Source organism: Bos javanicus, chromosome 13 (genome assembly GCF_032452875.1).
Source record: "Bos javanicus breed banteng chromosome 13, ARS-OSU_banteng_1.0, whole genome shotgun sequence".
Lineage (NCBI taxonomy): Eukaryota > Metazoa > Chordata > Mammalia > Artiodactyla > Bovidae > Bos > Bos javanicus.
In genome coordinates this window covers 60,225,370-60,286,317 of record NC_083880.1, presented here as the reverse complement: position 1 = coordinate 60,286,317, position 60,948 = coordinate 60,225,370, and the positions used below count along the sequence as shown (strand labels likewise).

At 49.9% G+C, this 60,948-nt stretch overlaps 1 protein-coding gene across 1 annotated transcript; it reads right to left on the bottom strand.

Annotated features, from left to right (window-relative positions):
• Positions 1-12,094: 12,094 nt before the first annotated feature.
• ANGPT4 (angiopoietin 4) lies at positions 12,095-59,094 on the bottom strand. The gene is made up of 9 exons (XM_061437133.1): positions 58,170-59,094; positions 35,035-35,190; positions 33,389-33,510; positions 30,421-30,653; positions 26,254-26,369; positions 24,107-24,208; positions 22,474-22,640; positions 17,085-17,215; positions 12,095-16,137 (listed from the first exon to the last, which is right to left on the bottom strand). The coding sequence occupies exons 1-9, from the start codon at positions 58,476-58,478 to the stop codon at positions 15,977-15,979; spliced, it is 1,497 nt and encodes a 498-aa protein (XP_061293117.1). The 5' UTR covers positions 58,479-59,094; the 3' UTR covers positions 12,095-15,976.
• Between the last annotated feature and the right edge of the window lie 1,854 nt (positions 59,095-60,948).

Here is a 60,948-nt window from a genome sequence, read left to right as displayed (position 1 = left end):
CCTGCCTAGGAGGTGAGGTCAGTGTGTGACAGGGCTGGATGCTGTCCGGCCCTGAGGTCATGGTGAAGGCATTGGCTTTTACTTTGAGAAGCCACAGGAGGGTTCTGATCAAGAGCTGGGACAGGATTGAGCTTGTATTTTAACAGCCGCCTCCTGGATTGCTAAATGGAGAATGGGCTGTTGGGCAGGGAGCAGGGAGGCTGTACAACGATCCTGGTGGGAGATGCAGGAGCTAGCTGACTGGGGTTGAGGTGGTGGAGGGTGAGGAGTGTCAGATTCTGGGTCTACTCTGAAGGTGGAGCCAGAGGGGAAGCATTGGATATGGGAGGTGAGGGAAAGAGATATGAAGGATGGCCGGGACCTGAGGTGGCCTCTAGGAGCTGAGAGTGACTCCTAGCCAACAGCTAGCAAGGTAACATGTACCTCAGGCCAGCAATCCCAAGGAACTGGATTCTGCGAATCACCTGAATGAACTTAGAAAACCCTGAACCTCCCCAAAGGAACACAGCCAAGCTAAGAGCTTGATTCAGCCTGGTGAGACCCTGAACAAACAACCTAGCTGTGCCACACCCAGAGCCTGATCCATAGTAACTGTCAGATGTTTTCAGTCACTAAGTTTGTGATAATGTTTTACTCAGCAATAGGTGACTAATACAGACATCCTAGAATCCTACAGCATCAGAACTAAAGAGTTCCTTGGCAACTATCGAGTCCAACCTCCTCGTCTACAGCTGGAGAGACTAGGGTCCAGAGAGAAGACAGGCCTCAAACCCTGGTCCCAACAGGTAGGCAGCATCAGGCAGAAGCTGGACGTCCTGCCAGGCCCAGCCCCTCATCTCCTAGGAAGTACCAGCTCCTCTGCCAACCCCTCCTTCGTCTGGGCACTGGTCCCCTAGACATCCAGCTTCTGGGTATCCACTGAATACCCTCAGCTCCCGGGCCAGCAAGCTTGGGCAGTTTCCCCACTAGGCCAGGCCCAGTGACCAGGAGGGAGGTAGCATCCTCATCCCCACAACAGAGCAGGGCCCATGGGCAGAGGAGCCACACCTGAATCTGAAAGCCCAGCGGGGAGGGACTGTGCCTAGAATCCCAGCTGTACTGCTCACTGGCTGTAGGACTCTGGCCAAGAGACAACCCTTTGCTGAGCTGCAGGGTCCAATCTGTGAAATGGGAGCAGGATTGCTGTTCTCCAGGTGGCCAGTGAGCTCAGGTACATGAAACTACCGGTGGGAGTTCTGTAAATGCACGAATGCACATCCCCAACATTTTCCTTCATGTGGGCCTCAGTTTCCCCATCTGCTAATTGATCTCATGCTTTAGATATGCTTTGGGGGTCCTTTTAGCTCTAACAGTTGACCATTTTAGGGTTCAGATTACGGCTCTGCTTGTTATCAGCTGTGCGACTTTGGATAAGTAATTTAGTCTCTCTGAGCCTACATTTCTTAACTTGTAAAATGGGCTATTAATAATGCCTATCATATAGGAAAAACTTTCTCTGACATTAGATCCTACCAATGTTTTCTTAGGTCAGTCTCCCAAGGCAATAAACAAGTAGGACCTAATCAAACTTATAAACATTTGCACAGCAAAAGAAGCTATTAAAAAATATGAAAAGGCCACCTGCAGAATGGGAGAAAATATTTGCAAATGATGTATCAGACCAGGGCTTAATTTCTAAAATATACAAACAGCTCATATAACTCAACAACAAAAAACCAAACAACCCAAGAAAAATGGGCAGAAGACCTTAATAAACATTTCTTCAAAAAAATCATACAGGTGGCAAGTAGGCACGTGAAAAGATATTCAACATCACTAATTATTACAGAAATACAAATCAAAATGACAGTGAGGTACCACATCACACCATTTAGAATGGCCATCATTAAAAAGTCTACAAATAACAAGTGCTGGAGAAGTGGAGAAAAGTGAACCCTCCTATATTGTTGGTAGGAATTTAAGTTGGTACAGTCACTATGGAAAAGAGTGTGGAGATTCCTTAATAAAACTAAAAATAGAAATACCATATGATCCAAGAATATACCTGGAAGAAAACTATAATTCAAAAAGATATGTGCACCCCTATGTTCATAGCAGCACTTTTCAAAATAACCAGGACATGGAAACATACATCGACATATGAATGGATAAAGAAGATGTGGTACATATTTACAATGGAATACTATTCAGTCATAAAAAGAACGAAATAATGCCATTTGCAGCACCATGTAACTACAGATCATCATACTAAGTGAAGTAAGTCAGGAAAAGAAAGAACAAATATCCTATGATATCGCTTATTTGTGAAGTCTAAAATATGACACAAATGACCCTATCTACAAACCAGAATCAGACTCACAGATATAGAGAACAGGCTTGTGGTTGCCAAGGGGGAGGCAGGTAGGGAGAGGGATAGCTTGGGAGTTTGGGGTTGGTAGATGCAAACGATTACATTTAGACAGGATAAACAACTAGGTCCTACTGTATAGCACAGGGAACTATATTCACTATCCTGCGATAAACCATAATGGAAAAGAATATGAAAAAGGATGGATGTATGTGTATAACTGGGTCACTTTGCTGTACAGCATTGACACAACATTGCAGATCAACTATACGCCAATTAAAAAAAAGCAGTACCTGTCATTATATGAGAAATGCAGGTCAGATACCTAGTCTAGTGTCTCAAAACATGTCAGCTAGTTTTATTACTGTCATCATTATCATAGTTCCGAACATATGAATTAGGTAATGCCAGCAGACAAGGGCAATAGAGCAGAGCCTCCCAGGGTGGGTAAGTTCAGTTTCCTTGGAGATAATGTTTGTGGGTTGGGCCTACAAGCATTTCTGGGAAATCCAAACTTTCCCCCAGCCATTAGGTCCTGCACTCATCTAGAGCCAGGATCACAGTGCTTATAAACGATAACCCTACAGGCAGGCTTTGGGAAACAAAAATATGCATTTATTTCTGTTCCCAGTTCTGAGAACCGCCTCCTGCTTTTCTCTTGAGGGATGCCAGTAGCTTGTGCCAACACCTGGAGGCAGGGATGTGTATCATAGACACAAACATGGGTGGGCATCTCTATGGTGTCCATCCTCTGAGCACAGCTAACCTGCAGGTGTTTCCAGATACCTGACTGCAGGCTGGCCAGGCCAGAGTCTCTCCCAGGAATTTGAAACTTGAATGGAGGGGCCCTCCCATAAATCCACTGCCAGACTCTTGGTTAGTCACTTTCTGGTGTTTGCCACCCACTTCACCTTAGCTGACATGGTGACTGGGGGGACAGAACATTGTGAGGAGTTAAGGACCAACTGTGGGATGGAGCAGTGATCCTCTGGTTCACGCAGGCAGCTGGGGGATGCTTCTGGCCAGAAAGAGCACTGGACTCAAATTCTGGTTCTCTAGAAACATACTGGCTGTGTGACCTTCGGCAAATCACTCAGTCTTTCTGTGTGGTCCAGTGGGATGGGACGAGAGGGGACCTCAATCAGCTGATGGGGAAAATGAAGCCCAGAAAGAGGAGGGCTTTACTTAAAGCCACACAGCAAGTTTAGGACAGACCCTGGAGAGCTCTCGTGTCTGCTAAAAATCCCAGCTCTGGAGATGAGACAGTCCCTGGAGCATGGAGTATGTCTCTAATTAGTGGTGAGACTGGTTTTCCCTAGATGACCCTTAGGCTCCAAGCACTTCAAAGATCACAAATTCCTTTCCCAAATAGTTGTCACATTTGTCCTGGCAATATTATCAACATTGCCTCAAAGATTGAGCAAATGAACCCCAGCGAGCCCCAAGACGGTCACACCCCAAGTTCACTGCAGTTTGAGCCAGATCTGAAAAATCTGGGCTTTTTGTTCTAAGTGAATGTTTCCCAGGCTGGTATTTGAGAATGCATTGAGGGTAGTGGTTAATGAGCTCCCCATAAGACTTGTTAAGTTGCTTGCTTTTATTCTGATGGTAATCTTAAAAAAGTAACTCAAATATATTCTGAACCATCTGCATCACCACAGATAAGGTCTACTTGGGATTGTATTTGGATCTGGGGTCACACTGGCATCAAAGAATAACATTTGGGACTTCCCTGACAGTCCATTGGGAAGGGAGTGCTGGCTCAATCCCAGGTCATGCAGCTAAGATCCCACATGCCTCCTGGCCAAAAAATCAGAACATAAACAACAGAAGCAATACTGTAACAAATTCAATAAAGGCTTTAAAAATGGTCCTCATGAAAAATATTTTTAAAGAAAGAATAACATTTATTGAGAACTAACCATGGGCCAGGCACTGTGCTTTGTATTTTTCACGTAGTATTCATTTAACCCTCACAATAGGTATTATTATCATCCCCATTTCACAGAGGATGTTGAGGCAAAGAGAGGTTAAGTAAATTGCAACATAATCAACAGCGAGTGATGGGGTGCAGCCAAGATTTGAACCCAGGCTGACTTCAGAGTCTGTGATCTTGACCACAACGCTTTACCACCATCACTTGCTTGTAGGGCTGAGAAAAGGGCAGATATAGCCTTGATATGTATAATCAATTCCTGCTAAGCGAAAGGCTACATGATGCAAAGGTAGAGAGTGGGAAGTGGTGGGAGAAGAGTCAGCAGCACACAGGGGTGGATGGAAGTGTGTGACACACCCAAAAGAAATGGCAGCGTAACGAGTGTCCCACATGCGCACTGCTAGTGATAATCCAGGCTTAGCAAAGCAGTATCATCTATATCACTGAAATTAACATTGTTACATAGATGCTGTGGCAGCATAACTTAGTGGTTAGGGCTAAAGAGACATGATTTCTGAGTTCAAATCCATCTTCCTCCTTGTCTTGTCCTCAGACTATGGGCAAGTCACTGAACCTCTCTGAGCCTCAGTGTTCTCATCTCTAAAATGGAGCTATAATAGTGCCTGATAGACTGCTGGTTTCCTATGCCATTCCCTTCTCTTCTTTTTCTTTGTTGGCCAAACCCTGATTTTATTTCTGGTGCCAGTGTACCCAGCCAAAATGCTACCTAGCCTCTCTTACAGCTACCTGTAGCCAATGAGTGGAAGTTGTTAGGTGAGGTTTATGAGAAATACCCTTAGAAGACTCGGATGCACCTGAGAAGGAAACCAATGTGTCCTCTTTCATCTTCCTACATGGAAATCAGGCATTAAGGCAGGAGCCTCAGCAGCCATCTTGGGTCAGAAAGGACCTGGAGGATGAAACCATACGTGGTAAGGACGAACACGAACAGTATGAGCAGCATGAAGCTGGAAGGAACCTGAGACATTGACGAACACTGTGGAGGCTGCACCGGCTCCGGCTCAAGTTGATCTTTTCAGACTTCTTTTTAAAAATAATTCTTTTAGATTTACAGGCCTATTACAAAGATAATACAGAGAGCTCCTATATACTCCAGACCCAGTTTCCCTTATTATTAACATCTTATATTAGTATGGTACATTTGTCACAATTAATGAACCAATATTGTTACCTTATTATTAACTAAGAAGTTCACTCCACTCAGATTTCCTCAGTTTTCCCCAAATATCCCTTTTATATGCCAGGTTCCCACCCAGGACACCAAGATTACATTTATCATCATGTCTCCTGAGGCTTCCTCTTGGCTGTGACGGTTTCTCAGACTTTTCTTTCTTTCTTTTTTTTTTTTTTGTGACCTTGACAATTTTGAAGAGTTCTGGTCAGGTATTTTGTAAAATGTCCCTCGATTGGGATTTGTCTGATGGTTTTCTTATAGTTGGACCGGGCGATGTGTTTGGGGAGGGAGGTCGCAGAGGTGAAGTGGCAGCCTCTTCACTTCTGTCAAGGGTAGACACTGGCAATATTCCTTATCGGTGTGCGGGTGACTGTGATCACTGTCAGGCTCTCTCTACAAAGCTACCCTTTTCCCCCTCTTTCCATGCTGTGTTCTTTGGATTAATGTCACTATGCACAACCCACAGGCTAGAAGCGGGAGTTACTTTCCCTCCTTAAGGGTGGAGTATCTACATACATATTTGGAATTCTTAGGAGTGTTATCTCTTCTATTTATTTATTTATATCTGTATGGGCTCATGGATATTTATTTTATTCTTTGGGGTATAATCCAGTACAATTTTATTTTATTTTTTTTGCTTAAATTGTTCCATCTTTGCTCTTTGGGATCCTGCTCTGCTGGCTCCCCACACTTCTTCACCCGAGTAAAACAAACTGAGATAGATTTTTCACAGTGGTTTCAAATTCCTCCCATTCCTCCATTCTCATGCCTTCACAATGTGACTTTATTATAGCTTCTGGCATCAAGAAAGACCTGGCCCTCTCTCTGGATCCCTGGAGTCTGGGCTGGGCCGTGCGACTTACTTTGGCCAATGGGAAGAGACCAAGGTGTGAAAGGGGCTTGTGCACTGGGGCTGTTGTACTCAGGACCTAAGACCACCAAGTGAAAAAGTGGCGCTAGCCTGCAGAGGAGGAGAAGTGGTGTGGCCCAGTCACCTGCCCTACCCTGCCAACAGCCAGGTAACAGCCAGGTGCTGGAAGCCTTCATTCACAGCTGACTGCAGATGAATGACGGACCCAGAGGCAAGCTGTCCCCCCTGAGCCCGGGCCACACTGCCCACCCACAGGGTCATGAGCGCAGCAGTGGTCAGTTTAAGCCACTAGCTTGTGGGGAAGTTTATTATGCAGCAAAAGCTAACTGCTATGCAAGTCACTTTCTTTTAAAAATGTGTTGAGTTTTCTGTTAAGTGAAAAGTGAAAGTGAGCTGCACAGATGTGTACTATTCTTTATGACCCCATGGACTGTCGCCTGCCTGGCTCTTCTGTCCATGGGATTCTCCAGGCAAGAACACTGGAGTGGGTAGCCATTCCCTTCTCCAGGGGATCTTCCTGACCCAGGGATTGAACCTGAGTCTGTCTCCTGTATTGCTGGCAGATTCTTTACTGTCATTGCACAATGTAAAGATGAATGGTAAAATTTATGCTACTAATATAAAATTTTAATTTTCCTTTACTTGGAAAAACATTTAGTAGCAAATAAAAGACATCATGACAAGTTGAGAGAGACTAGAAGAAAAAATTTTATATTTTGGTACCCCTACTGGCACGTTTTTTCTAGTTTTTTAACAAGGGACCCCACATTTTCACTTTGCATTGAGCCCTGCAAGTCATCTGGAGCAGGGCATGGTAATCCACTCCAGTATTCTTGCCCGGAGAATTCCATGGACAGAGGATCCTGGTGGGCTGCAGTCCATGGGGTTGCAAAGAGTCAAACACGACTGAAGTGACTTAGCACGCTGCAAATCATGTTGTTGGCCCTGTTTGGAATGCCTGCTGTCAGGACTCTTCCTCTCAGAACCCAGTTGCTGTGTTGGCAGGAACCCCAAGCAATATGGAAAGAGCATGTTAGGTTCTCCAGTCAGTAGTCCTGCCCAAGCCTAGCCTTTGGGGTGTCTCAGCCCAGGTGTCAGAAATAAAGCCTTCAGATGTTTGCATTCCCACCTCTCCTAACGCTCCCCTGGCCCCAGCTTAACTTCCAGACACCTCCGTCCATCTGGGTCTTCCAGCAGACACCCACCCCTCATGGAACAGAGACAAATTATTCCTGTAATACCCTGCTTGAGTTCCTGCCCTACAGAATCCGTGAGCAAAATAAAGCCTGTGGTGGTTGTGTTTCACCAGATTGGGGTCATTTGATATGCAGAAGGAAATGTATCCTTGTTTATTCATTCGGGTTGATTCCAATCTTTTGTTAATACAAATGAAGCTGCAATGAATAACTTTGTGCATAGTTTGTGTATATTTAGATTCCTAGAAATGAGGATTACTGTGTCAAAGGGTAAAATGCATACACAATTTTGTTAGCTATTGCCAAATTCCTCTCTAAACAACTTTCTTTGTGCTTACAATATATTTGTACATGTATAATTTTCCTCTCCAACATAACTACAGAGAAACATACATAGAGAAAAATGCACAAATAGAGGTACAGCTTTTCAAATTCCCGGTGAAACTGAACATATGCGTGTAATCCTCACCCAGGTCAAGAAACAAACATTCCTGGCCCTCTGAAAGCCACCCTAGTCCCCCTTCCCAGCTCCCTTCCATGGTATCTGATTTCCTTTTGGTGTTTTCAGTTACGGGCTAATACATGTTATGCTCTTTGGTTTTTATTACAGTCATCAAAACCTGTTACACAGATGTCAGCTTTGTTAGATCCTTCTCTACGGTTCTGCCAGTCTGTTGGGTTATTGTTCTCAAACTAGGTTCCTGTGGAACCCTGGGGTCCTTTCTCAAATGACAGGAAAAAGAACAAATGCATGGATTGGCTCTTCTACATGCAAACATTTCCCTAAAACATTTGGGGTTCATTCCCACTTGTCTGCTACCAAGTGTTAACAATGACAGATGTTCAGGAAACAGGGGGAAACCTAGAGATGCCATGAGCTGCGCTGAGAATAAAAGTGGTCATCCTCTGTGAAGAAGTCATTTGCACTGGGACAGGACTTCGATGTATGTGTGTGCTAAGTCACTTCACTCGTGTCCGACTCTTTGCCACCCCATGGACTGTAGCCCTCCAGGCTCCTCTGTCCATCGGATTCTCCAGGCAAGAATACTGGAGTGGGTTGCCATGCCTACCTCCAGGGGATCTTCCCGACCCAGGGATTGAACCCATGTCTCTTATGTCTCCTGCATTGGCATGCAGGTTCTTTACCAATAGCGCCACCTGGGAAGCCCTTTTATGTATAGTAGATAGATTTTCTCTCATCTTCAAAAGTCTTGGTGAAATAGGTACTGTGATCCCTCTTTCACGGGGAGTGAAAACCCAAGCTCTGAGTGGGGAAGTAACTTGGTCAAGGTTCCTTGCTCATACTGAAGGATGGGAGAGGCTGGAGGCTCTGGGCTCCCTGAGAGCCCTGGCTTCCTTTTATTTAGACCGCATCTTCCTGTCTTCTCTGTCTGGCACCCACGGCTCTACCTATCTCTGCCTCTGTCAGAGTTCCAGCCTCTTCCTTCCCTTCCTGAATATTCTGAAGCTTTCCCCTGAACCAGCCCCTGGGCCTTTGCACATACTGTTCCTTCTGCCTGGAACCCTCTTTCTTGTCTTTCACCTAACCTCCTGTCCTTCAAGGATGCCTTCCCTAGGTTGCCATGCTTGCTCCAAGAGTACCGTGTAGTTCACCTGTCACAGTCACTGTGCTGTTTTTGCTGTTTGGTTATTGTGTTTCTGTCTCCTCCCACCCACCCTAGACTGTAGGCACTTTAGAGCAGGTGTGTCTGTCTTGTTCATGGCTGTGTTGGCATTGCCTAGTTGTTGGCACACAGCTGGTATTTAGTAGGCATTTGTTGAGGGAAGGAACCATCTTACTTGAGTCTCACAACAATTCCGTGAATCTAGCAGGGCTGGGCTGCTCACTCTCATTCTATGGATGAGGAGAGTGAGGCCCAGTGAGGGAAGGGGTCCAGTCCACTGTGACCTGTGACCAGCCAGGCCTGGGTGACCGTGGTCCTGACACCTCTCCCAGACTGAGAGGAAGGCCTCAGCCAGCCAGGGGGCTTCCCAGCCTTCCATGACCCTCCGCTGCTCTCCAGCTTAGAATTGGCAAGTGTGACCTGTCTCTGCCTCCTCCCTTGCCCAGGATGTGCTGGGCAGGGGGAAGTCGGGGAGGGGGGCGAGGGGATGGGGAGAAGGCCAAGGAAATTGACAAGGAAAAAAGCTAAGTCCTACTCGCAGAAGAGCTGGGGGTGGCAGGGCTGTGGTCATGTGTTCCGAAGCCAGGGCAGGGGAGTCAGGAAGTCAGAAGCAGGAAGGAAGCTCACATCCCTGCCCCAGGGGGATCCAGCGGAGACAGTGGGCCTTTGTCTTCCTGTGTGTTTCAAGCACTGGCCAGCTTGAACTCAGCAATTGCTTATGTATATATTTATTTTCCTTTAACCTTGGTCATAGGGTGAACACGCTCTGGAGCAGGTCATTGGGGTCCAAAACTCTCTCCTCACTGTGTGTCTTGGCTTCTCTGGGCCTCAGTTCCCCCACCTGTAAAAGGGGAAGATGATAATTGTACCTATCTTCCATGGTCATTACAGGGCTTCCCCAGATATTCTAAGGGAAATTCTCCAAGGTGTGCCTGGTATAGAGAAATAATTGGAGAGAGCATCACAGAGAACTTACTATGTACAGGCCCAGTTATAGGGGTCCGCAATTTACTAAGACTTCATGGGGATTTCGGAGGCTCCAGCGTGATGCTTGAAAGGGGCAGAGGTGGGATGGAGACCCAGCTCTCTGCAGATATCAGAGGGCTGAACCAATGAACTGTGTTACTTAGAGAGAGCAGCTGCTGCATGTTGGGTCCTGCCTTCCATGCAATAGGCACATAAAGGTCAAGTGGAAATGGACAATTCTTCCAGGATACCTGGTGGCCATCTGGGACCCTTTCTTCAGGAGGAATGCTTTCTACCGGAAGCCTCTGAACTCCAGAGAATTAAGAATCCCTGGAGCAGGGGTGGAGCTGGGGAAGGGTTAAGCTGAGTGATAAAGTCCTGCTTATAGGCTGAGCTCAGGGTACTCGGGAGCCACTGAAGGTTCTAGACAGGGGAAGTGCCATGACTGTAGGCCAGGAGGGAGCACACCTGGAGATGGGGCCCCATGAGGAGGCTGCTGGGATCTTCCAGGCAAAACATGAGGCTGGGGTGAGAGGGCAGGTGCCGGAGGGGAAGCGGTGCCGGATGTCCTGCCTCCCTTCCTGCCAGCTGGGAAGTGTCACCTTTGAGTACAGCTGCCCTGGTCCCAGAGAAGGCAGCTGTGGTCGAGGATGGCAGAGCCGCCCACTAGACACAGACTACTCAACTCCAGACTCACACAAAAGAGAAACATTTAACTCACTGAGTTTTAGAGTCTTTCTGCTACAGCCACTTAGCCCGAACCAGAACTCACTGTTTGACCTCAGGCAAGGAACTTTACTTCTCTGAGCCTCAATTTCCACATTTGTAAATTGGGGGCAACAATAGAACCTGCTAAGAGTCAGAAACGACGCGTGTAGAACTAACAAGGAGGAGGCACGTGGTTAAAGCCCCTCATTCCCACACAAGCCCCCCTGGCTGACCCCCTAACTCCCATTTAGCCCAAGGGCAAGCCTTTTATTTTCTCTGCCTCCTTCTGATTCCCTTGGTGGCTCAGGGCAGTGGACACAGGGTCCTCCAGGGCCCTTGACCCAGGATCTGAAAGACTTTCAGATAGAGGTGATCCCTTTCCTGCATTTTACAGATCGGGAAACTGAGGTCCAGAGAGGGGCAGGGCTTTGTCTCAGCTCTGCAGGTCCATTCAGAGTGATGCTGAATCCAGCTTTTGGTGGGCACTGGGCAAGGAGTTGATCTCTGATAAAGGTGCTGGGGGCACCTTCTCCCACCTCTCCCCAGCTCACTGGGGAGTGGCAGCACTGACTCAGCGGCATCATTCCTCCGCACTAACTTCTTTACCGTTCCTCATGACCACCCCAGGGCCTTGGCACGTGCTGTTCCCTCTAGTGGGAGAGCTCTTACCACAGCTCCTCACCTGACAGCCGTTTCTCACTTTTGGTCCTTGACTTAAGTGACTTTCTTCAGAGTCTTTCCCTGATCATCCTGCCCAGTGGGACCATCTGAAATCTTTTACCTATAGCTCCTATTTATTTTCTTCACTTATAATATATTAACTAATCAGTTAATTTAAATTTAAAAAATTTTGATTTTGGTGAGTCTTTCCCTTTAGTCTCTTAAGCACCATGATGTCTGGACTGTGGCTGTCTGTCTGTCTGTCTTGTTTGCTGCTCCCTCCCCGTCACTGAGGCAGGCTCTGGCCCAGGCAGGTCCTCAGTACATACTCGCTATATGAATGAATGGATACGTGCATGAATGAATAAATTCCCGAGTGAACGTGCCAAGCCTGGACATTCACCACTGCCCTGAACCTGCACGACTTCCCTGTGACTAGATCACAGTCTCCCCATTGTACAGATGAGGAAAGTGAGGCTCAGAGAGGTCTTACAGGGGAGGGTAGGAAAGTGTGGGATGCTAAAGGCCATTGGACTTCCCTGCCCTCTGGACACATCCAACAGCAGCTCATAGGATACGTTACACATTAATCTAACACAAGAAGTAACACATTTATGCTGGTTGTGGCCTGAATCAGACTCCATTCTCTGAAGGGCTGCTCCATCAAAAGATGCTGATGCTGCTGTTGCCAAGGCAACACTGTTAGCTTTCCAAAGCATCTTTCATGAGAGAGGTGAAGGCCCACATGGACACTGTGGAGGGGGGACAGTCTGGAAAAAGGAGACAAATACCCTTTTCTACTGAGACAAACCATCCTGATGCTGGCTGCTCCCCTGCCCCCTGCAAAGGGCCACCTCGTACCCCACCCATGGTTGCTGTCTCTGGGCTGTGCACAGTGAACTCTCTTCCCCAGTGTGGAAACTGCTTTTGCTGGAAACATCCAGAGATCTCAGGAACAATGTGTTCTCCCTGCCTGGTTCCACTGGGATTTACCAGACACCAGTGGGAAATACAGAGTAGTCTTGGAAAACTTTCCAGAAGGTTAGTTCATCCCTTGATATAGGTGGAGAGGACACCACTCCAGCCTTTTTGTGGTTGATGCCAAGATGCCTCCAGAGAGCTCTCGACGAGGGAGGCAACTGAAAGATGCAATGCACTGGAGGTGGTGTTGGCTCAGCTACTTGGATGAAACTCTTTCCCCTCTCTGAGCTCTAATTTCTTCATTGCTAAGATGGGGAGAGTGCTGGTCTGATGCAGAGAGAGGTGACAAGGCCTCTAGGTAGGCACCGGCAGATGTAGGTATCCTTGCAGTTTCTGCAAGCAGTGGCTTCAGGAGACCCAGCCAAGGCCAAGGACATGCCAGCTAGGCCCCAGGGCCCTGTGCACTCCAAGTCCTTTATCTGGTCATGTCTACAGCTGTGGTGAGTCAGTGTTGCTGTCTTTTAGGCCTCCGCAGGTGCTCTCTCCTTATAGCACAGATGGGAACTGTAAAGGCTCAGAGAGGGCCAGGGGTGCTGCTCCAGGGGCAGAGCCGGGACTGTGAATTAGGATGTGACACCTCTGGGCAGGACACAGCAGTGTCCTTGATAGTCTGGGGCAAACCAGGGATTAGCTAGAGCCCGAGGGACAGGCCTTGGGGGCACGGAGGCTAGGAGAAGGGGCAGGGATAGAGATGAGAGCCAGGAATCTGCAAGAGGGAAGGAGAAAAAGTGAACCCCTGTTCTCGATTGCCCAGCATCCCTGCTTCCTGAAGCGGCTCCTCATTTTCTCCAAGGCCAATCCAACGCCTTGGAGGGGACTGACCTCAGTCCCTGGTTCTAGGCATGATCATGTGACCCAGGTCCGGTCAATCAGAATCACAGTGGTAAACGCAAGGATGGACATAGGACGAGTCCTGGCTGGAAAGAATCCTGCTCTTGTTGGAATCACTGGGACAGGGGAGCTTTCTGGCTGAGGGATGTTAAGCAGGAAGAACACGAGCCTGCGGTTGCTGGAGCCATCGTCAGGAGAGAACCTGATGGAGAATGAGGTCAGCATGATGGGTGGCAGGCCTGAGAGGTGAGGAGCGACATCATTTGAGCACCCAGATCTAACCACACCCGAATCTATCTCCAGACTCCCTGTATGTGAGTCAGTCCACTCCTCAGGATAAGTTTTCTGTCCCTTGCACTTGAGAATCCTGGCACAGAGAAGGAAGGAAAGTTAAAAAGGAAGGATGGACATTTTCAAGAAGAGATATGTGAGGGTTACCCCAATTGGGTTCTTGGTGTTTTTAGACAACTGGAATGCAGGTAGAGATTGGAGCCTTCGCCCCACCCAGAGGAGCTCTGTTCTTGGGGCTCCCAGCAGTTCCTATACACTTGCAGTGAAAAAAAAAATGCTGTAGCTACAAAGATAAAGCACTTAACTTCCCTAGGTTCAGGAGAAGGGGTGGCATGTACTACTAGGGCCGATTTCTCCACCCCATTCACTTCTTTGGGAACTAACATTTATTAGGCACCTGCTTCCTGCTGGGCTCTGCTAAGAGGCTGAAAGACAGTCTCATTTCCTCCTGCCCCGGCACAGTGAGGAGGGAGAATCACCATCTCCATCTCACAGACCAGACGATCGACCTTGAGAGGCAGGACCACTGGTTTCAAGCTCAAGAGCCGCAGCAGGTCTGTCTGAGTCCAAAGTCCTGCCCACGGCACAACGCTGCATACACTAGATGCTAAATGAAGGCTCGCCTAGCAAATGCTGGATAAGGTGCTGTCAGCCTTCTGGGCAGCAACCTGCCCCTAGGTACTTTTCCCTCCTGCCTGAAATGCCACCATTAGCAACCACACCCTTTGGTTTCCCAGAAGGAGATCAGCACTAATCTGTGCTGGACTGACTCAGGGGATTGGCAGAGGTGGGACTCAGGAGGTGGGGCAGAGCCAGGCGAAACGAAGGTGCCCTGTTTCCACCCCACAGCCTTATGCAGGAGAAAATCTTCTGAAGATAGAGGGGTGTCTGGGCGGGAGGGCAGGTCGGTCCTGGCTGGACCCAGGTGTTGGCTGAGGACGACAGGGCTTCAGTGGCCTCATCAGGATTGAGGCCAGTGACACAGTAATGGGAGTGGGTGGCAGAGTGGCCATGGCCCCTCTCTGCTCCTCTCCTCTGAAAGAAGCTCATGAGGAGCCCCTGGTTGCCCAGACTCAGCAAAGCCCTGTCTCCATGGATAACTGCAGCATCGCTCTTGTTTGAGAGAGGAGGAGACTAGGAGTTCTGGTTTGGAGGCAGAAAGGATCTGGACCCAGCGATTGGTTTCCTGCTCAAGACAGAGTGGGCAGTCCCCAAGAGTCCCTAAACTTGAGAGCTGGTGTGAGCTGGGGACACAAGAAGGGTGGACGGCAGCCCCAGCCAGAAAACTGGCTTCCTAGGGTCAGAGAAGCCTTGAAGTACTTAGTTCTAAGACCAAAGACTTAGTTCTAGACTCTTCTTCAGTGACAGCATGTCTGTTTCAACCCAAAGCCTCTTTCCAGTTGTTTTTAGAGGCTGTCTGAAAATGTCATGGTGGCCCTCATTGCTGAAAATGGTGAAAACAGCTGGGGATGGGGATGGGGCCTGGGGTTTAACTCATGACTCGGGAGAACCAATTTTCTCCAAGGGCATCCACAGCCCCAGGAGATGCTCTGAGATAATCAGGTCCCATTTTCAAATAAGTAAATTTGGGGAAAGTGGTCCACTCTAGCCCTCTCATGGGTGGTCACAAAGCACATGACCACAGTGATGGCTCTGACAATGCGTCTACATTGATTTAACCTGGTGTTTCCCTCCCTCATTAGACCACAGGTACCTTTATTCTCTCTGGAACATATTCTAGAACATTCTAGGGGTAAAGGAGTACCTCTTGGATCTCCTGGAGCCCCTGAGAAACCATGTCTGAGCTTTAGATGCTGGGGCCTAGGAGTGATGGACAGTGTGGGTGCAAATGGCGATTCCCATTATAGGGGGACACAGCTCCTTCAGTCTTGAACAGAAAGTTCAAGGATGTGAGAAAGCTTGAAATAAGAGATGGCCTTCCCAACAACCTGGGGACAGAATCTGGGCCTCCACCTGAGTGGTTTCCTCCTGTAAATACCTTCCCACTTGCCTGAAATTCCACCACTAGCTGCATATTCCTTTGCAGAGCCCAGTTAAATCTGCTCTCCGCTTGTTCAGGATACTGCAGCCCTCAGGTGGGCAGGAGGCCCCTGCAGGAGGCAGGAGGGAAGAGGAAGAGGGACACTGAAGAGGCAGGAACCCCCAAATGTCCACCATTTCACAACTTGAGGGGAAAAGGGCTAGAGGCGACTCTTCTGGACTCCTGGGGCAAGGAGGGCTGGCTCAGGGGACCCCCAGGCTGTCCGGGACAAGGTCCTGGCATTGTGTCCTGTGTTCGAGTCCAGCTTGTCCAGGGGATACCATGGCCATGTCCTCCCTTGGGACCAGCCTCCAGGCGTGGCTGCCCCTTAGATGCCCGAGGGGCGCACCATCATGCGAGTGGTGCGCAGCGAGTAGCTGGGGCCCTGGAAGTAGTGCCAGCGGATGCCGTTGAGCTTGCGCACGTGGTGACGGGCTGGATAGTAGATGCCATTGAGGTTTGAGAGGCCACAGGCGTCAAACCACCACCCTGGTGGAGGCGAGAGAAAGAGGCTTTAGGTAAGTGGGGATGCAGTTAATAGGGTGAGGGCAGCCCCCTACCCCAAAGGTGAATCAGGGCTGCTGGCCCCTGAGAGAAGCCAGCTTGCTGAGGATGGGGTTGGGTGGGAATGGGTGGGAGATTCCCAGACCCTCTCCTCAGCCTGGGGCCTCCAGAGGCTGGGAGCTTGGGTCTGTCTCTCTGATGTCTCTGTCTCTTTGCTCCCTATGACCCTGCCTTTCTGGGTCTCTCTGCCTCTCACCCCGTTTCCATCCGTCTTTCGTGGATGAAACGTGATCTGTGATTCTCTCTCCATCTTTCCCTCTGTACCTGCCCCTGTCCCCATGCAGCTCTGTGTCCACCTCTCTGTCTGTTCATCCTGGTGTTTCTCTCATTTCCGTCTGTCCCTGTCTCTGTGTCTCCTGAGGTCCCCTCTGATCTCTGTCCCTCTCATTCTGTCTCTCACATCCCATCTCCCACTCTCTGACGTCGCTCTCTGCAGAAAACACTGCCTGAGTCAGAGTTGGTGGGCAGCTGCCCCTCTGCCCCCAACCCAGGTCTCCCTCCTCCTGATCCTGCTTGGCCTGGAGGAGGGTTGCGGGGGAGTCTCAAATCTGGGGTTGGAGCAGATTAGGCATTTTACCCCCCTAGGGTGCACCCTGGTCCCCAGCATCAGTGCTGCTCTGAGGTCTCAGGGGAGAACTGGAGGTGCCAGCTTTAGGGGGCGGTGAGACCCTGGAGGGGACCTTAAGGACTCAGTGGAAGTAGGGAAGTTTGGATGAGGTACAGCCAGGCCAGCCTGCAAGTGAGTGAGACCCTGACCTGTACCCACTTCTTGATGGCACCTGGCTGCACAAAGACCCAAGTGGGGAGGCGATAAAGGTGTTCAGCCAGGTGAGCCTGTGCAGAGGCGTGGGTCCACCCCATCTTGCACCCACCTCCGGACAGCATCTGGGCGCACTTGCAGAGGCAGTTGTCATTGTCTGCGTCGCGCGTGCTGAAGTTGGTGCCCTGGAGGACCAGGCTGCTCTGGCGCCCTGCTGAACCACTGTACCCACTCAGAGAAAGCCTGGAGGCCACCCGGAGGTGGTGATGGGAGAGAGGCACAGAGTCAGGTTGGGGCTGGTTGAGGAAGGGGCTCCCCTCTGGTTGTCTTGGGAAGGGAGCCCCATCCTGGATGCTGGGCCATCTTCCCTCCTGGATTGCCCTCCCTGCCTGCTGCCTCCAGGGACAGAGTCCCCATGTGTGCCAGGCCCCTCTCAGCTGGACCTGAGTCTTGGACAGTTGTGAGAGTGATCATGATAATAATAATAATAATAATAATGATAATAATGACTATGGCTAACACTTTTTGAACATGGACTATGTGCCAGGCATTGTTTAAAGCACTTTACGTGAGTTAACTCATTCTTGCTTAATCTTCACCATACCCTAAAACTCCTGTTTTACAGAAGAGGAAACAGAGCTCCTGAGAGCCAAAGGAGCCTGCCCCGAGTGTGAGAGCTGTGTGCCTTCCCTCCCCAGCTGACCATCCTGCAACCCCAGCCCTGTCACACCTCCTCATACTCATCCCCCCGCCCCCACTTCCAGGAAGACTTCCGTGACCACATCAGCCCACATGGATCGGGCCCCAAGGCACCCCAATACCTGTGACTTCTACCCTTGCAGCCAGGTGGGGAGGGTTTCTATTTATCAGGCTACAAGACCCTGGCAGACACCTTGAGGCCTGTGTGGTGATTGCAACCATGAGCTTTGGGGACAAAATGCCTGGATTCAAATCCCAGCTCTGCTGCTCTCCAGCTGCGTGCCCTTGGGCAGATTGCTTCACCTCTCAGCTTCAGTTTCTTCACTTTTTAAAAACGGTAATGATAGCATATTAACCGTCATTGTGAGGGGGTGACCTCAGCATGTGACGAGTGTGGAGCGGTGCTGGCGCGTGCTAAGTGCCCAGCACGTTCAGGGCTTGTTGTTATCCGTCCTGTCCTGTCCGTGTGTTCCCAGCCCGGGGCGCGTGGCTGGCACAGGCTTCCACTGAGCCTGGCTGAAGACAGTGCTGGGGGCTTGTAGTGGGGGAGGGCCTCCACTGACAGCTGCGACGGGAGCCACTTTGGGAGCAATCAAGGTCTTCCGGGTGGAGGCAAGGGGACACCAGGTACAGCCAGGGCAGTTCAGGGGAGCTCTGGTTCCCCAGGGCAGGGCCTGCGAGATGCCCCCAGAGGGATCTAGAGGGAAGGTGGTGCCTGGGCATGTGGCCTGGCTCAGTCCCGGTACCTCCCACCCATGGACTCTGCCTGCGGAGAGGGCAGGGCCAGCTCAGGGCAGACAGCCATGAAGCCTCAACAATGCCCTTAAATACATCACCCTGGGCTTGCATGACTGGTGTTGCAAACCCCCTTCCAAGAGGCCCACCTAGCCAGGGCCTCCCTGGGGTGGGAATAGGCTGGCCGGCCCACTTGCTCATATGGTCCCAGCTTCTTGTGGCTGTTGACGGCTCCCCTTAAGGGCTCAGACATGTCACTTCAAGGCCAGGCTTGGGGCTCAGGCTGAGGTTGGGGGTCATGTTTAGTCTGGGGCCGCATGAAATCAGTGTTGGACAAAGCCAAATGATCTCATGAGGTCATTCAGCAGCATCAGCCCCTTACTGGGCCCAAGTCCTCAGCCTCCCTTCCCTGCTCCTCTGGGAGCGAGAAGGGGGATCTGCAGTCTCTAGGGGACCCTCAAGTCATGGGCCAGGAAACCCCACTTGACCCATTTTTCAGACACACTTTGAACATGTTCATGGCCGAGGCCTGGGGAACCCAAACAAACACACGGGTCCTTGGATGTCCCCAGGTGAGATACAGAAGGGGTGTGAGTTTGTGTGTCTGAGGTCGTGAGCATCTGGGTACGCGTCTTTGTGCCTGCGTGTGTATGTGTGCGTGTGTTTTGAGTTTGTGTGGCATTATCTATGGTGGATCTGGTGTGTGCTCTGCAATCTGTCTTTGTGGCTGGATTGTGCATGTGTTTATCTGCAAGGGCTTCTCTGAGGCATGTTTGCACACGTGCCCGGTTGTGTGCTTGTGCTTGTTTGGGTAGCTATGGCACTTGTATGAGTCTCTGTGCTCTGAAGGCCCACGATATACCCAGGGGTGTGGTGAGCCCCTCCACACGAACATGTGTGTCTGTGCGTGTCCCTGTGTGCCTCTGTGTGTATCTGGTGCTCGTGCCGGGTCTGGGTGGGTGGCACCTCGGGGAGGCCTGTGCCTGCTGTCAGTGTGTGCTGTGCCTTGTCTGTGCCTCCCTCACCCCGCTCCATGGCTACTTCTCTGCAGGCTTCTGCATGCACCCCAGCTGGGCTCCAAAGGGTCCCCATCATTGTATCTGACATATAAGCGTGTCCCTCCTGCCCATGCCCCAGCTGCTGACTGCCAGGCTTCCCTGCCTCTGGGCATCCCTGAAAGGATCCTCCTCATCTTGTCAGGCAGCTGACTCTGGACAGTGGGGGCCCAGGGACCAGCGTTTGTTTCTGTCACTTTCCCCTAGCCCTTCTCTGGCAGTTTCCAGGCCCCTCTGTGTTTTTCAGGATCTTCCAAGCTGTTCCTGAATGAGCAGGGCCTATTCTTTAGGATCCCAGCAGCCTTTGAAAGAGCGTTGCTTAAGTTTAGGGTTTCCGTGGCCAGCTAGATGGCAACTCTTCTGTCTCTGCCTGGGGTGTCCTCTCTATCCTCTCTTTGTCTGGAGAATGCCTACTCTTCATAGGCATCACCTCCTCCAGGGAGCCCTCCTTGATAGCACTAGTGTCTCTGTGCTCCTGTGCTGTCCCCTTAGGCAACTCCTGTACTCCTGGGGGTGTGGGAAGACACACTCACCCCAAGATACACATGACGCACTGACTGTGAACAACTTTGAGGGGTAGAGCGCAGGTCTGATTCTTCTCCAAATGACCAAGGCCAGCCCACACTTAGCTCAGGGCAAATGTTCAATATATTGTTATTATTATTTGGGGTCTGCTAAGGGTCAAATAGATGTGGGCCCTTTGAGACCTGAGAGTAATGGGCAGGGAGCTTCTCCAGATCTCAGATAAAAAGTCAGAGGCAGCACATCAAATTCACATAGGAGAGCACAGCAAGTGGTTCCAAATTTAACATAAATGCATATGTTCGTATAAATGGACATAAATAACTGAGATATGCATAGATGTAGAGATATTGTATTTCTGTCTTTGGATATATTGTTTATATATCTCTAACATTTACTTAACACTAACCATATGCTAGGCATTTTCCCACAGGTTATCTCAGTTATGACATAGATAGTGTGTTTTACTGAAGCACAGAGAGGTAAGTAACTTGTTTAAGGTCATGAATCCAACAAGTCAAAGAGTCAGGGTTCATACCCTGGGCAATCTGGCTCTAGGGCCATGTTCTTTAGCACAATGAGATATAATACTTTCCTGATATTTCTTCCCTAAGAAAAATGGCAGATCATGGACTTGGGGCCACAGAAGCTGCTGCCCCAGGACTGGGTCATGGAGATGAAATGAAGTTTAACTGTTACATGTGTAGGAAAGGGAGGCACCCCCACTTCCTGTTATGCACTTACTATGTCCCAGGCACTGGGGATGGGAACAGCAGTGAATTCGCACAGAACAGGCCAGCCAAGTGTGTGAAAGGATGGCTTGGGAACAGTAATTGTAATATAATAGTATAATATTATTTGTTGGATATTTACTAAGTGCTAGTGTTAATGCTCTATGTGTAGTATTTCATTCAAGCTTCACAGCACTTTGAGGTGGGTACACTTTGGGCACCCATTTCACAGATGAGACAGTGGAGGGAGCAACTTGCTCAGGGTCCCTCAGGGAGATAAGGATAAAGCCAGGATTTAAGCCTTGGCTTTGGTGGTCAGTGGCTTAAAGAGAGGTCAGCCAGGTGTTGTGGCTACTCACTGGTCAGCTCAAGGAGTCAGGGGGCATTCAGCTCAGCCAGCCTAGCCCAGACCTGGGGATGTTTCATTTAGCTCTAGACCTTACACTTTACGAAAGAGCATTATCAGATTGGGTTGAGTCCCATAAAGAGGGATGTCAGAAGCAGCCAACTGGATGAACCAGGAACATTTCACAGAGAGAGGGGCTGGGGGCACATCCCTGAGAGGCCATCAGAGAGGGAACTATGCATACAGTGCAAGGAGCCAGAGAGTCATGAGCGATTCTTTGGAAGGAAGTGGCTTCCCATTAATGGGAGCATTCCAGCATGGTTGGATGCTGACTGTGGCTGTGGAGGAGGTTCTAGCATCATGTGAAAAACCAGATGACATGTGAGGTCCCTTGTGGCCCTGGAACATGAATCTGTGAATCCAATTCTGTCCTGGTTCCAAGAGAGCTTATCCTAATATCCTCGAGTTTCTCAGAGGCATAACATGATGGGGGAGAAACATGAGTTTTGGCAGCAAAAATGAGTTTAAAACTACGCCTTCCCTACCTTGTAACTCTGGGCAGTTCCTACATCACTAAAGCAGGTATAGCAACACTTACTTCAGAAGGTTATGTGTGTGTGTGTGCTTAGTCACTCAGTCGTGTCCGACTCTTTGTGACCCTATGGACTGTATCCTGCCAGGCTCCTCTGCCCATGGGGAGTCTCTAGGCAAGAATACTAGAATGGGTTGCCATGCCCTCCTCCAGGGACCTTCCTGACCCCAGGGATCAAACCCAGGTCTCCTGCATTGCAGGCAGATTCTTTACCGTCTGAGCCACCAGGGAAGCCCTCAAAACGTTATGGGGAGGATTAAATGAAGCTATGTGCCTGGAACATAGTAGGTGCTCAAGAAATGCTCATTTCTTTTTCTGAATGGGACCAAGAACCCAGGCTGAGGGGGATGGTGGGAGACCTTGGTGATTTTATAAGTTGCTCATATTTAAGCCCATCCTGTGTTACAGAGCTACGGAGAAGCTGACTTGACTCGCCTGAGTTCACACAGCAAGCTGGAGAGAGTGAGAATGAGCCTAGGTCTCTCACTTCCCAGCCCGGAGACCTTTCCACTTCCCCTCATAGCATAGGACAGACTGGGAACATCACTCCCGCGGTTCCAGGCCTCTGCAAAATGACTGACTGACCTTGGAAGGCCCCTTCCTGCTCCCAGCATGGCAGCGTCAGTGGCATTCTTTCCACCCCACCCAGTGGCCGGGCTGTGCTGAGTGCTAACCAGCTGCCTCCAGAGCCCATGACGCGCACCCAGATGGGGGACAGATGGCAGGAACAGGAGACGCCCAGGGACTGACCCCTGGCGCAGACTCTGTAGCCACTAGCCCAGGGTCCCCCGCCCACCCACCAGCCTGGGCCCCGAGACCACCTGTACAGCTGCGCCTCGCTGCCCAGCTGGAAGTGCTCATACTGGGCGTAGGCCTCGTTGCCTTCCCAATCTTGCAGCTCCACTCGCAGAGAGTAGGTTGCCCTGCTGGTGAGCTGGTGCACCACTTCATTGCCTAGCCAGTGCTCTCCGGCTGGGTTGCCAAAGCCCTAGGGAAGTGGAGAATGCGGGTGGGTTGCATGTGGAGGACAGAGGCTACGCCTTTGGTTAAGGATCTGGGCTGGGCCCGGCTCTGGGGACATTCACCCAAAGCCACTTTGCTAAATGACCAAGTTCATAAAGAATAGTGTGGGCAGGCCTAAGGGTGGAGCTCCCCAACTTCTAGAGTAAAATGACTAAGACTTTTGTAAATGTAAAAACCTTTTAAAAGCAATTGAAATCACATTTCTATGAAGTTAAAGAACAGGTCAAAAAAAGTCTGTGGTGGTAGAAGTCAGAATAACCACTACTTTGGGGGTGTCTTGACTTGGAGGAGACACAAGGAGGTTTTCTGGGGTGCTGGGAATGTTGCATATCTATCTTTGAATGGTGGTCACATGGGTGAATACATATTCACTGAAAGGTCACTGAATCTTACTTACACTTAGGATTTGTGCACAGAAATGCACGTATATTAAATCTCAGTTAAAAACTAGCTAAAAACTTAAATCCGCTGCATACATGGCTGAGCAAACTTTGTTCAGTGACATGGCAGCCACTGCAAAATTTCAGTAACAAAAATGTAAAACGAAGAGCACTGAGGTGGAAAGTGTCCCAGGGTGACAAGTATCCAACACCCTTAGCCAGGACAGTAATTCAGCACTAAGGACAGGGCACACCTAAGCCCCACTCCCCATTTTAGTACCACTGATCAGCCTAATGGTTTATAGTCAGCACTCTTGTGTATTTCTGCTTTTGAGCACCCTCTTTCTTTTTGCCATTTGAATAATTCTTTAAAACCCAATTGGTTTAAGAACAGTCATAGCTTAATTTGCTATTTATTTTCAAGTATTTATCAAATGGACAGCAAACAGACACACAAAAAATAGTATTGTTATATTTCTGTTTGAGTATCTTTTTCTATTTCTTTTGCTCTTAAAAACTTTAAGAGCTTTTAAGTCAGCTTGCCAAAAATCCTTTACTCAAAATTTAATTAAAAAATTGGAAGACAATCAGGCATTATCCCTCATCTTGTAAAATGCATGGGGTCTTTGAGCCAGCAATTCTGCATTAAAAAATCTCTCCTACAGATGTAGTCATGGATGTGTGTTAAGACAAAGACATTCATTTAAGCAGTGCATCCCGGGGTGGGCAGCAGAGGTTACTTTTTTCTGTTCCATTTTTTGGTAAAATTTTTCCATCAACATGTATCTTTTCCAAAAATTAAAATAAAATGAAAGCTAAACTTTCATTTTTAGGATATACGTCAGGACTTGCAAAAAGAAGGTTCAATTTTGGGTGTTGGAGTCCTTGACAGTGAATGTGCGCTGGCCAAACCTGTTTGAAGGGAGTTGGTTTAGGCAGGCTGATTTTTTTTTCTGAGAAGGGTTGAGGGCAAACCAGATGCCTGCCCACACCCCACATCCTGCCCCAGGTTTCAGGACTGACAAGATCCTCCCCAGGGCAGCAATGTTACCTGTTTGTAATCCTTCCAGTTCCGTTGGAAATTCACGCTACCATTCTCACGGCGCTGAATGAGGGTCCACCCACCTCCACTGGCCTCCATGTCACAGAACACCTGGAGAGAATTGAGAAGGTGGGGAGTTGGAAGCCCCTGGAGGCAGCCAGAAGCCAGGTCTGGGCCAGCATGAGGGTCATCTGACTGACAGAACATCACAAAGCAAACAGTGAGCTTGGTGGTCAAGGGCATCGCACAGATCCAGGCCCAAACCCTTCCTTTCTTCATTTGTCAAACGAGGATGCTAATACCTTCATCTTTTTGTGCCTTAGGTTCTTATCTGCACAATGGAATTGTCGTGAGAACTAGATGAGTCATCCATCTAAAGAACAGAATTCAGTAAACGGAGGCTTTTCATTCACTATTATTGCAGGGTTCCTTTAAAAATGAAATGCCAAGAGGTGTAAAGTGCTTGATATATGGCGTAGACTCAGGAAACATTATTACAGGGGTTCCCTGGTGGCCTAGTGGTTAGGATTCAGTGCTTTTATTATGAAGGCCTGGGTTAAATCCCTGGTTGGGGAACCATTCTGCATGCTGCACGGTTGGGACGAGATACCAAAAAAAAAAAAAAAATGTTATTACATTTGGTGGACAAATGTTTTCTGAGCACTTAGTAGGTAGCAGGCTCCATTCAAGGTATCAGATCAGATCAGATCAGATCAGTCGCTCAGTCGTGTCCGACTCTTTGCGACCCCATGAATCGCAGCACGCCAGGCCTCCCTGTCCATCACCAACTCCCGGAGTTCACTGAGACTCACGTCCATCGAGTCAGTGATGCCATCCAGCCATCTCATCCTCTGTCGTCCCCTTCTCCTCTTGCCCCCAATCCCTCCCAGCATCAGAGTCTTTTCCAGTGAGTCAACTCTTCGCATGAGGTGGCCAAAGTACTGGAGTTTCAGCTTTAGCATCATTCCTTCCAAAGAAATCCCAGGGCTGATCTCCTTCAGAATGGACTGGTTGGATCTTGCAGTCCAAGGCATAGAGAGTGCCAATATGGATGAGACAAAGAGTTCATTCTTTTGAAGAGCTTACCATCCATTGCAATCACATCTTTCAGTTTAACTTTTGTTTACATATTAATTTTTCAGCCAGTTCAGTAGATTTCAATGTTTGATGAGGAAATACTTGGTATCTAGTCCCATATTATTAGTAGACAAATCAGAGACAAATGAGAGATAAATCAACCCCCAGGGCTGGTTTGATCTAGAGGAAGCTAGCAGACTGATATGGCTAGAAGGTCTGATACAGCTGGCAGACTACTGAATATGAACATCGGGGCAGCTACAAGATGAGTTCCCAAGAAAGAGTCAGGGACAGCTCGGGAAGGCTTCCCAGGGGAGTAGCATTGGAACAAGGCTTTGGATGTTGACATGCCTGCCAGATAGAGATGAGTGGAAATAGCATTTCCAGTGGAGGAGGGGAGTAGCTGGAATAGAGGTTCTGAGATGTTAAAGGTCTGTTCAGGAGAGAAGACAGTGGTATATGTTGTGAGGGTAGCAGAGGTTGCAGGAAGGGAAACTGAGGTCCAGAAAGGGGAAAGTATATGCTCAAGGTGAATGGGTCAAAGTAAAGCTGAAGTCTGAGCCCAGATCTCTTACCTCCCAGGCCAGCTCTTCCCTCTCTATCAGTGTTCCCAAATTTTAGCTATTCACACTTCCAAAATCCCACCATAGCTGAATTTACTTAATTTCGTATAAAATATTTACTTTAAAAGTGGTGTCTTTTTTCACTTAAGTAAATACTCAGACTGAATGCATCTTAAAAAGGATATCTCAAACTCTTCCACTTTTGGGTTTGGCCCCCAAACCCTCCCTCCTGACATCCACATTTTGCCTTGACTGCGCTCCCTCCACACATTTGATAACTGGTCCTCAAAGTTCAGGGTCTCCATCAGTCCCAGTCCCTAATATCCCACATGGAACAAGCTAGAAAATATCTGCTTTAACCACATGATCTGACCCCTGATTGGGTCACCCCTACCTTCTCTGGGATCTCAGATGTTGGACAAGGCCTGAAGTGAATGTGGGGAGCAGGTGGGGGTGAGCAGGGGTCCTTTGGCTCAGCACCGTCTGATAGCCTCAGTCCCCAAGGAGCCCCCTAACCTTTCTGGGCTCTGTCACATTGGCCACATGGATGGTGTAGATGCCACTGGCATTGGCCCCAAAGCGCTGGATCTCTGCACAGTCCTGGAACAGCTGGTCAGCTGCCCTCATGGAGGCTGCAATGGGACAAGGTGAAAACAATTAGCAGAGAGCAAAACGCTTCCCAGGTGGCTCAGTAGCAAAGAATCCACCTGCCAATGCAGAGACACAGGAGATTCTGTTTCGACCCCTGGGTTGGGAAGATTCCCTGGAGGATGGCAACCTACTTCAGTATTCTTGCCTGGAAAATCCCATGGGCAGAGCCTACAGACTAGTCCACGATGTCACGAAGAGTCAGACCCGACTGAGCATGAATGTACATTGATGAAGATGGGTGTGGCTTAGTGATAAATAATTCACCTGCCAATGCAGGAGATGCGGGTTCGATCCTTGGGTCAGGAAGATCCCTTTAGAAAACTTATGAAATTTTGCCTAGCTAAAAATTTATGACAAATTTTGATTCTACTTCTTTGACTTAGTATGAATAGAACAGTATATTTCTAATTTAAAAGAAAATGGACACACAACAAGCAACAAAGGTTTACTGTATAGCACAGGGAACTATAATCAATATCTTATAATAATCTATAATGGAAAATAATCTGAAAAATTATATATGTGTATATATATATAACTGAATCATCTTGCTGTATACCTAAAACACTGTAAGTCAACTATACTTCAATAAAATATATATATTAACATTTTTTTAAAAAAGAAGGAAATAGTAACCCACTCCAGTATTCTTGCCTGGAAAATCCCATACAGAAGAGCCTGGCGGGCTACAGTCCATGGGGTTGCAAAGAGTCAGACGTGACTGATCAACTAAATAACAAGGTGAGAGGGAAAGGGCCAGGTGGGCACTTCTGCCTGCTCTGTGCCAGGTTCTGGGCTGGGAGATGTTGGGGACACAGAATGTATCAGGCCCGGGAAGGTTTCCTAGAGGAGCTGACAGTGAGTTGGGACCTGGACGAGGAGCAGGGACTGTCCAGGTGTAGAAGGGAGGATTGTCTCAGGCTGAGGGAACAGCACAGGCACAGGCTCCAACGTGGGAACAGGACTGCTGTGTGCTGGGGTTGGGGTATGGTGAGGGGAATTTGGGGCTTCCCAGATGGTGTTAGTGGTAAAGAACCCACCCGCCAAAGCAGGGGACCTAAGAGACATGAGTTCAATCTCTGAGTGGGAATATCTCCAGTATTATTGCCTGGAGAATCCCATGGACAGAGAAGCCTGGCAGGCTACAGTCCATGGGGTTACAAAGAGTTGGACAGGACTGAACTGACTTAGCATGCATGCATGCGCCTGCACATGCATGCGCGCGCGCGCGCGCACACACACACACACACACACACACACACACACGGAATTTGCCTGAGGCCACGGAGAGGAGATGACTCACACCCTGATCTCAGACCTGAGGCCAGAGGGAGCTCTAGCTGCTCAATGAACTAGAAAGTGTCATCAAGGAAGGAGAGAGGAGTCTTGAGATTTCAGTCTTGAACATGGGGCTGAGGAGCGCAGACTCTGGCAAGGAAGAGTGCTCTGGCCAGAGATTAGGACAGAGACTGGGAGGGATGAGACTCAAAGCAGGAAGGCCAGAGATGAGGCTGTTACAGTCTTTCAGGACAGGTACTGGGGCTCCAATTCCACTGAGGTACTTCTCCATTTCATAGACCAGAAAACTGAGGCCCAGGAGTGAGGTAACTGGCTCAAGGACACACGGCTGGGTCGGGTGGGAAGGGATGAGCGGGGCTTGCCTTCTCTCTGGGTCTCACTGGGGAGCTGTCCTTAGAGCTCCCTCGGGGTGGGTGGCCCAGAGTCTCCTCCACAGTCCACTCTACCAGCATCTCCTAGGTGGGCCCCTCCCCTACATTCTGCTTTCCCTGGGAGCTGACCATTGGCCTTAAGAGAGGATATGAATATAATGGCCAAATTCCACCAGGGCTCTGGGGGCCTCCAGGCTTAGCAAGAAAAAAGTGACTATTGGTAAATAAACTATTTAAATCCCCTCTCTGGCTCCTTTCGTGGAATCCATTAGAGCTTTGGGCTATGAATCCACCAGAATCCAATCTTGGGTAGGTGGGTATCCAATAACTAATAATGTTAGTCACTCAGTCTTGTCTGACTCTTTGCCACCCCAAGGACCCCAAGTAGTCTGCCAGGCTCCTCTGTCCATGGAATTCTCCAGGCAAGAATACTGGAGTGGGTAGCCATTCCCTTCTCAGGGGAATCTTCCTGACCCAGGGATCTAACCCAGGTCTCCCACATTGTGGGGAGATTCTTTAATGTCTGAGTCACTAAGTTTAAGGTGGGTATCCATGGACAGGGCTAAAGTTCCAGATGGATAGGTATCCTGACGAGGGACAAACCAGGAAGCTACCAAGTGTGTGACTTCCTGTTTTGGGCTTCATACTTGAACCTGGATCCTGGATCTTGGAGCTGAGGCACTGTTGAAAGGAGGCTATTATTCCCAGATCGCAAATGAAAAGACAAAAGCCCCCAAATCCATCCCAGTCTGTGCAAAAACATTCCCTGGACAAGATCCCCATGGTCTCACTGGCCAGGCCCCTGGTCCCTGGGGAAGGGAAGCAGACATTGGGCCACAACTGGAGACTGGGTTGGCAGTGAGCCGGTGGGGTGAGGTGTTGGCCCCAGGCCCCATGCCTTTGGCTGAGCTACAGGATGAATTTAGGCAGCCTCATTGCCACTATGCACAAGCCAGTGATGGGTTCGGGTCACTGTTAATTACGGACGACATCCACTTCTCTTGCCTGTGGCCACCTCAGACCTTTTCAAACCTCCACCTCGGGGTGCCCAGCTTAGATGGCGCTATGGTGCTGTCCTCTGTCTCCACAATGCTGCCAGCCAACAGCGTCTGGAATCCATCACTATTGTTTGACTCCTGTGCCTTAAAGGCTTTCCAGCTTCCCCCTATGGTGACCCAGCAGCAGTAGGAACCCTTTCCCTGTCTTTCTCTCACCAAGCCATTCTCCCTTCCCTGGTTCCAATCACGCTTCCTAAATGTTAGTCCCTAGAAAATGAGTTAGTCCCTTCCTGCAGCCCTCAGATTAAAGTCTCCTCTCCTGCACACAGCCTTTTAGGCCTTCCATTGTCTGGAAAAGACCCTGAAGCTGGGAAAGATTGAAGGCAGGAGGAGAAGAGATGACAGAGGATGAGATGGTTGGATGGCATCAGTGACCCAATGGATATGCACTTGAGCAAACTCTGAGGGATGGTGAAGGACAGGGAAGCCTGATATGCTGCAATCCATGGGGTGGCAAAGAGTCAGACACAGCTGAGCGACTAAACAAGTCTGGAAACTTCAGGGACACTGCTAGCAGGGCACCTAGCACATACCAGGCACTTAACAAATATGCAATTCCTCCTCCTTCCCTCAGAGACCCACAGAGAGGGACTAGCCATGTTTTTTTGTTTTGTTTTGTTTTTTTTTTTTGCAGGAGACAGGTGTGGAACTATGCTGTTCACTGGTGTACCCCCAGCACCCAGCACTGGGTGGCTCAGTAAGTGCTTGTTGACTGAGTGACTGACTCTGGAACTGAGTGATTGAAGTCGGCCCCATTAGAAGTGGGGGCTGGGGAGCAGGCCCAGCCATTGTCCTTTCTTAGGAAACTGATCCAGAGGTGCCTCTCCTCTTCTGTTTGGTCCTCTTGGGTTAGAGGGGAGAGAAGTCCTTGGGGGGTGGGGTGGGGCTGAATCCAACCTCTCCATTCTGTAGACAGGGAAACTGAGGCTTGGGGATGAGGGGGCAAGCCCAAGCAAGCGGGGATGGAGGGTGGATCCTGGAATCCCCAACTTGTCAGTCTGGGCTGGTGGTGTCCTTCTTATCACCACCCGTATTGAACAGATGGGGAAAGGGAGACTAAGGGAGGGATGGGGCATGCTCAAGGTCACTCAGGGAGTCAGGAGGAGTCTGGATTGGTTCCTCTTAGGACTGTGGTTGTTGTCACCATGATGACTACTCTTTGTTGTTTCTGTTTCGTGATTGGGGGCGGGGATGGTCCTTCCTGCAGTGGCTGCCAGAACAAGCATGAAAGGGCAGGAGGGTAAGCAGGGTCTCCCTCCCCTCTGCTGCCCTCCTCCCACACCCCGGGCGCCCCGGGCGCTCACCCGGGCCCTGGGCCATGACGCGCACCAGGCGCTGCACCGACTCGAGCAGCTGGTGCTGCTGGCGCTGCAGGAGGCTGGAGTTGCTGCTGGCGGCGCGCAGGGTGCGCTCGAGGCCGGCGAGGGCGCCGCTCTGGCGGCCCAGCAGGCGCCGCAGTCGCTCCTTCTCGCCGCGGAGGCTGGCCAGCTCCGCCTGCTGCTGCGTCTCCAGGGCTTGCACCCGCGTCTCCAGCGCGCTGCAGGGAGGGGAGGGAGCGCACAGGGGTGAACCCGCCGCCCCCACCGTGCAGTCACACTCAAGGCTTTCCCCTGGGTCCTCGGGTGAGGCTCAGACCGCACCGGGGCTCGGAGAGGTAGCGTCCTGCCTAGGGTTCCACAGCCGGGAGGTCCGTGCCCACGGATAGCAGAGTGAGGAATGGAGGAAAGAGAGACCTGGCCCTGGAGTAAAATGCCTTGGGGTCCAGCAGAGGAAACAGGTGGGGTGGGAGGGACACACCAGCAACCAGCTAGCCGTGATCAAATCCCAAATACGTGTGTCCTTTGAAATAGCAGTCCACTCACCAGAGACAAGTTCCAGGGGGCATGGGCAAGAATGTCCTTTGGGAGAGTTGGTTGTAATGGGGAAAAACAAAACAGCCAAAATGCACAACAGCCAGGAGTGGCTGAGGCTCTTCTGTTCTGGTTTCCCTGGAAATGATCTGGAGCAGTTCTGAAGAGCAAGGAGGCTGAGCTCAGTTGTGCAGAAGGGAAGGAGGCCAGGGACTTGGAGTGGCACATCACTGCCTCCAGTCTAACCCCGAATGTGAGAAATTAGAAAGAAAATGGTATTAATGTAAATTGTTGAGGGATACTCGGGAGCTTATAGGAAGAGGCGTGGATAGACATATGGAAGGACATGGTGGTACCTGAGTTTGTAGAGAATGTGAAAGAAAATCCACTAAGTGCTGGTACTTCTGTGGATCAGGTTTGAGCAGATGGAAATGAAAAGGAAGGGGTGGGTGGAGGGGGCCAACTTTACCTTTCATTTTGTACAAGTGTCTATTGTCTGAGGATATAATAAGCATGAGGCATTTTTGTAATGAGTTTTTTTTAAAAAGAAAGAAATTTTTGACTCAGCTTTTGCACTTCTGGCATTTTGTCCTACAGATTTGTTCACATGTGTGTTCAATAAGGTATGGGAACAATATTCATAGCACCACGTGTTGGAATCATAAGAGACTGGAACAACCTCAGTACCCATTAACTGGGCACTGGGAAATATATCTGGGGACAGGCGTCCAGTGGAACATTATGCAGCTGGAGAAAAGAATTCACAAGTGTGTCATGTAGCTATGGAACCATCTCCAGGATAATTGAAAAAAAAAAAAAAAAAGAAAATATCATCTTCCAAAGAATAGTGTGTTCCACTTGGGTTTAAAAAGGGTTAAAAAGGGGACTATGCATACATATTTGCCTCTGCTGCCAGTGGGTGGGTAGCTGAGAGATGAAGCAGGAAGGAGATATTTTCTTATGCATGAGGCTATGCCAACCATTCTCCAGTCTAAGAAAATGAGTCCAGCCAGGGCCGGAGGAATTTCTCTGGACCCCAGATTATGCCTCAGGAAGAGACAATTCCACCTGGACTCTAGAATTTTAGCTGTCTCCATGGGCCAAGCGTGTATTGATGACACCCTCCATCTTCACTGGTTTCTGTGTGTGGTGGTCGCTCAGTTGTGTCCAACTCTTTGCGACCCCATGGACTGTAACCTGTCAGGCTTCTCCGTCCATGGGATTTTCCAGGCAAGAATACTGGAGTGGGTTGACATTTCCTTCTCCAGGGGATCTTCCCAACCCAGGGATTGAACCCGGGTCTCCCACATTGTGGGCAAACTCTTTACCATTTGAGCCACCAGGGAAGCCCACTGGTGGCTCACTGGTTTCTAGGCACTTTAATTCAGTTCAGAGTCATTGGTAGTATCCCAGTGCTTCCCCCTTCCCTTGGGATGGGGAGTAAGAATAAGGAGGTATACAAACTATCATTAATGGCCCCCAGATCACAGGGAGCTTGAGGATGCTTGTATCCTTATCTTGACTCAGCATATGAGCAACAATAACATCTCATTCTGTACACAGGTCTGTGACTGCTTACCTGTGTGGGTTTTGCTTTCTCCACCAGCCTGAGCTTGGCAGTTTTTTCTCCACTCAGCTCGAAACTGAGATGAAATCAGCTTCAGAGGTCCATGTCTCTGCCTTATCTGTACCCCAGGACTCTTTCTTTGTAATTTAAAGGGTGTTCCCTTTGTGTTTATTTGCTTATAAATGCTGAGACTCTCTGCTAATACAGACAAGAAACATATCACTGTGGTTGTTTCTGGGAAGGAGAGGAGTTGGTAGGTGAGATTATATTTATTTATTTACAGATATGTAGATCAAATTAAGATGTACAGGGTGAATTGTATGTTATCCAAATGGTGATTCAGAAAAGCTGTTAAAATCTATAAAATAAATAAAGGAAGATAGAAAAGAAGGAAAGAAAGAGAGAGAGAGAGAAAGAAGAGAGGAAAAATCAGGGTTTCCCACGTCCCAGGAAAATGCCTGTCTCCTGTACCCACTCAGGACAGGGTGGTCAGGCCCCATGCCTGCCTAGCCCCTAGCCTCAGCCTCAGCCAAGCCCCAGTGTCCACCTTCACTCTCAACTTTAGTCTGATCTCCTACCCTGGTTTCAGGCCTTGCCCTAGCCCTGGCCACGTCCCAGCTCTAGCTCCAGCCCTAGTGCCCCCTCACTCCAGTCTTCAGGCCTCTACCTCTGGCCCTGGCCCCCATCCTGGGCACTAGCTCAAGTCCACCTTTTCATTTTGCCCCCTGACGGAGCCCAGCTCAGGCTGGTTCTGGGGCTCACCCCAGATCCCCAGCCCACTTGGGTCCCAGCCCAGCCCTGGAGCTCAGCCCTGGTCCCTGCCAGGGTGTCCCGTGTCAGGGTGCCAGTGCCCACCTGTTGTGGCCCTGCAGCCGGTGGAGCTCATGGCCCTGCAGCAGCAGCTGTTTCTCCAGCTTGTTGGTGGACAGTGAGGTCTCCAGCAGCTGGATCTCCATTCGTGACGTCTGGTTCAGGACCTGCCCCGACAAGGGAGGTGGGGAGAGGGGGCTTTGTAAGCCCTTTAGGAGCCCTGCCCAGCAGCCACACACTTGACCTCAAGCCCTGCCATTCCAGAAACTTGCTGACCTATTTACACCCTCTCACTCATAGACCCTAATATTGTGGTCCTTTCTTTCCTTCTGCCTTGTTTCTGAAAATTCTTTCCCAACCCGTGCACAGACCATGACACCTAGCTAGGCTTGTGATTATCTTAAATTTGCTCTTCCCCATCCCTATACATGGAGTTCCATTCCTCCTGCCATGTATGTGGGAGGAATCAGCCTTGACCTCCCCCCCAATATCTAATCCATCAGCAGTTAGATATTTGCTCCACCTCCCGAATGGCTACATGGCCACTCTCCTGGTCTCCTCTATGACCCGCTTGGCCCTGACCTCCATCTCTCACCGTGTGTCTTGTACTGGCCTCTTCACAGGGCTCCCTGTCCCCGACCTTGTCCTCTATAGGCCTCTGTTTGGTTGGTAGTCTGGGGTAGACTTTTAAAATGCGGACCCTGTGCTCAAAATCCTCCTGTGGCTCCCACCGCACATGGTGGTGGCTGGCAAAATCCTGTAATGCCACCTGTCCCTATCACCTCTGATGCTGGCCCACAAGTCTCCCTGGGTCATTCCAGCCATACTGGCCTCCTTGATGTTCCTGGAGCTTGCCAGCTCTGTTCCACCTCCAGGCCTTTGCACATACTGCTCTCCCTGTTGGGAAGGCTGTTCTAGTAAGCCTGGCCCCAACCCTACCTTCCCAGCAGTGCCTTCCTGGCTGTATTGTCTAAGCTTGCAACTTGGCCCTCTCGCCACTCCTGGCACACACTCTCCACCGGTCATTTCGTCCTTGGTTGTCTCCCTAGCACTATCACTGTCTCATACACATGCTATTTATCCTGCTTGTTTTCTTGGTGCTCATGAGAAGGAAGCTCCAGGGGCGTATGGATGCATACCTATTTTATTTACTGCTGTAAACTAGAACCAGGCATCTCCAACAGGGCTTGGCACATAGTAAGGTTTAAGAAACATGTGGCCCTTTGTCAGCTGTCTTTTTAGCCATTCATTTACTCACTCTCTCACTTATATTCCTGTCCCTTTCCTACCTCCCTCTCTGCTGCTCCCTGTGGCCTCCTCTTCCAGAGTTGTTGTCCCCCTGAGGTCTAATAAATAGGTCTAATTTATTATCCACATTTTCCTGAAGCGTTGTGAGCCCCCTGAGGGCAGGTGTGTTTGTGCTGCTGAATCCCAGCTTGGACCGGACACGGGACTCACAGAGGCAGAAGAGCCAAACCCAGTGTCTGCTGTCCCCCACTTCCTGCTCTGGGCTCGTGGCCTGGTGGGAGACAGTTCTGTGATGGGGTCATCAGGGAGGGGTCCCGGGGGCTGCAAGGTCAGAGGAGGCTCTGACCTTCCCCAGGGACAAGGGTCAAAGCAAGATGACCAGGGTTATGAGCCAGCCTGGCCAGCCACGGTGCCCCCAGTACCACCCCCTCACCCTCTAGTACCTGAGCCTCCACGTCGGTCAGCTTGCGGGTCTGGGCGGTGGTCTGGGTCAGGAGACTGGTGCCCAGCTCCAGCATGGTGGCTGTCTGGTTCTGGACCATGTGCTGCTGGGCCTGTGCCAGCTCCAACCTCAGGTTCATCTGGATGTACCTTTCCAGCTGTGAGGAGATAGACGGTGCACTGGGGTCATGGGTAAGGGTTAAAGGGAGCTTCCTGTCCCTTCCACATGTCCCCTGGAAGGATGTAGCGCAACTGGGGGAGGCCCTGATGCCAGGTCAGGCTGCCATCACCTCTTGCTTACTCTATTTGTTGCTTTCTCCTCAACCTCTCTGCCTCCATCCTTGTCCCATACACAGCCCATTCTCTACTCAGCAGCCAGAGGGATCCTGTTAAACTGAAGTCAGATCACACTTCTCCTCCATTCAGAGCCCTCCCAGGGTTCCTATCTCACCAAAGTCTTCCTTGGAAAAGTCAGGGAGGAAAAGCCAGTCCTCCGTGACTGCAGGTGGTTTTACGACCTGGTCTCCTGCTACCACTCTGGTTTCCTCTCCTAGTCCCCCTCACTCCACTCCAGACACCTTGCCTCTGTGACACCCTTCCAACACAGCAAGCATGGACCTACCTCAGGGCCTTTGCACATGCTATTCCCTCTTGTCTGGATCCTACCACCCCACACCATCTACAAGGCTCACTCCCTCATGTCATTTCAGTTCTCTTCCAACCCCTTATCACACCCCAACTTTGTATTACATATTTTTTGTTTGTTGCCTTTTAAAACTTGCCCTTGACATGTCAATGCCATGAAGCCAGGAGCTTGGGCTTGCTCTCCACTTTATCTCCATGTCTAGCACAGTGCTTAACATACAGTGGGTGTTAAAAAAAAAATGTGTTCAATGAGTCACTAAGAGGGGAAGCAACAATTGTCATCATAGTCCCCAACGTCATGCCTATGACTTAGCTTCGTAGGACTGAGTCAACAGTGGGAAGAGGGGATGCATCTTTCCCTATACCGGAGTTTGCAAGTCCATCCATCAAACCGGACTTTTATTTTCTGGCCCCCTCCATCTGTGAAGTGGAGTTGAACTGGCCAGTCTCCAAGGGTCCTCCCAGCTCAGATATCTTGGGATCTGACAAGCTAATGTTCATTTCTTTGACAGGGCTGCTTTTTCCCAAGAGCAGGAGAAGCTGGCATGAGACCAGGATCAAATTGCAAAGGTGAACGGCCTGTTCTCAGGGCTCAGTGCCTGAGGACAGAAAGCCGGTGCCTCTCCTCCACTCGCTCTCCATTGGGCATATTTGCTGGCCTCTCGCCACCATCTCGATCCCCCAGCTCTGGCTCCTTCCCACCCCCTGTCACTCAGCCCTCCAGGAGGTCCAACAGGGGAGCTCCCAAGGTCCCTGGGAAGACTGGTGTTTCCCAGGGAGATGGGGTGACCTTGGCTGGGGGTCAGGCTTCAGCTGCTTCCCGAGTTCTTCACCTCTCTTCCATCTCAACTGTCTGCTCCCATACCTCCCTCACCTCTGTGCTTTCTAAGGGGGCATGGCTCGTTGTAGTGCAATGTCAAATCCTGAAGGGGGCGCAAGTGGTGTCGATCAGAGCCTTGCTTCTTAAAGTGCGTCCTTGGGGCAAGCATCACCAGGGAGCTTGTGAGAAATCCAAGTTTCCAGATCCAGACCTACAAAATCAGAAATTCTGGGGAGAGACTCAGCCAACTGATGCTTGCCCAAGTGGAGAGGTCACAAAGGGGACTTGAGGACCAGGGAGATAAGTGTGTCTGAACTTCTCAAGCCTTTGTCCCTTTGACCCCTTCTTTCCTCTCCTGCCCCAGCCTCTGCATCAGGCAAATGTGTCCAAGGGTCCCTAGTTAAAAATTAAAGAAAAAAAATATGCTTGACTCCACAGATTCCCTCTATCTGTGTCTCCAATTTCTCTGCTCACCCCCAAACAACATAACTTCTTGGACAAATTATCTCCATTTTTCCCTCCCTCTCCATGCTTGCTGCTGCTAAGTCGCTTCAGTTGTGTCCGACTCTGTGCGACCCCAGAGACGGCAGCCCACCAGGTTCCCCTGTCCCTGGGATTCTCCCGGCAAGAACACTGGAGTGGGTTGCCATTTCCTTCTCCAATGCATGAAAGTGAAAAGTGAAAGTGAAGTCGCTCAGTAGTGTCCGACCCTTAGTGACCCCATGGACTGCAGCCTACCTGGCTCCTCCGTCCATGGGATTCTCCAGGCAAGAGTACTGGAGTGGGGTGCCACTGCCTTCTCCATGCTTACTTTTAAAAAAATTATATTATTATGGTGTTCTTCACACACACACATTCACACAGCATAAATAATAGTATAATAAAATCTGTGTTTTTACTACACTCAAGAAAAAAAATACAACCCATATGGTTGAATCCTGTGCACCACTGACCTGTCCCCAGCCCTGGAGAGACTCTTTAACACACCTCGTTGTAACTGTCTTTGACAAGGGTGGTCAGAGGACACTTCTGTGTCCTCAGCTTACTCTCCGTCTCAGCAGCAGTCACCCATATGGCCACTCCCTTTTTCTGGAAGAACTTCCCAGGTATACCCTCCCCTAGTTTTTCTTCTCCCCTCCCTATTCCTTCCCCCTCCCCTCCCATCACCCTCTATCTGATTCCTTTTTCAGGCTTCTTGGGGGGCTCTCATGCCCTAATCCTGGGTATTCTGTCTGTAGGTCACAGGTGCCTAACTGGGGACCACAGGGCCTGTGAAGAGAATTCAGGGGGTCCATGAACTTGGGTGAAAGAATAATTACATTTTTCTTTTTTGTTCACTAACCTGTAATAAAAATTTGGCATTTCCTTCAATTACAAGCCAAGGTCCAAAATCATAACACTGTTAGCTGATCCTACAACTGGGCTTCCCCATAGCTCAGTTGGTAAAGAATCTGCCTGTAATGAAGGATCTCCCCAGTTCAATTCCTGGGTTGAGAAGATCTGCTGGAGAAGGAATAGTCTACTCATTTCAGTATTCTTGGGTTTCCCTGGTAGCTCAGATGGTAAGAGTCCACCTGCAATGTGGGAGACCTGGGTTCGATCCCTGGGTTGGGAAGATTCCCTGGAGAAAGGAAAGGCTACCCACTCCAGTATTCTGGCCTGGAGAATTCCAAGGACTGTATAGTCCATGGGGTCGCAAAGAGTTGGACACAATTGAGCGGCTTTCACTTTTAATTATGAGCAGAGATTCCAAATCATAACACTGTTAGCTGATCCTGCAACTTCATTACCAACAGAAATCACAAGTATTTCCTATCACAGCATAGATATTACAGTGCCATAAAATACCAATCATGACTTCAGAATATTGGACATTCTCAAACCCACCACTGGGTAATGTTACAACTACAGCGCATTATAATCACAATGTCACTAGGTGTTCTTATTTTATGCATTTGAAAGCAATATTCTGGACTTCTCTGGTGGTAGAGTGGAAGAGGAAGAATCCGCCTGCCACTAAAGGGGACATGGGTTCAATCTCTGGCTCAGGAAGATTCCACACGCTGCGGAGCAACTAAGCACGTGTTCCCCAGCTACTGAGCCTGCAAGCTCTAGGGTCCACAAGCCACAAGTACTGAGCCCTCGTGCTGCAAGTACTGAAGCCTGTGCGCCTAGAGCCTGTGCTCTGCAACAAGAAAAACTACCACAATGAGAAGCCCACACACTGCGACTAGAAAGGAGCTCCTGCTCTTCACAACTAGAGAAGAAAAGCCTGCAGGCAGCCACAAAGACACAGTGCAACCAAAAAAGTATGTAAATTAAAAAAAATTTTTTTAAGTAATATTCTGAAAAAGTATCCATAAGCTCCACCCAGGACCAGCAGCCCAAGTCCCCAAACTGAGACCCAGAAAACTTGCCTAAGGTCACCAGCTGATGGCCTGGGTTCCAAGATTCCCTCCCCAGGGGGGCTTCTCAGGTCTGCACAGCAGGCCTGGGGCCTCAGGGTAGCTTGGGGTCCTCTCTAGTAATGGGAACCCCCTAAGCACTCTTATTAGTCCCCTATTTGTTCTGTGGCTACAAATGGCTGGGTGGGCGAAGGCCACCCACAGCTGGGACCCATCACCGAACTTGCATGCCCACTCATGGGCTCTAGGATGGTAATCTGGGCAAGAAGGGCCTCAGTTCAGCCAGCCTGCAGCTCTGATGAGTAATGTCAGCCTGTGTGTAGGGGTTGGGTCCAGCCCAGGGCTCAGGCACCAACTGGAAGGGTGGGAAGGGAAAAGTCCTCATGGAGAGGAAACCCCAGGTGGGATCTGCCCCAGCCCCCCAGCCCCAATCAGGATTGGACCTGCCCATTCTCTGTCACCCTCCTGCTGGTAAACTCTCAGGCCTGAGATGGGAAAGAGGGGCCCTGCATCTCAGCCACCTGACACCACCCACCCCAACACACACCACCCCCGGCCTGCAAAGAGGCTGATCTTTGGCCCTTGAGCTGCCCACTTCTCGCCTTGGCCCTGAGTTTGGTTCTGGCTCTGCTACGCCCAAATGTGGGCCTCTTAGCAGTTGAAGGCTGCCTTTCCCTGAGCTTCACTTTACCAACCTGTGACACAGGGACAGTAAACCCTGCTTCTTTTGTGGGAGGGAGCATTTGAAAAGGGCCTTGAAGGAAAGGAAAAAGTTTTGATAGGCAGAGCCTGGGGGAGAAAGGAAAGAACTCTGGATAGAATATAGCTGAGCACATAGGCAGGAGAGTCTCAGTGGCCAAGGAGATTTGCTGAAGTCTGCTTTTTTCCTGCATTATCTAAATGAAAAAGACTTCATCTGGTAAATGGATAAGCAACTGTGGCCCAGTCATCCAATAAACTCTACTCAGCAATAAAAAGGAATGAATTACTGATGCATTCAACAGCATGGAGGCACCTCCAATTAGACTGCATTGAAAAAAGCCAGACTTAAAAGGCTACAGACTGTAGGATTCCATTCATATGACTTTCTGGAAAAGTCAGAATCACTTGTTGCTAGAGGCTGAGGCCCAGGGGTGGGGATTCACAGCAAAGGGACACAGGGGAACTTTTGGGGGGTGTTGGCAATATTTTGTATTGTGTGACAGTGGTTACATGATGATATACATTTGTCAGACTCATAGAGTTGTACATTAAAAGGGTGAATTTCACTGTATGTAGACTATATCTCAATATAAAATCCATCAACACAAGGTTCTATAAAATGTCCCATATAAAATATGTGTTATAATATGTATTATATATAAATATGGGCTGCCCTGGTGGCTCAGATGGTAAAGAATCTGCCCGCAATGCAGGAGACCTGGGTTCGATCCCTAGGTTGGAAAGATTCCCTGAACAAGGGCAGGGCAGCCCACTCCAGTATTCTTGTCTGGAGAATCTCATGGACAGAGGAGCTTGGTAGGATACAGTCCATGGGAAACGTATGTTATAAATGTGTTTCCTCAAACTAATCCCTCACCTTCTGAGTTTCATTTATGTAGTCAAGAAATTATTTTTGAGTACCTATTATATGCTAGATCCTGTTTTAGGTACTCAAGAATAAGGAATGAACAATACTGGCAAGCTTTCTAATTCCAGGACACTTCCATTGACTATATCAGTTAAATTCCAATAGTGATGAGCGCTACAAAGAAAATAAGACAGGGTAGTGAGTGGGGTCAGGGGCTTGTTTAGCCACAATGGCAGGGAAATGCTCAGCAGAGGGGGTCATCTGAGCTGAGCCGAGGTGAAGAAGCCAACTATGGGAAAGTCAGGAGGAAGGGAATTCCAGGCGGGAAAGGCAGTGCAAAGGCCTTAAGGTGGGAATGTGTCTGGTGTGTCAGAGAATCAATAAGATCAATAACAACGATATGTCCTGCCTGTCTCTTTTGTAGAAACGGTTCAGATTTGGGAAAAGCGTTTTGTCAACTACAGATAAAAGCCAAGGCAGAAAGAAAGAGTAGTGCCTTATATATGGTGAGCCTGGGTTTGAATCACAGCTCTTTAGCTTAATGGCTCTGTGACCTTGGGCTATGTGACCTCTACCTCTTTGGGCCACTTCTCTAGAATGCAGATAATCGTAGCTCCTATCTCCAGACGGTAGGGAAGATTCCAGGCATGATCCATTTAAAAGGCCTAGAGCATGATTACGTAATTGACACATGAAAAATTCTGGTATGTCTGTAAGTCTGTATCAGGGGTTACCAAGCAGCTGTTGAAAAGAACGAGGTCGACCTTCATCAGGAGTGGACGTGAAAAGATGTCCCAGATACACTCTTGAGAGAAAAAAGCAGGATACAGAACATTACCTACAGTGTGGACCCCTTTGCATGTAAGAAATACCAAGTGATGTGTTTCCACGTGAACTCAGACAAAGGTCTAGGAGACACAAACTGGCGACCGTGGTGCTTTGCTTCAGGGAAGGCGATTACAGTGGTGGTGATGGTAATGTTTTGTTTTTGTTTTTTATATTCTGTATCTCTAAATTGTTTCTATTCTAAAAAAACCAGAATGAGATTGTATACAGGCATGCTTCATTTTATCACGCTTTGCAGATATTGCCTTTTTTCTTTTTCTTAACAAATTGAAGGTTTGTGGCAACTCTGTGCCAAGCAAGTTTGTTGGTTCCATTTTCCCAACAGCATTAACTAACTGCATATCCGTGTGTCATATTTTGGTAATTCTCACAGTATTTCTTTTTCATTACTATTATATTTTTATAGTGATCTGTGATCAGGCATCTTTGATGTAATTACTATGAAAGATTACGACTCGCTGAAGGCTCAGATGATGGTTAGCATTTTTTAGCAATGAAGTATATTTTAATTAAGGCCTGTACTTAAAAAAAAAGACACAATGCTATTGTACACTTAATGGACTACAATATAGTGTAAAAATAACTTTTGCAATGCACTGGGAAACTACAAAATTCATGATTCTCTTTATTGCAATATTCACTTTATTTTCAGCAGTTTGGAACCAAACTCTCAATATTTTCAAGGTCTGCCTGTACAGATATAATTACTGTAATATTGAAAAGCCAGTATGTCAGCCAGGCATTCTTAACAGCTATTCCTGGATCCCTGAGGGATCTGTGAATAGAATTCAGGGAATCTGTGGACTTGGATAGGAAATAGTTGTGTTCAGTTTGTTTTTTTATTTTGCTCATCTCTAATTGAAAGGCGCTTTTCCTACAGTGATGAATGTAGGCCACAAATTACTGCAGCGGTGGTGGTGCGCGTGACTTCACCAGCAGACGTCACAGATAATCCCTTGTCTCACTCCAGGGGTTGTGGACATTCATGACATACTGTTTATACTTATTACAACTTCAGAATGGTGGAAGGGGGACTTCCTGGCAGTCCAGTGGTTAAGAATCCATCTTCTAAGACAGCGGTTGTGGATTTGATCCCTGGTCAGGGAACTAAGATCCCACATGTCATGGGACAACTGAGCCCACACAGTGTAACCTCTGAGCTCACATGCTCTGGACCCACAGCTAGACAAGCCCAAACGCTGCAATGAAGAGCCTGCACGCTGCAAGACCCAGCAGAGCCACAAAAAAAAAAAAAAAAAAAAATGACAGCAAGTACTAGATCCACCAGAGGTCTTGTTATTTAATAGACTAATACAGAAGTACTATATGACTGTATCACACATCTGCTCTTTTTTCTTTTAATTTAGTTGTTAATTGGAGTATAATTGCTTTAGAATATTGTGTTAATTTCTGCTGTACAACAATGTAGATCAGCTCTATGTATATATCCCTTCCGTCCTTACTCTTCCTCCCGCCCCTGCATTCCACCCCTTTAGGTCATCACAGAGCACCGAGCTGAGCTCCCTGCGCTATATAGCAGCTTCTCACTAGCTATCTATTTTACACACAGTAGTGTGTGCTACTCTCTCATCACACATCTGTTCTGAAAAATATTTGATATCTGTATCTCAAGGCAATTTGTTTCCTTTGTAAATCTACGCATACACACTTAATTTTTTTTTTTTTTTTTTGGCTGCACTATCTTCATTACTGCTTGCAGGCTTTTCTAGTTGCGGTGAGTAGGAGCTGCTCTCAAGTTGCAGTGTGTGGGCTTCTCATTGCAGTGGCTTCTCTTGTGCAACACAGGCTCTAGGCGCCCAGGCTTCAGTAGTTATGACACGAGGGCTTAGCTGCTCCAAGGCATGTGGAATCTTCCTGAACCAGGGTCAAACCCAAGTCCCCGGCATTGGCAGGCGGATTCTTAGTACCTGGACAACCAGGGAAATCCTGAACCATGTAATTATATATGTTTAAAGACATTCTTCTGAGAGAGGCTGTAGATCTTTATCAGATGCCAGAGGGACCCAGGGCACAGGAAAGGCTGAGACTCTGAAAACCCCTCCTACACACATCTCTGCACAAGTGGACACTCAGTGGGCCACTAACTCTGGGTGCAGGGCCTTTGCTAGCAATTCTTCTGGAGCTTGGAGGATGTCTGGCAGTTTCTAGGTGTTCCATGAATATTTGTTAAGCTGAATGAATGGATGGATTGGACATCTCCCCTCCTGAAAGAGTTAGCTCTGAAATAAACCACCCCATGTAGATCTGTGGTATAGCCACTGGCAAACAGAACAACAGGAAAGGAGAGAAGTGCTTTTATAAAACCATGGAACCCCAGCCTGAGCTGCTTCATGGCTTGCCACTTTTCACCTTTGTGCCTCCACTTCGCCATCAATAGATGGAGTGGTAACAGTACCACTATGTGGGGTTGGAGTGAAGAGGGAAGATGTGGACCTCGTAGAAAAGGGCCCGAGCAAATGGAGGCTCAGACACATAGAGTCACTTCCCTGAGGTCACCCAACAAGTTGGCAGTTGCTGGATTCATATCCAGTTCTGCTGATTTGAGAGGCCGGGAGGTCAGGTCCGGTGAGCAAGAAAGAAACTCTAAGCATATACCAGCAATAAATAGGCTCCTTTTCCCCTGCTTCTAGTCTATACCAATACCAGCTCACCATTCCATACCTTGCATCTTTTTTCTTAATGTAATTTGGAGATTGCTCTATGTTCATCCAGATGAACTTGCCTTGCTGTTTGAAGTGCCCCACCGTTTGCTCCTCTGGTCCCCTATCGCTGGGTCTGCAGGTTCATTTCCAGGCCTTTGCCATCACATCAGGGCTGCCGGGAACATCCTGCCCACTTGTCACTAAATCCCTCTGCAAGGCTGCTTGGGGATAAATCCCTCAAACCATAGCAGCTGCTTTAAAGGATAAGGACACTTGAGATTTGGACGAACTGCTCTGGGCAGAGGGTTGTGTCTGTGGTTCGCACACTGTGTTTGGAAGAGGGATGCCGGGGTCTGGCCATGGAGCCAGGGTGTTATCTACTCAAATCCTCCAACACACATCCACACACCCCAATCTCAGGAGCTTCCAAAGCTTCTCCTGTCAGCTCTCTTCTGACTTTAAGGTCTGCCCACAAGTGTCACCTCCTCTGATGGCCACCCCATCAAAGGTAAGTGCACCCCCAGCCCTACGACACCTGCCATGACTGTGGTTTCATCACAGCATGTCACGTGTTTGAAATCACTGCAGTCGTTTCCTATTCGCCTCTCTCCCCCCATGGGAATGTCAGCTGCAGGAGCACAGGCGTGCCCTGTTCATAGCTATACCCTCTGTGCCTCAAGCAGTGCCAGTAGCTATACCAACTCAGTAACAAATAAGAGGGGCTCAGTAACTATTTTTTTTAAAAAATCAAATAGGTCTGTTCTATGGAGAAGGCAATGGCACCCCACTCCAGTACTCTTGCCTGGAAAATCCCATGGACGGAGGAGCCTGGTAGGCTGCAGTCCATGGGGTCGCTAAGAGTCAGATACGACTGAGTGACTTCACTTTCACTTTTCACTTTCATGCTTTGGAGAACGAAATGGCAGCCCACTCCAGTGTTCTTGCTTGGAGAATCCCAGGGACGGGGAGCCTGGTGGGCTGCCGTCTATGGGGTCACACAGAGTCGGACACGACTGAAGTGACTTAGCAGCAGCATGTAAAGGGCACCAGATTTCCATGGAATATTAGTTTAGGGGCTAGAAATAAGTTTGGAGACTCTGACTCAGCCCCAGCTGCCCCCTGGATCCCTGTGACAGGCATGGCCAGAGGGGTCAGAGAGTTTGGAGAGACCACTAGTTCAAGGGCAGGAAGGAAAGGGGAAGCTGGAGGGAGGGGAGAGGAGAGAGGGAGGCTCACAGCAAGGGAGAGAGCCAGCTTGGGGCATCTGAAGGAGAAAGTTCCAGAAACCTGACACAGTCTTGGGGCTCATTTGTCTGTTGAGCTAACTCATTCAGAAGCGCTGGGACCCATGCGGGGCACTAGAGGGTGAGCTGTGACTAGAGGAGGCTCGTTCCTGCTCCAGAGGTGGTGCCAGGCATTGCCCTGAGGGCCTTATTTGGTCTGTTTAGATCTTGACTGTCTCATTGCCCCCATTTCACGGCCAAGGAAAAGGAGCACAGAGAAGACGAGCCCGTTGCCCCCCAAAAAAAAAACAAAACAACTCACAGTTTGTGAGTGGCAGAGGCTGGCTGGGGACCAGGCCTTCACGGCTGCCACCAGTTCAGTGGGCTGCTTGTGGCCTCTGGACTCCAAGGCAGCCCCAGTGATCTCCTCCCCTCCCAGTTCTCATGCCCCCGTGTCATCAGACTGGCCAGTGTGAACAACAGGATACTGTAGACATGGTGGTGGTGAGCTGGGCTGACATCATCACACTGTGGCAACATCACTTCGTGGCTTCCGCTTTCTCCCTCCTGAATCTCTTGCTCTGGAGGAAGTTGACCACCATGTCCTGAAGACCCTCAAGCAGCCCTGAGAACCATCTGGAGAGGAACAGAGGCCTCCCACCACGGGCCAGTACTGCCCTCCCAGCCCTATGCTGGGGCCACCTTAGAGGCTGATCCTTCAGTCCCAGTCGAGCCTTCAGGGGACCACGAGCTCAGCTGACACTCGAGTATAACTGCATAGAAAAAAGGCCCAAGTCAGAACTACCTTATTAAACTTCTCCCGATTCCTGACTCCCAGAAACCGTGAGAGATAATAAATGTTTGTGGGTTCAATTAACTTGCGGAATGAAAGTGTGAAAGTGTTAGTTGTTTGGTTTGTGTCCGAATCTTTGCGATCCCATGGACTGTAGCCCACCAGGCTCCTCTGTCCATGGGATTCTCCAGGCAAGAATACTGGAGTGGGTTGTCATTTCCTTCTCCAGGGGATCTTCCCAACCCAGGGATCTAACCTGGATCTCCTGCATTGCGGGCAGATTCTTTACCGAGCCACCAGGGAAGCCCAGCTTGCTGAATGTCTTAGGGTGTCTTGTTCTAGATAAGTACTGTCCTGCTTTTGCAGAGGTTATAGAGGTCAGACACTCTTGCTCACAGGTGGCCCACCCTTCTTGCCGGGCACATCGCATCCCACCGTCACCTCCAGGCTACAGTTTCCCAATGGAACTAACTAGTTTTATTTTCCCAATGGAACTAACGTTGTATCTGTGGACTTGACGGTCAAGGTCGGCCCCTCCTCTGCCCATCTCCAGCCCCTCCCATCCCCTTGGGCCCACACAGGCCCTGACCCCTGGGCTCAAGGCAGAGGGGATTTGTCTTGTTTTTTTCAAGCAGCCAGGCCCAGCCTTCCTCGGCTGTTTTCCTCCCTGCAAAAGATTCTGTTGCTTTCCTTCTAGGTCAGGGCTCAGTGGAGCGAGTGGGCAGGGAGCCAGGGCTGGAGAATGTCTTGCACCAACAGCCTGTAGAGGAGGGATGCGCTTTTCAGCTCTTAGCGTAAGTTGTAATTCCCGGATTCCCGGCACAGGCCTGGCTCTGCCAAGCTTCCAGCTGCAGCGTTGAGTCTAGCGTGGGCCTGGCGCACGGCACTGTCAGGCGCTGGTTCCATCACTGCGTTGCTGTGTCCTGTCTGCACCAGTGACAGAGCTTCTCTGAGCCTCAATGGCCTCATCAGAAAATGGGGCTGACTGATTCCTCCTTGCAGAGGGGCTGGCATGGGCCCCTCTGCCGCCTGGATGTGGGTGCTTCTCGTCAGCTGGGGCGGGGCAGCCAGGGCCTTGGCCTCAGCTGTCCCTTTATGGTTGTCTGTGTCCAAACTTTGATCTTGAGAGGACTGTCAACAGTGAGGCCCAGCACATGAGTCCTTCTTACTCTCCCAAGTGTAGGAGCCGGGAGTTCAAACAACAGGGTGACGTTTCTTGCAGTTGCTTGCCTCCCCGCCACTTGGGCATCAGCCCTTACCTGGAGTGGGATTGTGTGTCCATTTTGCTTGGCAAATGTCTAATTCGTGCTTATTATGTGCTTGTCACTGTCCTAGCCACTATGTGTGTTAAATCCCTGTTGCCACCCTCTGTGATAGGAGATACTATCAACCTATTTTATAGATGAGGCACAGAGAGGTTAAGCAACTTGTCCAAGGGCAAGTCCAGGCTCTCTGGGAATGATTCTCTTAGGCTACACTTCAAAGCTGGCATGACTGAAGTGACCACGTGACAGCACTTCCCCTCCATCACCACCCCAGCTCCCCCTGGGGGAAGGGAGTCAAGTGCGCTCTAGATGGAGGGAAGCCTTACTGGAGTATCTCCGCCACGTAGCACCAGACTTTCCTGTCTGAGGAACTCTGGTGGGTAACTCTGCCCTCATCTGATCTTCCTCTGCAGCCTGGAGGAAAAGAGCGATTGCTTTCCACTTGACAAATGAGTTTAAACCGAGACCCAGAGAGGCCGAGCGTTACCCACAGCTGGTAAGTAAGGAACTGAATCCAATGGCTAAGCTCTTTCTGCTCACTCATCACTGGTGGGCGAGGCTGACCCTGAAGACAGGGTGACAGGGATAGGACCAAGGTCAGGCAAGGAGGAGAGGAGCAGGTCCAGATGTCCACAGCCACTGCCCATCACTGGGGGTGGGACAGAAAAGTGGCCATGTCAGTTTCCGACACCCCAGAGCCTCAAGAGCAGGGTAAGATCTGGGGAGGTTGGTCTCATCTGGGCCACATTCTCCTAACTCTCTGCATTCCAGCCACTGTGAACATTTTCCACTTCCTCGAAATCCCTTTGTTCTGTTCTACCTCAGGGCCTTTGCACTTGCTGGTCCCTGTGCTTGAAATGTTTTTCCCTTCTTTTCCTTGCCTAAGAACTCCTAATCTACTCTTCAGATCTCAGCTCTGTTCTTCTTCCTGGAGCCATTCCTCCATCAAGGTTGGGCCCCTTATTATTTACTCCTTGAACAGGTGAGCCCCTTCTTCACAGCATGTATTAATATCATGAATAATCAGTATACATGAGAAATTACCACGTTAGTGTCTTTGCCGCTGCTTCTGGAGGTGAAAGACCAAGTCTTCCTTGCTTACTGTTGAATTTTCATCATCTGCATGTAAGTGACTAGCATGTAAGCTCACGGTAAACATCAATGGCTACTGCTTATGCTTAATCGCTCAGTCGTGTCCGGCTCTTTGTGACCCCATGGACTGTAGCCTGTCAGGCTCCTCTGTCCATGGATGCTCCGGGCAAGAATACTAGAGTAGGTTGCCATGCCCTCCTCCAGGGGATCTTCCCAACCCAGGATTAGAGAACCCAGGTCTCCCGCACTGCAGGCAGATTCTTTACTGTCTGAGCCACCAGGGAAGCCCTACCATCAGTGGAACGGGTGATCAAGCACGTGGAGGAATGAACACTCCACCTGGCAAACTAAGTTAGAACGGTGCACACAAGTGTGTGCACACAATCCCAGAGTTTCCTAACTGTAAGGACACATGGCTTTTTCATGAGTTACCTGACTGTGTGTCCTCTAACCACTAGGGAGAAGTAAAGTTGTCCCTGACAATGACCCCAGGGTGAATGTAGTCAAGTCACTCCCCCCGCCCAGGGGAGTGTACCCATCTGTAAAATGGGTGGCAGGGAGAGGCAGTCTGTGTAGTGATTAAGAGTGTGAGGTCTGGAACCAGCTTGCCTGGGTTCAAGCCCACCTCCCTCACCTCCCAGATGTATAAACTCTTTGGGCCTCAGTTTCCCCACAATAAGTGGAGATCATAACAATCCTCACCTTTCAGGATGTCGTGAGATTTAATGAGTCATGTTTGTAAAACACGTGTACTAGTGCCTGGCTCAGAGACAGTACAGTGTGTGGAGTCTCTACAACAATGCAGGGGCTCCAGAAGACAGAAGAAGCGACAGCAGAATTTCTGATTTCCCTACAAGCAGATGTGGTGACAGACACACTCCCAGACTCAGCAGGCACTGGCTATTTGGGCCTCACAGCAAACTCAGGCACGTGCTTACCACATCCCCAGCTCACGGATGGAAAAACCGAGACTCAGGCTTTTCCCATATTTGCAGAGCTATAAATCTCACAGACACAAGGTTGGGCGAACAAAAGCAAATTGTAGAAAGAGATGGACCGTGTGACCTCTTATACAGAATGTGGGAGGGAGCTGGAGTAAGGGGTCAGCAACACAGAATTCACGGTAGCTATCTCTGGTCGGGGAAGGAGGTAGGAGTGGGGCGGGGGCTTAAAGGGATTGGTAAAGTTTTGTTACTTAAGCTGGGTTTTAGGGACAAGAAATTTCATCTGATCTTTCTCTATACCTTTTCATCCGTCTGAAACATTTCAGTAACCATTTAGAATGCACAGAATGAGCAGCAAGGAAATAACCAGGGGATAGTGATGACACTGATTTTTTTTCCCTCTGCGTCTTCACACAATTCCATATTTCTGAATTTTTGCACTCTGAAAATTAGTCAAAACCTGAGGAAAACAACTAGGGCTGTTGGCAAGAGGTAGAGCTGGGATTGGACCCCAGGTCAGCGTGACTCTGGAGGAAGAGGCCCCAGCCCCTCATCTGCAGCCTCTCTCCAGCTCATCTCTTAGCCTGGGGGGCCCACTTACAGCTTTTGCAGAGATTTCCTGTGGGGGTTCCCCTCAGCTGCCTGGGAATCACCTTCCTTCCTTCAGCCTCATTTAGCAGACCAACAAGTGCTAGACTGGAGTCAGGAGCGAAGGGCCACAAGTCTCCGCCATCCTAAGCTTCTGAGGCTCTGTTTCTCTGTCCAAGGGACATAGTTTCACTTTCAGCCTCAAGCCCCAGGCATCTCCTCACCTACCTGCCTACCCCACCAGGTCTCTGCATGCTTTACTTCATTTTGTCCTCACCTGAGGTGCTTGGTTCCACGCCCCACCACTTTGAAGAAGAGGAAACCGAGGCCCAGGGAAAAGAAAAAGGGACTTTCCCAAGATCACACAGGCAGGATGCAGAAAAGTTGGCATTCCTGTGCTGATTCCGAGATGGATTCCTTTCCTGGGCCGAGCATCCTCAGTAAGTTTTCCTTTCTTTCTTCCTTCCTTTTTTTTTTTTAAAGATTAAAGAAAAATGTGGACCATTTTTAGTCTTTATTGAACTTGTTGCAATATAGTTTCTGTTTTATGTTGTGGTGTTTTGGCAGCAAGGCATGTGGGATCTTAGCTGAAAGGCGAAGTCTTAACCACTGGACTGCTGGGGAAGTTCCCCCAGTGTGTTTACAATAGCTGGATTTCCTGGGCTCTGTCAGACACTGTCTTCAGCCCCGCCTGTATATTAATTCATTTAATCTCCATGACAACCTGCAAAGTGGCTTCTACTATTGTCCCTGTTTCACAGACAAGAAAATTGAGGCACAAACTGGCAAAGGGAGAACACACAGCCAGCAGGCAGCGGAGATGGGATTCAGATTGAGTCAGTGGGACCCCAAGGCTCATGCTCGGTTTCTGTTGGATTTACCCTGGTACAAGGAGAGAGGTTGTAACAGTGAGGATGCCTAGATGGAGGTTTGCAGTCCGCTCAGTTCTCAAGGGCTGTCCTTGAAGACTGAGGTGCTATGGGAATCTTCTCTGGCAGAAGTTCTCCTTGGCTGAGGGCCTCCTGGGTGAAGGGGAAAATCTAGCCCCTGTGAGTTTCCCCTCTGGCGGCCAGGGGCCTCTGTTCCCCAGGCTGGGTACCCAGGGACCCAGGACACAATGGATGGGTCTCGTCAATTAGCCAGGAACTGGTCCAAGTGCTGAGAGTGTGGTTTCTGGCATTAGACAGTCTAAGTGTGAACATGACCCACTTTTCCTGGTCATGGGACCTTGGGCAAGTCACCTCACCTCTTGGTGCCTCAGTTTTTTCATCTGCGAATGGGCAAGCAATCTTCCTTTATAGACTCATTGTGAGAATTCAGTGCAATCATTCTCACAAGGCACGAAGGACAGTGTCTGGCACACAGGAAGGGCTTCATAAACGCCAGCCCTAGCTCCTGGTCTGTTTCTTTATCCTACCCTCTCGCTGGGAGGCAGCATTTTAAATTCCACTTTGCAGAGGCACTACTTGAAGCAGGTGGCTTCCCCCAGGCCCACAGCTGGTTGGCAAGCCCCCCTGGGACATGGCCCCTGATTCAGGCTCCATACTAGGCATTTCAGAGCCAACTCCAGGGCTAAGCAAACACTCAGAGGCCAGAGTCTAAGCAGAGGTACAGGCTTAAGGGCAGACCTGGGGCCTGTTTTCTCACATTTCCCGCTCAAGGAGCAAAGGGGAGAGAGGATCTGTGTATCTTCCAGCCCAGACTGAGCTCTGGAGACTGGGAGGAGAGAGTCAGAAGTATAGGGCCGGCCGGTTCCTCTGGGGAATCCCACGTGAGGGGCCGTGCTGCCGCTGCTCCCTGATCATCCCTAGGCCCAGGGCATCTGTGCCAGCTGTTTCTAGGCTCCGTTCTTGGAAAAGGGAGAAGCATTCTTCCAAGAAGCAGATGCTGTTCTCCCCACCCCCTTCCCCAGGCCCGAACTGTCTAGAGGAGCCAGCAGTGAGGTTAGGAAATCAAACCCCAAGACATTTTGTTCGGCAACCGAGATCCATTTCTTGTTTGGATAACCAAAGGCCGAAAATGCCAAGAATTTACGGGCAGCCTGGGGAGGCCAGGGCAGTTGGGAGTCCTGGCCAGTTTGGGAGGATCTTGGGCTGGGCCAGGACCCCACGCTGTGCTCCCACTGGATGCGCTTCTGACCCACATCCAGCCAGGCAAGGCCTTACGACCACTGGGCCGAGGGGCTGAGTTATTCTGAGGTTTGACGTCAGGGTCCTGGAGAGAACAGCAGAGGCTGGGGGGCTCCTGTCCAGCCCTTGACCCTTCTCTGATTGGCTTTGGGCACAGAAGGGGAAGAGAAGGAGGCCCCAGCTGAGCCTAGCTGGGAGTGGGGTGCTGGCCATAATGCCTGTATGTCCTCCAGTGTGGATGGAGCATGCAGACACCCTGGGAGGTAAAGGCAGGAGAGATGGATGGCATAGGAGTGGGCGGACCAGGGCGAGCCTGAGTGCAAGACAGGGAGAAAGCTGAGGAGATGCCAGCCAGACAGGAGAGAGTATGAGAGTGACAGACACATGCAGACTTAGAGAAGGTGAGTCAAGCCACCGTGAGAGCCACAGGACAAGAGACAGAGAGACACAGAGAGAGAGAGAGAGGCGGAGATGCACAGGAAGATAAGCAGAGAGGGCTAGCTGTTCTTGGTACAGACGAGAAAGTAGAGGGCTCCCAGGTTTGGGGGTTCAGAGTCTGCCCCACTCCTGGGACCCTGGAGACCCAGCAGAAGCTCTGCTGCCCTCAGGTGCTGAAGGTGGGACAGGAGCCTGGGGACTTGTGTTTCCTCACACTTCTCATGCAACGAGGGCTAAGTGTGGCACTTCCTGGTTGAGAGGCCCCTGGCCGCTGGGGGATGACAGGACAGGAGAGGGTCTTTATTAAGCACCTGCTCTGGGCGGATGCTTTCCGGGCTCTGCCTCTCTTAACCCCACATCAAATGTCAGTAGGTGCTTTCCCTCTCTTGTCTCACACACACAGCAAGTATTCCTGAGTCTGTGGTGGACTCAGGAGCCAGGCGCTAACCACTGGAAGGCACAGCCCAGCAAGGGATGCCTGCTCTCCAGCTGGCTCTGCCCCCCACCCCCCATTCTCCTCAACATTCCTGCTGCAGCTCTTCACCCAGATGAAGGAGTGGAGCAGAGCCAAGAGCTGATGTGCAGCCCACCGAGCTGATGGCTCCAGACATGAGTCATTGGGGCAGAGGCTTCCAGGAGGAGGGGGAGGGGGAGGAAAAGGAGACCAGTGGGAGGAAGGGAAGGGGAGCAGTGTGTGGAAGGGAGTGAGGAAGGGGGAAAGGGAGCAGGGATGGGGCATCCCCATGCACCCTGAGCACAGGTGGAATAGCTGGAAGAAGAGAGTGGGTATTAGGGAATTTGGGATTCTGGAAGGGAGCACCCCATTGTCTCAGATCTGGCCTCCCCTACCTCCTTCACACCCTCCAGAGTTGTAGAAGGAACACAGACTTTGGAGAAGTGGACTTTGGGTCTCCCTGCTGTGCCATTCTGGCAAGTTCCTTCCCCTCTCTGGCCTCTCAGTTTGTTCATCTGTACACTGGACTGGGAACAGGGAGAGGGGTTGGGGCCACAAGGGAGGGAGGCTCTTCTCTGCAACTTCCCAGATGAATGAGACTTGCTGAGAGTTTGGTCTGGAAGGCCAGTCTTCCCCAGGCATCCCCGATGGCAATGGTGATGAGACTATTTTAAAACTCATTTTTTTTTTCTAAGAGATTGTAGCAGAAGCCAAAAAAAGGCCCTCAAGTTTCAAAGACCCTGAGATAAGCCCAGACCAAGAGAATGCCTGAGAGAAGAGCCAGAAGAAGGTCACGGTCACAGAGGGTAGCAAGTATTCTTGACTGGAGTGAGAGAGATGACTGTCCAGGTGCCTCATACCCCTGAGCCAGGGGCCCTGTGTCTTATTTCGGAAGGAAGGACTCAAGAATTTCAGGATTTGTCTTTCTTTCCAGGGAGAGTTCCTCATGGAAACAGCCAACATTGATTGAGAATTTACTGTATGACAGGTGCTGGGCCAAGGACTTCATATGCGTTATCTCATTAAACCTTCTTAGAGGTAGGTAATGTTGTCACTGTATTTTATCGGCGAGGAAACGGAGATTCAGAGAAGTGAAGCAACTTGCCATAGGTTACACAGTTAGAAAAGGGCAGAATGAGTCTCGAATTCAAAAAGTTGGGCTCCAGAGTTGGGGCTCTCACCTTCCAGGCTGTGCTGCTGCCTAAAGAGGTGACGGGACCCAGAGAAAAGTGACTGCTGATGGGGTCTGACCTTGGGGCAGGCTCCACTGGCACAGGGTGACCTGGAAGTAACCCAAAGACCAAAGGGCCTGAAGGGAACACTCAACCCAAGCATACTCAGGAGATGGCAGGACAAACCTCTGCTTGGACCCCAACAGAGACTGGGTAAGACTGGGAACTGCAGAGAACACCAGCGTGGACAAGTGACTCTCCCTGCTCTAAGCTACCTGCCACCCTTGGATTGACCAGGACCAGCGGTGCAGGGCTCCGATAGAGATGATGCTGAATTAAGTAATAGCCAGTTGAGCTACTGTACCCCTTCCCAGGTGAGTTACCCATGCAGCCGAAAGGGTGAGTTAGCGGTCTCCCTGATCTTCGCAGCCAACCCTCTACCATACTATTGTTGTATCCACTTTGAGGAAGGGAAAACTGAGCCTTGCTCTTCCACAACCACGTGGCAAGTAAGTTCTGGGGCTGGGATGTAAACTCAGGTCCACCTGATTCCCACATGGGAATTCTTTAGCCCCACAGTGCTCCATGGTGAGCCCTGCCCGGGATTATCAGGCTATGTGGACAGATATCTGGGGAGGACACTCCACTGCCAGATGAAGAGGTGAGCTGAGCGACCTCCTAACCTGAAACCCACTGGTTTAAATCCATCATCTGGCTCAACCAATGTTATCCAAGCACCAGGCACCCAGGGGAGTTGAAATGGATGAGAAGGTGAGGCTTGGGGTAGAGAAAGCAGGTGCAAGGTGAGAGCAGCGTCCAGGAGAGAGGTGACAAGAGCCAGGGCAGTGAGGAAGACAGGAGGATGAGCTGAGAAGCTGAGGGGATAGGATGGATAGGATCTGCTGCCTGGGAGTGGGGTGGGGTTAAGGACATCCCAGGGCCACAGATTACCTGTTGGCTGGGTGGTACTACCTTCAGCAGAATAGGTGGGGGGTGGGGAGGGAAGATCTCAATTTCAGGCGGCTTTGGAGTTGAGAAACTGAGCCCTCAGAGGGGAGGTCGGGAGCCCCTCAGACGCTGGTTTGGTATCATCATGGGGGTGGGGGGAGATGGTGCTGCGGGAGTACTGGGAGGGCAGCCTTGGGGGTTGTGCCACAAAGTATGAGAGGAAACAACAAACAGAGACTCTGCCCTGGGAAACAGCAACATTTCAGGAGAAGGGGAGGAGCAGGATTGGCCTGAGAGATGGGAGGATCACTGTGCATCCATCCATTCAACAGACATGCATTGCATGCCTACTATGTGCCAGGCACTGTTCTAGGCCCTGAGAACCCAGTAGCAAACAAAACAGACTTGGCCCCTGTCTTCTTGGAGCTCACAGACTGAAAGAAATGTTTTTAAAAACAGGTGGTAGTAGGTGCTAAGGGAGGAAACCAAAGCTGGGTAAATGGACCATAAGGAGGGTGGCTATTTTAAATGTGGTGGACAGGAATGGCCTTTCCGAGGAGGTGACGTTTAAGTAGCAGACCTGAGGTGCGTCAGGAGTGAGCCACATACATGTCTGGGTGAGGGGTGTTGCAGCTAGCAAGGATTTTCACTCAATAAGAGAATAACTAAAGAGAATGGGAGCCCCAGGAGGGTTTTGAGGAGAAACTAACCTAGCTTAGGTTTTAACAGGACCCCTCTGTCTGCTGAATACAGAATGGACTACTGGGGTCTGGGTGGAAATGGAGCTTAAGACAGCAGTTGTGATGACCATCCAAGTAGGAGATGGAGGTGGCTGGTCCAGGATGGAGGTAGGGAAAGCAGTCAGAGTGGTAGATGAGGACTGGTTGATGGAGACAGTTTCTGGAAGGATGATATTGGTTAGTGATACTAAATTTGCCAAGAGGTCAAGTAAGATGAAGACTGAGCCGTGGCCACTGGATGTAGGAAATGGGAAGTGGGAGGCTACTTAGGAAAAGGATGGGATGAAGGAGGAAGTAGAGGCAGAGCTTGTAGACTTCTGAGAGCCAGGCCAGAAGTCAGAAGGTATAGGCTGGAGAAGGGTCTTGTTCTGTCTCCTCCTCCTTCTCCCCTTCCTCTTTCTTTCTTTCTTTAACATGGGAAATGCAATTAAAGACTGAGAGGAAGGAACAGCCTAAAGGGAGGAGTTGTTAGAGACACTGGAGGAATGGTTTGTTTGAGGAAGTTCAGGGGCTGCAGGGGATGCGACCCACAGTTGTGAAAGAGTGACTTTGGTCCATGGAGGAACCCTTCCTCTGAGTCAGAGAAAGGCCCTGGGGACTGGTGGGTGCATAGGTGAATCTGCAAGTGTGGGGTAGGCCCCATGTCTCTTTGAAGTAGGAGATCCATGGTCTGGTGAGAGGATGGGCACAAAGAGAAAATGGAGGCTGAGGAGGAGACGAGGCTTGGCATGACCCTTACAGGACTGGAAACAGCTGCCTGAAGACACACAGATTTCAAGGCAGCATGGAGCCCTCTGGGATCCAGTGTATGAGGCCAAGAGCTCCCTTGAGGGGGGACCTAAGCATGGGATGGTGGTGGCTGTAAGTGTTGCAAGGTAGGAGGGGCAAGTAGACAGTGACTATGAGAAGATGGTGAATAGGAGGCTCAGGAGATAGATGGTCAGGGCAGGAATGAAACAGGAGTTTAAGTGTGTATTTGAGTATGTGCACAAATCAGCTTGGTTAGATAAGTGTAACTCTCCACTTGGGAGATGGTCAACCCAGGGTATGCAGAAGGTCATCCTTTAGAAAACAGGAGGAAGCCACTGGAACTCTAATTTATGTGATTTCATGTTATCTTCTTAAAGTTTTCATTTGTGTCATACCTTGTACATATTATATTAATAAGGTGCACAAATACTAAATAAATATGCACGTACTGGGGGAGCGAAACATTGTCTGCTGACCAGGCAAACAATCTGAACAATTTGAACCATGGGATAAAGAGGGACTGCTCCCCATCTTGGACATCATAGGATGCTTTCCTCACCCCACCCAGGGCTGAACCTGCTTTGTTCACCTCGGTTTCTTGCCTAGAGCCTGGCACGCAGTAGATGCTCAGAATATCTGCTGAAAGAATGAGGGCAGGGGATCCTAGAGTGGCCCTGGCATTGGGCCAAAATGGCAATGGGGTCCTCAGCCCCCTCATCTCTGCCACCCCATATCCAGTTCATCAGCACAGCCCATTAACTTCCCCTTCAGAATATACTAGTATCTGACTGGCCACACCCCCTCCTGCTGTCCTGTCTCACGTCACGCCTCCATCACTTATTGCCTGGTCTCTTCCTTGGGCTCCCAGCATCAAATCTGTCCCTTATAGTCTATTCTGTTAAAACTAACTCAGGTGTGTCTCACCTGCTCAAAACCCTGCAATGGCTCCTGTGAAGCTCAGAGGAAGAGCCAAAGTTCTTCCGGTGGCCCTCAAGGCCTGGCATGGTCTGCCCTCCCCTCACCTCTTGGATTTTGTCCCTCAACCCTCTATTGCCCTCCTTCTCTGCTCCAGCCATGCTGCTGTTCCCCAGGCACCCCAACTACATTCCCACCACACAGCCTTTGCACTTGCTGGTCCCCCTGGAAATAGCTTCCCCCTAGAAACCTTCCCAGGTTGCTTCATCACTTCACTTGTTCCCTGGTCTCAAACGTCACCTCCTCTGAGAAATCCTCTCTGATTCTCTGACTTCAAATAGCCACCTCTGGTCACCCCTTGCCTTTTTCTTTCTCACTTTGCTTTACCTCTGACAGAGCACATATTGTTCATCCCTTTATTGTCTCTTTCCTATCCTGGTCCGGAAGGGAATGTACTCTTCTGCTTACTGTTGTATTTGCTGCTCCTAGGACGGGACTGGTCCACACTGGAGGAATGAATGGCAGTTGGGGAGTTAGGTTTCCAGTTCTGTCTTCTCCCAGTTTGTCGTGTGGCCTCAGGCTCATCTCTGCCCCTCTTTGGGCCTCATCATTCCAATATGTACAATTCAGAGACGAGGGCCCTATTAGCCTGGCCATCTGTGTCCAGGGCAGGGCTCTGGGGTAGATGCTCCACCTGCTGTTCGCTGCCCTCACCCCCCTGCAGACCCAGTCCTTACCTTCTGCAGCCACTGCGTGTTGTTCTCCAGCATTTTTTCCAGCTGTCGCATCCGCTGGCTTGGCCAGTCTCCTAGGTTCAGTGTGGCCGCCGGGGAGTCCCTCTGGAGACTGTTAGAGCCCCCAAAGGCCTCGGGCTCAGGTGGGCAGGGCTCAGGCTCTGGCAGCACGAAGGTGTAGCTGCATTGGCCGTGCTGGACTCGGTGGGCCCGGCGGCGCCCAGCGGCCTCCTGCCCCCTCCGCTGGGCCACAGTTGTAGAGGCCACAATGAGAAGGAGGCCACCCAGCAGCATGGCTGGTGGGGAGGGCATCCAGAGATGTGGTGATGGCGAGGGGTGTTGAGTCAGAGCCCTGGGGCTGGGCCTGTCCACCACCTATCTCTGTGCCGTTTGCACCCGCCGCTGGCCAACAGTGGCCAGGCTTGCCTGCACAGCCGCTGCAGCTGCAAAGCCCTGTTTGGCCAAGCTCTGTCCAGGCGGCTATTTATAATTGCTCCAAATACCACAGCTGCTCCGCTTCCTCCCACCGCCTCACGCTCCCGCCCCCAGACACCCCCTCACCTCTACTCTTCCCTCTTTCCCTTCCTGCCTCCTCTCGTGTGTCCGCACGCTGCCTCTATGTCCCTGCACTGGCTTGCTCTGCCTGCCTCGCCTCCGAGTCCTTTTATGATCCAGTGGAGGCCTGGCCTCCCTGCCAGAGGGGAGGAAAGAAAACAAGACACACACACGCGCGCGCGCACACACACACACACACACACACACCAAACCCGCAAGCTGCCTGCTTCGGGAAACCAAAGGCAACTGAATTCTCTCTTTCTGTCTCTGTCTTTCCGTCTCTCTCTCTCTCCAACCTCTCCTCGCAAGGCTGAGATCTCAAATTTCAGCCCCCAGCGCCTTCTCCTTCTCCCCCCTCCACCTACCCCTTCTGATTTCGTGTTAGCCTTGGAACACAGCGGAGTGACCTTAAACAGAGCAACGGGGAGGGGGGCAGAGGGGTGAGGCTGGGGAGGAGGCAGCCAGTTCGATCTGTTTCTAGAGACAGAGAAAATCCTTGCAAGGCTAGGGAAGTGGGCGCCCCAGCCAGGCTCCCATCCTCACTTCTCTCTTGGGGCCTGGATGGGCTCCGGTGCTGTGATAGAAATGGGAGCGTGTTCTTGTCTTGAGGCAGATAGCGCTGCGGCTGCCTTTGGCTGGAACGGGCAAGTAGATTTTGGGGAGAAGAGCCTGAGGTACAGCAGTGTCTTGACCAACCCCCAAGTTAGAGGCAGTGGGCTCTAAATCCTACTCCCCAACCACTGACCCTGAGACTTTGTGTGGGCAGCTTCACCTCTCTCAACCTCCATACCCTGAGACGGAAACCTCATCTCGTGCATGAGGAATGTATATGAGTTCTCAGCATGGGGACAGAGGAATTTTTGATTTACTTGTTGACCTGTTTACTGATTCAAATCCGGGCTCCACCACTCATCAGCTGTGTGTTTGGGCAAGTCACTTAACCTCTCTGTGCCTCTGTTTCGTCTTGGTGAACTGAGAAATAATATTAAAACCACCCACTTCACTGGGTGTGAAAATTATGAGTCAAAGCAGTGCTGGCACAAGGTGAGCGCAGAACAGAGGTTTTGGTTGTTGTCATAGTTACTATTATCTCCCCTTCTCCAACCTACTGGAATATAAACCCCAAGAGGGCAAAGATTTGTCCTTGGGAGACCTGGTTGCTGGGCAGAAGATGCCCAGGAGTTGGTTGGGCCCCTCCTCTGTGGGCTGCCTTTCTTTGCTGTTTTCCCAGAGTAGGGGCCTATCCGGCTGTTTGGTATTGTTTTTTTTTTTCCCCGTTTGTTTTCCCAAATCCTGATGAAATTTTGAACTGGACTAGCTTGGGACGGCAGCAAACTAGGGGCTCATCCGGGACTAAGAATATGAAACCAGGTGTGTGATTTCCTTTGGCAGGAAAAGGCAAGGCAGCTGGTCCTCAGCCACCAGCATTCACGGGGCCCTGCTCGCCCAACTCTGCCTCCACTTCCTCCACTGTCTCCACTGTAAATGGGGCCACACCACCTCCGACCTTGCAAGGAAGTATGTTAATTCAAGTCTCATGAGTTTATCACAGGGCCCTGTACAGATGAGCCCAGAGTAAAGGCAACTGCTATTAGGATTATGCCGGCTAAGACTCAAGATAATCTCAGCGAGGCCAGCAGTATTATCCTTCCCATTTTACAGAGGAGAAAACTGAAACCCAGAGAAGAAAGTGATTTGCCCAAAGTCACACAAGACATGGAATCTAGAAAAATGGTACAGATGAACCTGTTTGCAGGGCAGGAATAGAGACATAGAGGTAGAGGGTGGACTTACTTATAGACACAACAGCAGAAGGAGACGGTAGTAGCAATTGAGAGAGTAGGACTGACATACACTCACTACCATGTGTAAAACAGATAGCTAGTGGGAAGCTGCGGTACAGCACAGGGAGCTCAGCTCAGTGCTCTGTGTTGACCTAGAGGAGTGGGATGGGGGGTTAGAGCGGAGATTCAAGAGGGAGGGAACATATGTATACATATAGCTGATTCACTTCATTGGACAGAAGAAAATAATGTAATATTGTAAAGCAATTATACCCCAATTCAAAAAACAAAACAACAAAACCCTAAAACAAACGAAAAAACTCTGGAGGGACTTGACCAGGAACTAGGAACTGGACAGCCACGCTGGCCCCAGGACCCATTCCACTTCCCTCCACTTACCTGTCAAGGCAGTGCGTGAGGACACCGCCTCTCAGCCTTGGCCT

What these genes read in the sequence shown, in the direction of transcription:
- ANGPT4 (XM_061437133.1), bottom strand. Translation starts at nt 58,478, where the DNA reads ATGCCCTCCCCACCAGCCATGCTGCTGGGTGGCCTCCTTCTCATTGTG. An exon ending in CGTCATGGCCCAGGGCCCGG is followed by an intron (nt 26,370 to 30,420) that starts GTGAGCGCCCGG and finishes GTCCCATTGCAG; the next exon opens with CCTCCATGAGGGCAGCTGAC. An exon ending in CGCCCAGATGCTGTCCGGAG is followed by an intron (nt 16,138 to 17,084) that starts GTGGGTGCAAGA and finishes CGCCTCCACCAG; the next exon opens with GGTGGTGGTTTGACGCCTGT.